This window comes from Falco cherrug, chromosome 13 (assembly GCF_023634085.1).
Source record: "Falco cherrug isolate bFalChe1 chromosome 13, bFalChe1.pri, whole genome shotgun sequence".
In the NCBI taxonomy this organism is placed as follows: Eukaryota; Metazoa; Chordata; class Aves; order Falconiformes; family Falconidae; genus Falco; species Falco cherrug.
The window spans coordinates 22561259-22633347 of NC_073709.1; the positions used below are offsets into that span (position 1 = coordinate 22561259).

A 72089-nucleotide genomic window follows, 5' to 3' on the forward strand; every position below is an offset into this window, starting at 1 on the left:
TCCATTTGTAGATTTAATTAAGATATCATGTCAATAGAAAAGCACTCAGTCACAGAATAACGATTTCCTGCTGCTGTATATGCACTGAGCCAAAGCTGAGGAGTTTATTTTCAAAGTAGCAGATACTAGTCCTGCCACAGCTGCCAAGACAAGTGATATGACATGCTGGTAGATAATGACTGGAGTCAGTTTAATAATTTAACCTCATGGAAGTCCTGAACTGCTGCTTGACAGAGAGGAGGAGAGTGTCAGAAGAAAAGTCAGGTCTTTTTCCCTTGAGGTCAGTAGCTGGCCACCGTCGGCCATCACAGCCGGGGTCACTGGCTTTTTGTTCAGACCCATCAGGGTCTTTCTGGAGCAGGTGAAGGTTGCCTGGGTGACAGTCTCTCAGTGTCACCACAGCTTTGGATACCTAACTTCACGTGATCCTTTGAAAGCCAACAGGCCCTTTTGAAATCTAATTGCTGCTCAGTGTAGTGGAAGGTATTGGAGTTTGTGTCGTCTGCCCAGTTTGCTTACCTGGCACCATTCAGGGGAAGTCCAGCTTACCTCTAAACATAACTCATGTGGCAAAGCTGGGGTGTTCTCACAGTGTAAAACTGTGCCCGAGAAGTTGCACCGCTCGCTATGGGTCACAGCTGGGAAAGAGAAGGAAGTCAGAGAGGATGGAGCTGGTGGAGTACTCTGACAGCTCCCCAGGAGGACTGTGGTCTTCTGAGACCTGTAGAGAGCCTCGATATGTAAGGAAAACCTTTTGCAGCATGTATCTAGGGCCAGAGTGAGAGAGAGATTTGGGATGCTGAATCCAATCCCTATCACTCTTTTGCTCACTGGTGCACTCGGCTCAGGCTGTGCACAGTAGAGGCTTTAGACCAGCTATCGTATTGTACCAGCAAGTAAAAGGCCAGTGAGGTTATTTTTAGCAAAGAAAAATGAATCGTTATTTTGATTTGCAATTTCCAGGGACTATTCCCTTCTGACAAATAAATAAATAAGCATGTATGCATCTTAAACAGTAAATTAAAGTCCTCAGTTTGCCCAAATTATTGCATGTCAAGTTGCAGCTGAAGAGACAGTATTCTCATCTCTCCATCAGGCTACTTCATTTGTTATAAATAAAACCTTGATGCAGACAAAGCCAGAAAACAGCTATTTCCCAATAACTTTCCCCAGGCAGGCACAGATAGGTGCTGTTATGTTACAAATCACACTTCTGAGCCTAACATGAAGAGAAAAGGACTTAAAATGTGACCGAGCTCGATATTGAGACACTAACAGAAATTGGAGTGTAAACTCAGGCTCCTATTATTGTAACCTCAAAGTTTCTCTCAAATTCCTTCTTGGAAGTCATGCTTGCCCTGCTTAGAAAGATACTAAAATACTTCTTACATAACTGCTCAGGAAAAGCTGTACATGGGGAATAAACTACTGAGCTGGCATTAATTTCATTTTACTCTAGTGTTCTGCAATATGACATATTTTACATCAGCTCCACTGTGTAAGCTTCTCCTATCTATCAACTTAAAGAGAAAAGTTTGACATTAAATTTATTTCTTGGATAATACACTGGATGCTTCTGAAATCTGCGCTGAGGCATGAAGTGATAGTGTCTGTTGAAGCCATCCATTCTTATTGACAAGTCTGGTTAAATTATCAGGTTGTATGTAATTTTATTTGAGTGTAGGAAAATGAAGGTTATAGCCAAGAGCTTGGTGGGGTTTTCTTTCCTGAGATGATGATTTATTCATTTTGGCTTCAATAGCTACGGTGTCAGGCGTATTTTATATTTTTCCAACTTTGACACTTCAAACATTTGATTTCCCTTTGCAACTTCCAACCTAAAACATGTTTCCCATTATAGATATTCAAGTGACTGCCTTGCACACACTGACTCATGAGGCTGGTTTTTATTTTCACAAAATATATAACCCTATTTGAATAAAATACAGATGGTGTCCAATACATTAAACACAGCAAATTTGCCATTCCCTCCTTCATCCCCTCTGTGTTCCGTTCCCCAAATCTTCTGTGGCTGTATGAAATCTTATCAGCCTCAACAGCTCCAGGAGGACATGGCAACAGAAATTTGATGCCATTCGTACATGGTTTGCTACAATAAATAATGTGCAGGTTCTTTAATTATTAGATTTTTTTTTCCTGTAGGATTCTGCCTTTGGAGCTCTGCTTTAAAGTGAGCTGCATGCCCCTCGGAGGGTACCAAACAGCCAGCTTCACGTGGTCCTGTGGTAGAGTTTGAATTAAGGGTAATCAGCATGGAATATGGCACCAAATAACTTCCCTTTCCAGGTGACAGCTGGAGCAGATTCAGCAGCCTCTTACATGGCCAAACAATTCAGAAGGGGAAAAAGAGCAATATACTAATAGTACAGTAAATTAACTGAGTACATTAGTAAAAACTGCTGAAATTCATTGAAGAAACATTGTTATGGGTTTGCTATGAAAGCGTAAGTATACATCATAGTATACGCACACATAAAATTTACTTGGAATGCACAAGATGTAGGTTTGTGAATTGGACTCTATCAGCATCACTAGATGGCATTGGAGGGTGCTTTATCTCATCATAGGAAAAAGGTAGCTTTTGTCAGCAGTCCATAGGTACACTAGTAGTTAAGGACTTTATTCCAAGAAAGCTGAAAGCAGGTTCTATGCAACTTTGAAGAGGGAACTGCAACACGAAGCAAGAACCGAGACTGGCTGAACAGTCGCTGCATTGCCGCAATTTCCTTCTGTTGCACACAAGGCATCCACCACCTCTGAGCTAGAACTGGGAGACTGAAATTTGAACAGAAATAAATTGCAAAGGGTACTAAAGAAACCGAGAACTGATATTGCATGGGCTGGTGACTTCAGAGAGGTAAGAGTTAATCCGTTCCTCAGATATACGATGGAATTTTTTGTACTGCATATTTGTTTTTCTCCCACAGCAAATTATACAAATATTATTATATAAATGATATCTCTGTTTTGCTTACACCTTTTTTGCTGTATAGTTCTCAAGTCTTTTTCCTATTAATTTTAGAATGAGATGTTTGCAATCATGTGATATTCTTGTTTAGCATCAACATCCACTTTGGAATTACTGCTAATTTTAATCACCTACTCTTGTCCATTGATTGTTACCGCAAAGAAGCCGTGCAGAATCAGTTGCACCACAGCAACAGTGGTTTCTGAATTGCAAGATTATTATTACACTTATAGAGTTCTCTTTTATTCATACTTTTTAGTAGTTGGTAAAAAGAAGCTTAGAGGAGTTTGTCCCCACATGAACATATGATTCTAGGAGCTTGATCTTTAAGAAATGGACTATATAGCAGAATAATTATGGGTCATGGAACATATGTTGCAATGTAAGGCAGCAATATGGTGAGTCTTCACATCTGCCACCTTGACCCACAATCTAAGTCATTAAACTTTTCAATTCTCCAGGTGAATTGTGCAGTCTGTTTGCAAATTCATTGCCTATATGACAAAATGAGCATTATTCGTTGCCTCTGTAATATTCTGTCTGCTTAGAAGTCTTTCATCAAAATTCTATAATGAATCGGAAATCAGAGCCGTATACAGATGAAAACCTGACATTTAATTAAAGCGTTTCCATTCTTCAAACAGGCTTTGGGTCTGTTACTCTTGGGGACTAAAGAACAGGATGGTAAAACATGTAGAAATAGTAGCATTCATGCTGATCACCAGCTTGTGTCCAAGAATGAGGTAATACCTGCTAGTAAGTCATACAAGGTTTTTAATAGGACATGAACTTGCACAAATCCAAGTCTTGTATAAACCATTAAGTACACCCACTCCTAAAAGTGCCACTGTGCCCCTGGTCATCTATTTGTCTGACTGGCTGCTCTGCATTCCTTCTAGTGTATATATAGAAAGCTGCAATTTGTAAATACCAATTTGTACCATTATCTTCATACATGTCAGGTACCTGTAATACTGAAAGCTGGAAATTGTTCTTAGGGTATACCTGAAGTAGGCAGAAAGATGATAAATAAGAATGGCATTATACCTTTTAAACACTGAGTGTAAACATGTAGAACTCTTATTCCTTTCCTGAGATTACTTATTAAATAATGTCTGTAATTTGCTGTGTCTTGCTAAAAGCTTCCATCTTAAAATAAGGTAATGTTGTCATTGTTTAACTCTTACAGGACCCTACAAACGTGCTCACACAAGTGTGTGTACGTAAGGGAAAATTGGTGTATTTTTCCTCACTTATATGGTCCAAATATTTAGGTCCAAGAGGCAGGTTTTATTAAGTTCCTACTCTGTAGATACTTCAGAATCAAACAGTCGGATTCTGTTTTGTGTGAACATAAATCAAGGATTAACTGAATTACAGTGGTAAAACCAAGCTCAGTAAGATCATATTCTGGCTCTATCATTTCAAATAGCCACCAGATAGTTTACTCTTCTTTCTCAGCCTCACAGTCATTTGCTGAAAAACTGTGGTTAAGCATGGATTTTTTCTTTAAAAGCCACAATTTCTAATAAATGTGTTGTTTGCCCCCGGGCTTGACATCAAAGCCAGTTTTATAATGAGAGTGGCTCCTACTGAATCATGTTTCCCCTCAGTTTGCATGGGGAAGTGGGGCACCTATTAGGCAAAGGCAATTGTTCACTGTTTGCAGCTACAAAGGGAAGAGATACAACATTTTGTTTGCTTCACACTTAAAATGCAGTTCTTAAAACCATCCATGTCAACTCAAAAAAAAAAAAAAAATCCCTTATACTTACTTGCAAGCAACTCGCTCATTAAAGAGTTAAAATGGCAAGATCCATGTCTGTGTTGAAGGAAGGATATGGACCCTACGTGTCCTGGGAGCTCTCAGGGGCAGTCAGCCCTGGTCAGCCCAGTATGTTTTGCTCCTGCTTAAAACTCAAGAGATGAAATAAATACTTTCTAAAAAAAAAAAAAAAAATTGATCAAATGATCACATATCAAAAAACATTAAGCAGAGTATGATTGTAAAGTCTTTATATGCTGCCTGCTTTCCACAAATCTTTCTCTTCTGTGAGCCCGTTTCTGCTTTGAGCCTCATCTTCCTCTTTCTGCAGTTGATTGATGAAAACTTCATTTGAGTCTTTTCAACCCAAATCTTTTCGGCTTCTTTCAACACTGTTTCACACTTTGACCGAAAGGTTAGGGATATGTTTTCCTGGAAAAACTTGTGAACAGACTTGCCACTCCATTTTTGTTGTTGTGGGTTTTTTTTTTTCCCCCTGGTAGTAGGTTTTAGTTAGTCTTCACAAAATTTAGTGCTAAAGAATACAAGATAAGGGTCTTCCTACTAAAGATTGAACATCCGTGTATTCATATATTTCTTCCTGACAGGCCCCATAATGTGATCTCTGGATGTTCACTATCACCTTTCGTATGCTTTGAATTACAATTCCTCTAAAGCATTTGCTTAATCTAAATTATTATCAACAAGAGTGTCTTTTTTGCCTAAATAGCAACAGCGCATGAAGGTGCAGGGCCTTGTAAACATCAATAGGGTCAGCACCAGTAGAAGTGGAATTATAGGATATATTCTGCCTCTCTCCAACTCTCCTTGTCATGCACGCCTCTGCACGTCCCCAGGTGTCTGTTACAGTGGGCTGTGGGAAAGCAGCCGTGCAGAGCAGTCCTGGGGAGCTGCTGGGGCTCTGCCCTCCGTAGCTGTAGCAGACAGCCCATGTGGGTAGCTGTTTCTCAGGATGCTTGTCTGTGATTGATTAGTCACTACGTCTATTCCTTCACTCACCTGGTACGAACGCAAAGCTGCATTGACCTGTCATGAGCTGTGGTACAAGCTGGTAAGGTGAATTTCAGAGGCAGGGACAAGGTCTTCACTGTGCACCTACCACAGCTGGGTCCTGCTCCAGGACGGTGGTCCCCAGAGGTTACCGCACCACACACAGTAACTGGCAATAGGAAGACCTGCCCTCACTCTGAGCTGCTGTCCTCTCTGCACCCCACTACCATCCTTCTCACAGATCTTATGGGAAATTTGGTGGTCATAGCTGGCAGAAGTACTAAGCAAAATGCCTCCGTGAAGCAGGGAGAGGCAGTGCAAAGCACATTAGGAATAGTTGTACTTACACTGAACTCCTTTATCCTCTGTTGGAAGAACATCTCTGAGATTCTTCACCACTGCCTCCCTGCCCATCCAACCCCCTTCACTCTCTATATAAACTTACCTGAGCTCCTCAGCTGGCAGCAGGGCCCACTTGTTTTCAGGCTTTCTCTCAGGGTGATGAATGCTCATGGCGATATCACTAATTTCACCACAGATTTATCTTTGATATGATGCGAGTTGTAACATCCTGTTTCTGGAGCTGAATAGATGAGACCTCACTTTCCCACTTAAAAGACACATTGAAGTTGAGGAGAAAGCTTTGAAAAATGACCAGATAGAAAACAGTAGGCTCAGGCAAGATACAGAAAGAAGAACACATTTTATTTTGGTCTAAGCAACGACCAAAGCTCTCAGCATGTCTCTGCTACAACCCTCAGGATGCCAGGCCTGAGGTGATGCTGAGCACTGCCCACTTTGGGGCCTGGAGTCTGTTCCCAGTGGTGGGGCTAGTGCCACCCCTTCCCCAAACCATCATGGAGCCGGTGGGCAGCTCTCAGAGGTACTCTGAGACACAGGCTGGCCGGGGCAATGCGGTTCTGGACTGGCCCGAACACCAGCACAGCCCAGTGCAGAGCTGCAGCACCCACTCCTTCACACAGCTCTCACCTCTCCAGATGAACTCAACATCCTGTTTAGCACTTCATTTTTTGCACAGCCAATTGGTTTTTCACTGAGGAAATAAGCTCTCCCTGTTCAGCATGACACGCACATAAATATGTATACACATACACACACGTGCATGAGCGCACGCAGACATCAGTCGTTTAAAGCCCTGTGGGTGTCTTCTTTCACGTTTCTACCTTGTGGCTTGAGGAAGCCAGGAAATGTAAAAAGCAGTCAAAATGTTAGGGGGAAAACCAGATAGAAATACCTTTTCCACAGAAAAGGTGGAGCAGCTCCCTGGCTGACTGGTCCAGACCTGCCAGCTCGCTTTATGCCTTGCTTCCTCCTCCTCCTCCTCCTCTGTAGCTTCTCAGGGGTTTTGATACCACAAGCACCAGCCAGGCACTTAGCTGAATCAGACCCACAGTGCCAAAGACACTTTCTCCCCATAAATTCAGACTTTTACCAGTGCTTATTACAGCTATTAAATTCACTTATTGTAGTATCACGCCTCTCTCATTAAGATTTTAATCAGCATTTCCACTGGAAAGCCTTAGTCTTGAAGAGTTATAAAACTGCCTGTATAAAGTTGATTACTGCTGAAATTTAGAATCCAGCTTCTTGGCTCATGGCTGCGTTTCTTTCTTGCTTACTTGATCTCTGTTTGCAAAAGCTGATGTAAATTGGTTTGGCAAGTTTGTTTAGTTTCACGGATAAACAATTCCTGACTTAGGCATTTTTTTCTAGTAATTGGGAAGTGATGGAATGAAATTAACCCAAGTTACCTGATTACAACATTAAAGAATTACCCCAGATACCTGTTTTTTTCTTTTAGATGTTGATATTTTTTACCTAGGAATGCAACTAAAGAATTTAACTGTTCACAGTGGTTTTAAATGCTGAATATTTTTGGAACGGTGTATGGCACTTAATGGGAAGGCAATCACAGGAGGTTGAAGACTTTCAAAATACATACCAGCACCTCAGTGCCAGCAACCCATATCACTTCAATGAACTGTGCAGTATGTGTTGGCATGATTTATGTAGCAATTTTAAAAGAATCTGTAGTGTTTGTTTATTACCACAGCATGATTGATGGGTTCCTAAGTGCACAGCGACACAATCAGCTGAGCTATTACGGCTGGGAGTTTGATAATTTGTGAGTTACAGCAGCTACAGCATGTCATTTCAGCCAATTGCCAGAAGTCATTAGGGTATCAGTGACCTCCGAGAAACCGCAGTGAGACAAGACCTGCTGCTGATGTTGTCACAGTTGGACCATCTCTCCTGCATGGTGACACTGCTCCTGGCTTCCCTGGTGCCTCTACGCTCCTTCCCTGACCCTCCTGGGTAAAGAAAGTACACCATTTAGCCCAACGAACAATTCCTTCAGGTTATACTCTCATCCTTGCCCCTTCCAAATGTTAGAAGGCTGGTACCAGTGACTCAAATCACAGAGTACAAATGGCTACTCAAGCGTTGTCTTCTAATGGTTGCTTCATGACGGGCAACCACACAGACAAAGCCACCATGGACCACGGGAACATGCCCGTCACTGGGAGACACTGCAACAACCTCAGTTCCTTCCTGCAAAAAATATCCCAGGCTTAAGTTTACATACAATACATTATGTCTAAATCTTTGCTGTATCTAGGCATTTATTCGCAACACAAAAAAATCCAGTATGAAAGATACGGAATTTATCTTTTATTTTTTTTTTTTACAAAAATAAACAATTTGAGAAACAAAAGCACATTTTTTTCCTGACTGTACAAACTACAAATAGTATGACATTGCTCACTTTAGCATTTACTTTATGGCTTTCACTGAAAGCAAATTCTCTAGACACACCATGCCTGTAAAATGCATTTTATATAGAATTAAGGCTAGCATTCACTTGACATTATTAAGGTCATTTACTTCATTCACTCTAAGAATTAGCAAGCGGTGCCTCAGAAAACCAAGGATTTGATGACAAAAAATACGGATAACTGCAAGATAGTCATTAAACTAGTACTGTTGCACCAGCTGGATTGCTTTGCCAGTGTCAAAGATGTGGCTTCCTGAACAATTCAAACTCATTCAACGAAAAGTCTTAAGCACAGGCTTAATTGTAAGCATATGCTTAGGCCTATGCCTATTCAGCAAAGCACTTGGCACTTGGGTAAGTCCCTGCCCTTTCAGGGGGACTATTCATATGCTTATGTGATTTGCTATGAAATGGCTCTTCTAAATTAAAAATGAAACTTTATGATAACATTGGAAGCAAAAATGAAAATCAGCTAGAGTCTTGCACTTCTAAACATAACCAATTGCTTCCTTTTGACAAACACTCCGGCATCGCATACTCGATAGCTTTAACACAAATGCTGATTGTCTCAGTAACGTTTGCTTTTCAGCTTACAAACCGATATGCTTCAGTTAGTTCCTCTGTTGTGATTGTACGTGCCCAAATAAATATCAGCATGGAGGATACAGACTTCTCATAGAAATTATCAATTTGCATCACTGTATACAGATGTACAGGTCAGAAAAGTTATGCTAACCTTGGTTAGAAAAGCCAGAGCTGCCAGCTGATTTATAACCAAAATTATACCCTAACAGTGTATCATATCTGGTATTTTGCTTTGTTTAAAAAAAAAAAAAAAAATCACATTTTCAAAATGTTGTGTTATTGCACATTCATCCTGGTCATGCAGGTTATTTCTTTAAAGTTTTGTTTAGCACTCTATAGATTAGAATGAGTAATAGTGCAATTATTTCGCTGGTCACAGCCACCTTCTACCTAACAGCTGCCTATATTTATACACAAACAGCTCTTATCACTCACGCGTCAGACTGGGCCACTTTAGGTGTCAGTCTGTCACCTTCACATATGTTATCTTGTCAGGATCAGGCATGATATGATTTGAGGCCATCTTGAAGAAGACAAGCTGCCGACCTGCACCAAACAGGAAAGAGGGAGGTGGGATGGAAGGAAAAAAAAAACCACAACACCTTAGAAGTGATGAGCAAAAGGTTGCCTACCTCAAATTATTGACATTTCATATCCTTCTTCAATCTATGCATTCTTCAGGCAACCCAAGACTGAACTCTCTGAACTTCAACTGGTATAAACCTGAAATGTTTTCATCTAAAATGACACCGAATCTCTCCTGGGTACGGTATGTTTACTCTCATCTAAATATGGTCAAGATCTGGCTGTGCACAGCTAACATTGTAAACGAAGGAAAGGTCTGAAAATTTTAATACAAATTTCACATGATCTTCAGAAAAGTCTCCCACTGATACAAACAGGCTTGAGTTCAGGGCTTAAATGAAGGACATTCATTTGATTACAGGAGCAGAATCACCTTTGCATGCTTGAATCTTAGCAAAACTGATCAGTGCAACAGGACTTTCTCTGAAATAGCCCTTGCTGATCACTTTGTAGCTCTGGGTTTTAAACAAGCTGGAACAAGGTTTCTATTCCTCATACAAAAAGCACCAGCAAGCGATCACAGCCTGGGTAGTGTAAGGCACCTGCCATATATACATCCGAGGCCCGTGGGGGCTGAGAGTTTGATGACGGTTCACTCACCAGTGGCTGTGGGAGTTGCAGTGCAGTTCATGGATCTCCCCGTGCTTACTGACCTGGCATCGTACCCACAGCCCTGCCGCCCCACGGACCCGCACTGCCATGGCCTGCCCTGGCAGCAGAGGCCACAGAGATACTTTCCACATCTGTTCAACCTCTGCTTTCCCTCTCTCTAAACTTCAGAAAGTCAAATGCTATTTACTCCCAGCCTGCCTCTCTAGGGGGCTCCCATAACACTATTTTCTTAAAAAGTATCACATGGCAAATGGGATGCTTCAGCTACTGAACACATTTCCATGCTGCTAGTTTCAGGGATTCAAGTGCTCTTGCATCAGGAATGACAAGGTAAAGGAAATGGTAAATAAGACTAGAAATATTGCTACGATGTCTCATTTGCTTTTAATATTGCAACTTGAGACATGAGCTGCTCTAAACTTCCTATGAATTTCCCTGTGAAAAGTAATAATTACTTTTTCAGTACATTAATTAACTTCAATAGTCTGACATGATGACCTAGTAGTCACCAGTTAGCCACAGGCAAGGTTAATATAAATTACTTTTTTCTAGGTTCCATGGAAGTCTTTCTTAACACCACCCAGAAGCATAAAAAATGCAGAAAGCTGTAGCACTACACTACCTAAAATACTGTGAAACATACAAAACATACATACAAAAAGATTCTACTCATTTGTGATGCTTTCAGAGCTGAGGACCTGCTAGGCGTGTATATAAGCCTGGCTGCGGTGTGTGTTTACATCGGTCAAGTAAGCACAACTAAAGCAAGGGTAGATTTTTACTTTAAGGTTAAGATATGTTGTGATTGCAGATGTACAGACAGAAAATGAGCCTCTGAGCCTAAATAACTTGCCACACTGAAGTCTGTGGCAGAGCAAGGACTTCAATCAGCTTTCCCAAAGTGTGGCTAGCATCAGCTACCCTGCCTCTTAAAGACAGGAGCAGGGCTGCTGACCTGGCCTTAGCAGAAAATGGCCATCACAGGCAGGGAACCAGCCCAGCGCATGGGGAGATGACACACAGCAGTCGCAAGGTGGGAAAGGCCACATGTCCACAACCAGCCATCTCAGAACAAAAACTCACCCTGACTCCTGACTTCAGTGGCAGCTTTACCTCAGGACGTTATGAAAGACGTGGATTTGGTCCACTGCACCTTACAGGCACCAACATGTCTTTTTCTTTACCCTTCAAGGGATGCAGCGTGCTCAGGGGAACACTGCCAGCTGAGCTGGGAGCCAGTTGCAGCATTCAGCTCTTTGAACCCCACAGCCACTCTGGAGCTGCAGCTACCGGAGATTTTTAGCAGAGACTGGTAACGTTTTTGTTTCTCATATTGCTCTGGAATCGCTTGCAATAGGCACAAGCCTGGTGCAGCAGCAGCGAGCCAGTGCCAATTCTTTGCTTGATGTCAATCGGCACCGACTGCCTGCCTTCAGGGGAACCGCACCGGGACTGCCAGGCCCACAGGCCTTTTGCAAAATGTATTTCTCTTTTCAACAAGTGTATTCTGTTAGACAAGAAAATGAGTTGTGGTAGCAAATGGGATTTTCCCCTGGAGGTTCTACTTCTATACTTCTACCTGATTTTAAACCCTCCCTTCTCAATGTCCTTTAGCCAAAGCCCTGCTGCTAGAAGCACAGTGTTCCTGCCAGCAGCAGGGCATCTCTGACACCAGCCGGGAAGTCCCAGCTAGATGCATGGGAGAACCTGTTTGGTTTTGTGTCAAACTGCAACAACCATATGGATTGAAAAGATTTATTTAAATCCAGATGTAATAAACTTTCAGACCCACGGTCTGGAGACCTATGGTCCATGTGCTGTAGCCCTCTGAGTCTGTCCACAGGCTCCTGCTCCCCTGACAGCTGGCAAAGAGAAGCCCCACCGTAAACAAAAACTGCCTCAGCTGGAGCTTCAGAAACTATCCCACTTCTAGCTGCTGCTGTTGGCGACCGCAGCCCAGCACAGCATGCACCTCAAACTGTATTATAACTTAAAACAACCAGAATATGTGACTCAGCTGCTGCTTCTGCTCTGCAGCATCCACAACCTACCTGTCCAAGTTGTCTGGTTAGTTAGGACGAACGCTTTGCACTGAGAGTAGCTGTCACAGATCTCAATGGCTTCATTGACGTCAAACACAGAGAGGAGGCAGCCCTTATGATGGTAAGATGGCCAGCATCTGTAGTTCTCATCAGGAATAAAAGCTTCAGGCACCCGTCTGTACTCTGCAAATAACCAGAGCAAAGCAGTCATTTTGAAAGCTCCAGCAAACGGCTTGTTTTTAACAGGTAAGGTTTATTATAACAGCTTAGGAGCAGGATATATGACGGAAAAGGTAACAGGCTAGACTGTACCAGCCCCAGTTTACTCCCAAATGTGTTTATAGCTCTGCACCTTACTTTCCTTTTCCTTTCCTCCTTTCTTCTTCTCACCTTTTTCTCCAGAAAACGTCTGTAAATAAACAGTCTGTGCACAAAACCCCTTCCCCTTCCCTACTGCGTAGGCGAGGCTTTGGTTTTATTAGAGTTTTACAGGAAGAATGTCCCATTGAATAAACAGCATCCACTTGAATGAACTGACTCACTGTCCTATTTCTTAACAGTGAGTGGGATTGTCGGGGTGAGACCCGACCAGGCGTTCCCAGCCCTCCCTCTCCCTCAGAAGCGCACACTATTTTCCCCCAGCTCCTTTAGAGAAGGAAGAAAAGACAGGCTTTTAATTAAGCAAACTTTTTTTGCTTGCTCAGATTAGCACAAAAGGGGAGTCGCCTGATGGGCCTCTGAAGAGAAGCAAAAAAAAAAAAAAAAAAAAAGTAGCGGGAGCATGTCAGCGTGGTCCTCGCCCAGCGCCTCCGCGCTGCCCCGCCGATTACTCCTCTCCCTTGGCTGCCGTTCAGTCTCACTTGCCTTTATGAGCTGCCTCTTGTTCCCTGTTCACAGCTCCTCTCACTTTCCCAGCCGCTGACGGGAGTTTCTCTAATGAATGCATCAGCAAATTCAACTAATCATTTATAAACATTTCTATTTAGCGTCCAGACACACAAATTGACGGTTCCCTCCTGTCTCTCCCCCCTACATCCTATTCAAAAAAATGAATACATTCTACATTTCTTCTAATTGTATCTATTATGGAAACCAGAGCTGCCTGCCCTGACTCACAGCCTATTCTTAAATCACTTTGGTTCACGCATTTTCTGCCTGACACTGCAGATTCAACCTGTTAATATTTCATACAGCACATTGTATGAACACAACCGAGTCAAAGGCGAGTGTGTGTGTCTAGTACTCTAAACTGCCAGTATTTCAGCTGGGAAAAGAAGTACACATCCACCAGTGCTTGTTCACACCACATGGTATGAAACAGTGGGAATCAAATGCAGTAAATGCATTCTATTTTAAGCCTGGCTCATTAAAGGTATCATAAGAAATGCTCCCAAATAACAAGCAAAATCAGAGCTGACCATGTCCCACTTGAATCAAAGGCAAAAAAGTTCTCATTAATTCAGAAAATGCAGATTCATGCAGGTGAAGTAAAAAAAAAGAAAAAAACAACTCAAAATGTAGTCCCACATTACAAATGGTCATTTCTCCATCAAAAACGTATATTCATTTCTTCTGAAGAAAGGTCAGAGCATAAATCAAACTGCTACTGGCTGGATAGGTAAAGTTCCTTTTTTCCAATTTCTGTATCAACTTTACAATGTGACAATAATTGAATGCAACTAAATAATATTTTCTTATCACTGAATGGTAACCGCTGACTATTGATATGTACCTCACAGCCAAGGCCAGTACAATGATATGCACAAATTAAATGCAAATAAACCAACTCACTGTTGCTGGCACCATACGCAACTACTTGTATCAGTGAATATGCCATGATGACCAGATAAAAAATGTGACTATCGACAACTTTTCTTTGCACGTCTACAGAAGTGCCACCTAACACTTCACTGTGCCAAACCCCAGGCCACAGAGGATGTTCACAGAAAGATGGCCCTTGCTGCAGCAGCAGCAGATGAAGCATCTGCCCAGTTCTCCATGTCAGCAAGGAAAGTGTCCTGGCCCTGCCCAAAGGTGCTCTTGGGGCCTGCCAGGCGCCGGGAGGGAGCTGCCATCAGGGCACTGAAGCAGAACAACCCCATGTCACGTCATATATTTTTCTTCATGCAAGGCAGGAGCCTGTCTGCAAGGCCGTTATTTTGAATTATCATTCAATTTTTAAACTCTTCTGCACACAGATATGCCTCTTAATACGCCTATGGCACTTTCTTTCTTCTCAACACCATGCCCAGTACAGATGTCAGGGGTTAGGCTCTCAGCTGATGTAAACAGATTTCAAAAGAGCAGCAGTGATTTATGTGACCTGAGGCTCTGTCAGAGGTAGGAGACAAAGTTCTCCCTTTCCACCGACTTTTCAAGGTGACCAAGCCTGGTAAATTATTTGGGTAGCTTGGACACATTAACCAATAGAGTTGGGCCAACAATAACTGCAATGGTGATGGTGAGGTCCTGGCTTGCAGGTGCAAGGGAGGATGGAAACCTCCAGACTGGTACTTAGTGTGGTCTCACCATGCAGCAGAGCCCTGTGGCTGTCCCTGCTCTCTCCTTGCTGCTCCCTGCCAGTTTCTACACGAGGGAAGCCACCACCATCTGCAACAACTCACGGGAACAGCGTAGTGTAACAGGTACACAGCAGCACCACCCACATGCAAAGAGCATTTTCCTTTGCTAGGAGACCATCAAGCACCAGACAGGTGAAAATACAGACACTGGGGTCCAAGTCAAAGCACAGTCACACGGGCTCCACAAAGGCAGCTTCTGGCAGCTCCCCCAAACTGGCACAGACCACTGAATGCCTGCAGTTCAGGGATCTGAGCCTCCTGCCTACACTGCCTGTGGGGAGTGGAGTGGGATGCAGTGAGGGGGAAAGGCAAAAAGGCAGCCCCTCTCCCTGCTTGCATGGCAGGCATGGGAGCGCCATCCCCCAGGAGCATCCCCATGGGAAGGCAGCCATGAGGAGCAGAGAGCAGAATGCGCAATGGCCCTGCCCCCTGGCTCATCATCCCAAACCAGCCAGGCATTCCCACCACCCTGGGAAGCCAACACAGGACCTCACCTTAAACTATTACAGTCAGAACTGAGCAGAAACTCATTGCAACACCAACCAAGCCCTGGTCTAAGGAAACCACATTCCTCCAAAACTCACTTTATCTTGAGCAGAACAAGGTAGCTGCCTTCCCTATTTGCATGGCGAAAGCAAATATGCCTGGAATCTCTTGTTTACACAGCGACAAATTAGGGAGCTGACCCCTTAGCCCTTATTTGTAGCAGCTGTCAAAAAATGTGCTCCTCTTACATGAACTAGGACGCTCCTGAAGGATGCCCCTCCATCAAGATGTGCCCTGGCAATGACATTAGCCCCAGCCTGCAGGAGAGCAGGGCTTCCCCTGCACCTTTAACTGATCATCTTGGTCACTACAGTGCAGTTACTTGCTCAATTAAGCAATACTCCACTGGTTTAAAGATAGCTCCAACTCAGGTTTTTGTCCTGCCAAGACCTGAAACTTGCTTAAATGGAGTCCATGGAATTTGAAGGCTCATGGCAGTAAATCACATCATAAAAAGGTCAAAGTTCTGGTCGATTTCCAGACTAATGGTGTTTAAAACCAATAAATACTTGCTTAATACTATAAATGCAGCCGTAAATTTACACTTTTGCATACATACACATAGCCTGACACAAAGTACATAAATTCTATCAAGGAAATGGCAGGAATAGATCAGAGAAATGCAAGATGCTCCTACCGGTATCACAATGGAAAAAACCTCCTTTTCTCCATCTACTGGTTTTATGAGAATTGAAGCAAATAAATGCAATGTAGTAAGCCTGATCTTGATGTCACTTATGACAGACTTACTCCAGCTTAACATAGAGAACCTGATTCCCAGCTCACAGTTACACAAATAAATCCTACTACAAAACATTTTTCCTGCCCTGTAAACATATTGCAACTTCAAAATATCTTGCTATGCTGAATCTGGGCAATCCCCAAAAGTTTCTTTTGTGATACTTTTAATAGTTTTAAAATATTTTTTCAATATTACAAATATACAAAAATACTGGTCAATCAAAACACGCTGTTTCAATCAGGCCAAAACCTTCTCAGAAGTTTCTGACAGCACTAGCCAGCCCCCACGACGGCCACAGTGATATTCAAACCAAGCACATTCTCGTGACAGGTAAGAGAGGCAATCTTTAAAAGCAACCTGCAGCATCACTGACCAGTGCAACAGCTGTAAAAGACAGCCAATGCTCTAAAATCCTATTCTAATTTTTTTCCATCAAAAATCACCTGCGTTGTCCCAAAGCCCGACTACAATCTATAAACATAACTCATTTTCACTGTACTACACTGAATCATATAAATAACTCCACAAGTATATAATAAACTATGTGAAACCGCCTGTGGTTTCCCCCTTTTAGCTTGTTTGAATCACCCTAAATCTGACTTTAATCAGTCCTAATGACCGTTTATTTCAGCCACAGCAGCCAGATTGCATTTTTACTACCAACTACAGCTACTCATTGGAAATTTGCCCAGTTCTCTTTCCTAGTTATCACCTGCCAATACACCATGGGTCAGTGACACAGACACCATAACGTTCATCCTTGAGAGAGAAATCACGTTGTTCCTTTTCCTCCCTCCTCTTTTCCTCCACTCTCAAGAGGAACACTGGCAGTCGACTCTGGAATTGTTTCTAATTGCTCTGCTTACAAGTAAGCAGAAAGAGCCTGATCTTGCCAATCTTAGCAAAAAATGGTATGGAGCAGTGTTTTGCTCTACAAACAGTCCCCACCGATTCCCAGGGAGCTTATGGAGAACAGAATTGGATCCTAAACAGACAATAATACATTTATGCTTTTACCACGCTTCATTTTATGCTGAGATTTTCCTAACGCTTCAATCCCTCGCATTCAAACACGCTTCTGACAACGAGCCTCGCAAAGCTGTGAGCACAGTTGCGCTACGGAAAGCTGTTTTTTGGTATGTCTGAGAAAACGGCATGCTAGGCGTACCCCGCGTGTCTCTGCTTTCAATCATTTCTGACGAATCCCAACTGTCTGGAAGGACAGACAGGCCTGGCAGGACACGGGTTTGCCGTCAGACCGGGAGATAGCCCTGCTTCTCTGGTGAGTATTTCCGTCCTTTGGCTGTTTCCCGCGTGCAGGCTGGAAGCAGAGGAAGGCTCGCCTCGCTTTATATGCTTCTATTGTGCTCACAGTAGAGCCATATTTAAATCGGTATGCAGCCTGTCACCGAAACACAAATAAATAAGGAGAAGAACGACATGTTCCCTTACATTTTATTCCTGTTAACACATCACAGCTGGAGTGTTTCTCCTGCCTCGTGCCCCACGTCCCAGGGTTGCTCACTGGGCTGTGGAGCTGCTCTGCACGCCTGGCCACCTCTGCAGTGCACACCGATTTACTGAAGGTAACTGGCCCAAACTAGTGCCACAGATGCTCATCAGTTGCATCTGGCCCACTTGCTCATCAAAACAATGATGCTGATGATGGACAAGCCAAGAGGTGTCTAGGGTCATGTGTTTGGGGCATTTAAGCTTAACGACAGATGCCTACAGGATTTGTAAAAGATACTTGGCAACTTCTTTAATGTTCTTGAAAGAAGCAGAGGACCTAACCCATTAGCAGCAAGCATTTTGCTGTATGCTGCCAAACTGGACCTGGAGTTCAGCGACAGCAGAACATGTTGCTCAGTGAATTGGGCACACGGCTTGCATGACAGCAGATACGTGTGAGCAACAACCAACCGGTCGCTACACAGTTACACAGCCCCACTGTATTTCCAGTGCCGTGTGGGTGCAAAGGAACCTGCTCCTGCATTCCTCTGTGGGCTGGGACTTCCCGGCTGCTCCTGTGAAAGCCCTCTGTGCAAGGCCAGGCACAGAGGGGAACTTTCTGCCCGTGCTTGCAGCCCTGTGCACCTTTCCCCCTCAGCCGGACACAAAGCAGCCTTGACATCCCCGGGAAAGAAACACCAAACGCACAAGTCCCAGATAAAGCAGGAATCTGGGGTGCAAGGACTGGGCGGCAGGATGCTCCTGGCTGAGCCTTCCCGCACCTTCAGCAGCAGACTTTCAGCCTTCGCATTGCGGCCTGCCATAGGATACACAAACTGCCTCAAACAATATTCCAACAACCTTGCAAAATTTCTCTCTCGCACATACACATATGCACAAACACCCCCCGCCCCCCCCCCCCCCGATCTCAATAATTCTTGGGTGGATTTACAGTTTCCTAAGCAGGTTGCTATAGTGACCCTGCAGAATATTTTTTCAAAACACTGCTGTACTGTAAATATTTACATACAGCATAATCCTGCCAAATTGTCTTAAGACAAAGGAAAACACAAAGCGCCTTTGCTTTATGTCCAGCCTTCCAGCTTTTTTAGCTCTGAGAATGCACTCTCAACTAACAACAGCAGCTAATTACGCTTTCCTGTGGGCTTGCACACCCTCAGGCCTAATAATGGGTCATCTATTAGCTTTAATGAATAACAAAGTTATCCGATTTACTAGCATTAGCTATTTTCATGCATTTCTGAGTCAATTTTGAGTTAACTGAAGGGCTGGGGCTTAGCCCAAGGGCCAGACACCCAGTTGGTACAAATCAGTGTCACTGGATTGAAGTAATAAAAATGTTGATACTGGGGCAGGACTTTATGATGAACATTAGTAGATATTTGTATAGTCTTCTTGTTCTGGGTAATTAATGGAACGATTTCATTATTTTTAGATAATGAGTGTCAGAAGAAATACACGGTTCCTGGCTTAATTCACATTCTTCTGGATTCCAGCAAGAGGGACAAACAGTCAATGAAATATAAAAGTATTTGTTCATGGTGTTGTTTTAAACACTGTAATGTTCCTACATCAACATTAACAGTAGTGTGATTTATGATACATACACAGCTATCAAATGTCTCCCATGCCTCTACTCTGTTTCTAAGATACTAAAGCAAAGTCCAGTGCATAATATAATTTACAGCACTATAAAATCTTTTACAACTGAAGCACAGTGAAAGCTTAATATCCAAGACCTTCCGTAATATGACTATTTTATCTTGTTAAACTTTATTTATGCGAATACTAGGGTTGACAAGAACTTTTTTCAAGTCACTTCCCTACTGATTATCAATATCACCTTTCTCACTTCACAGTGTTCATAGGAGGAGGTCTTCCTTCCGAAAACATAGGTTCAGATAGATAACAGACTGTTTCCTCAAAGTTTATGTTTTAGTTAGGGCCTTAGATCAATTGCTCAAAATCTCTTCTTTGCTAGTATGAATTTACAATGTTCTATCCAAGACAATGGATAATTCAAAGCATTTAGAACTAAACCAAATTCCTAATCACCATTTACCTGAACCTTCTGTGGTTTCTTTTCCTAAAAAAGTAAAATCTTGCAATTCTTGGATCTGAATTCTTCTCCAGTTCTGCTTTTAGGATTTCAAAACTGATCATACACCAGAACGGCCTTATTTTCTCACAACCCTTCAGACGCCAGAGGAGACTGGCATTGTTAATTCTGGTCATTTTTACCATTTGAGGAAGCAAAAATCCTGGGAGCCAGTCATCTTGTGAAATTTCCACCACTTGGAGCAAAATCAGTGTGAATTTGTGCCTGCCCAGTCTTGGCATACCAAATGCAAAGCTCTGATTAACTCCACTCTGGCCTGAGAACCAAACCATCACCTCTAGTTTTATCTTAACCTACCACTGGGTGGGAACACACTCCCCTTGAACTTTCATTATGCTGTAGAACAAGACAGAAAAGGTTTAAAAAAAAAATCCCACCATTTAAAAAATATTTTTTCTTTGCTTTCACAGTGTAACAGTGTCCTCCCAGACCGCAAATGGGGGCCAAAGCTGGACCTTAGCTGACAGCTTGGGAAAGTATCACAGTTGTCCCTTTTCACCTGTCTCCCCCTCTACTATCCACCAAGAGTTACACAAAACAATCTGCTCAGCTGTCCAGCCCAGGTTTCGGTGGCCAGGGTGCCAGCTCAGCTGGGAACATCCTGCCAGGGGAAGAGGTTCATCACAGGGACATCAGTCCCTTCCAGCACCACTGTCACCCTCCTCCTGCAACTTCACTGTACCACAGGTGAATCCCTCATTCCATAATCTTTGGGTAATTTCTAATTAATAATTTCTAATTCCATAATATCTGGACTGAGAACATTAAACATTAATTCTAACACAGTATTACCAGTCAACCACCAGCTGAGGAAGGAATACGTTTGGAATAAAAGTGATACGAATGCGTAGGTAGGCATATTTTCACCCTCACAATATGACTTTTTCATACTTTTTTGGCAAGGAAAGGGAGCCTTAAAATAGAAATAAATTACAACTCCTCTTCTGTTTTGTTAAAGTAGCCTTAGAACAAACAAGAAACAGGCCCACACATCTTAAAGGTATGGCAGCTAAGTCTGAAAACACATCTTATCTAAGTGTAAATTTCCACTAAGACATCTGATTCCTCAGGCTTCCCACTGAACATTTTCCTATGTTGAATGCAATATTACGCTCGTGGTCTTTAATGTAGACTGGCCAAACATGTTACATAAAGCATCAACGGATTATCAACATCTTTGCTTACGCTGTAGAGTGCCTAAGACCATGAGCAGTGTCCTACAAATAAAAAGGGCTCCTTGCACAGAAGGGCATTACTAACCATGAACACAGGTAGCGGATTCTGCATTATATTATCCAGGACTCTACGGAATTAAACTAACACGAAATGTGTAATTATTACATTAGCCAAATAGACATGGAGCTCTGCTCCGTATTAGTAGAAACGTGCACTGCCACATTTACTACTGCTGTCCTAAGCTTCTCTCTCTGAGATTCTGTATAAACATGACAGCCCTGTAAAATTCAAGACTTCATCATGTCCTGATATGGCAGTTAAATCTGGAATCAACCAGGATCACAGAAAAACTTCAGCCCTCCTGGCACTTCTTCAACAAAGGACGTGTTTGTACTATTGATTGTACTGCTGAAAATAATTTTGCTGTGTTGACAGGCATCACTCAGCACAGACTGTGATGAAAAGCTGAAAATTAGAAAGTTAAATGAACACCTGCAACAATTTTCCTGCCAATTTTACAACAAAATAAATATTGAATTATTCTGATAAGTGGATCAAATTCATCCCTGGTGTCATGGCCCTTTGAGGTTAACAGCGCTACGACAGGAATGAATTTGGCTCCTGTGTCTCTTTCACAGAGCAAATGCTTCACTGAAATTTTCAAACCCCCTGTGCCAATATTCATCTTCATTTAGAACCCATCTTTCCCTCTTTACTGAGCTTTTGCAGCAAAGACATAATTTTCCTATCAACTTGCAGTCAATTATGCTGACAGTTTGACATGAATATTGTACGTACATAAAAATAATTTGCAAAACAGCTTTTTCAATTGTTAGACTTAGCAGTCATTTCCATCACACATAATCTTCTTTGACGTGTGTAATTCCACAAGCTATCCTTCCGGGAAGAATATGCATCCCTTCGTATCACAGCAGCTTGAATAAATAGCATTTTACATACCTGTGGTGCTGCAAAGATTTTGTGAGAAAGATATTATTGCACAGCTTCATTTTCATCCTGTTTTCTTTTCTATTGTATTGCTAGCAGAAGCTGAGGGACTCATTATCTTTCCCTTGCAAAGCAAGCAAAAATTTTATTCTTCCAAGCTACAAGTGCTTACATTGCAAGAAATTCCTGTAAGGTGCAGGAAACGCACAGAGAGTTACGGCTTCTTGATCAGACTCCCTCCAACTCGTGTTTGGGCAGATTCTGACACTCCAACAGCAGAGAAGCGTGTGGCTGTGATGAAACACATTTTCCACAAATCTGCTATGCAGACCAATGCTCCATTTGATTTCCTTATCCCCGTTACAGCCTGCTCACACCTATGGATGTCCAGCTATGCCATTTAGTGAGAAGGGCTTCAGAAGGCACCCAGGAAGCAAAAAGCAGACAACAGATTATTTATGTGCATGATTTCAAGGGTCATGGAGCCCCATTCTGTGCACATATACCCTTTCAAACCTCAAAATAAATCTATTTTAATTAAGTTTCAAGAAAAAACACTTTACCAGCTTTCGGCATCCGAGTCACATTCTGTAGGTACTCTCCACTCTTATACAGATTCAAGACTCTCTCTAGCTGAGCAGCCGTCTCATCTATTCCCCAATGAAGTTCTCCTTTAGAAGTGCAGAAAAAGAATGAGTTAGATGAGGAGTAACCTGCACAGGACAAAATGAGGTTGCATTCGAATAAAGCCCTAAGCATCAGAGCCCAGCGGTGCCCCACTCTACAGAGGCGCTGTGATGTAGACGTGAAATCCCTGCCTTACTGCAAACTGGGTTTCATACTGACATGAGCCAGGCACGTCAAGGCTGGCTCATCCGCCTGGGAACCCCAGGTCTGCGGGCAGCAAACACTGCGGTGAGCTCCCCACGAGGGACAAACACTAGCCAATATAGGGAACACCAAAGGCTTTGCCTGTTAATTAGCTATAGCCCAGCATCATTAACCTCCATGCTGAACGCACACAGTGCAAGGTATAAAACCCCTAGAATAACGCACCAAAACCTCTCAAATCAGGGTTACAGGCACGTGCAAATACTCTTGTCCCAAAGGCACTACCTACCTTGGTAATTGGTAAAGATCTATGGTAATGCCACTTGCCTGGCTTCTGAGGTATAAAAGCACTACTGGTACCATTGGCAATGGGGAAATATCCTGGTTTTATCATTAAAATTGCCCTTGCTAGAGACAGGGGTTCCTCCAGATCCCATAAGGGATTGCATTCTGATGCAGTTCACCCCAGTGCTGAGGGGACAGGAGGAAGCAAATACCCCTGTGAAGCCTAGATAAAAATCTCAAAATGGGATTTCTCTGGTATACAGGGACATTCTTGCCTTCTCTTTATGGGGGAAATTTTCTCCCAGATAGAAAAACAATCTGGTTCTATTGCAGTGAACACAAAAGCAGCATCCTCCCCACCCCAAACATTATAATTACACTAAAAAAGGAAATACTGGGCATTACCACATTTATTGCGATTACCTGTTGCATTGACTATCTTATCCAGTAATGGTCTCAGTGAGGATGGAGCACTGTGTGGAAGAAGATACGTAAAGAAAAACCTGCAACAGAAAAGTAACCCATATTGAAAAAAACTTAAAAAGAGTTTACAAATGTCTGTTAACTACTGAACAACATAAGGAATAAAATTCCTATTGCTTATAAGCCCCTGACCTATTCAGGAAATATAATCATATTCTGTAGTCAAATAAATATATAGCTAAGGCTATTCACACAGCTGTCTAGCATACCTAGACCACGCTGTTACATACAAGGCTGCCTTGTAACTACGTGTAAATGTTCCATTAATACAGAAATTTGCTGTGAAGCCCCATGGATTGTGACTATGTGCAAAACTGTCTGTACTTTAACAAACTAAAAGGATGCCATCAACCCCAGAAGTCTTGGGGTTTTTTTTCAGACCTTGAAAGTGCATAAATCAAATTTCTGCTCATTTCAAATAATTGACTATTGCTTTCTTTTCTGCTTTCTTAGACTGTCGAATGAATTGCCAGAAGCAATTCAGCTTCTGGCTGAATTTATATTTCAAAATTCAAAATACAGCAACCTTCCTCTATTGTTGTAATGCCACTGCAATTCAGAATGTCTCCTCTGTTCTCCTAGTTTATGTTAAACTCCAAATGCATTCACGTAGATACTCACTGATGGATTCTCCATTTTAACACTTTTAATTACAAAACAAAAAACCATATGACTTTACCATCACATGAACTAAACTTCATTTTCACAACGTTCCTTTAAATTTTTATTACTCTGCCAGTATTACTACCTATTGCAAATTCAGTGTCATAGCAACCTAAGATGGAGATGGACAGTGCAGGATCTGACAGTATAAACAGAACTATCAGACATAAATATTAGGTAATGGACAGAACAGGAACACCATTGGGGAATTGCCCTGCTTTACATCTAACCTGCAAAGCAAAGTAAATGCTTTTTCATATACAGAGACCACATTGTCCAACAGAAATGTCCAGGGACTCATGCTCAGGAGGGAAAGCAGCAGACATCTTACACAAGCACAAATTAAAAATGTAACTTACTGATAGCAAAAAAATTATCACAGACACACATATTGTTGAGCTGACATATCTTACTTACACAACGAATACTTCCTTGAGATTGTAACTCCCTTTTTCACACCTTACAAAAGTAGTACTCCTGATTTTCCCAAGTGGGATTATCCCCAGGTCGGTTTTCTTAACGATGAGTGTGAAACAGCCAATACAAATACATCCAGAAATCTAAAGAGCAGCATACTATTTGTAAAGAATAATCTGTCTGGTAAATATTAGCTCAGGTTTATGCTTAGAGATCATCCATAAATCAGAGTCCAACTGATTGTGAATAGTTATTCTCAAAAATTCAGTAGCTTTGCTAAACGCTGGATGGATGCAAGTCCGGTGGTTATTGCTTTTCCCTGACTATAGAAATATATGACTCGTTCTAATGCAAACACCCACATGTGAAATTCTGACACGTATAGACACTGGCGCCTACACAGCTTAATTGCAGTAACATTTGTTATTCATCGATTCCAGGGCCAGTGGCATCCCTTGTGATCTGCATAACACAGATTGTCAGATCCTTTTACATTTGTTCCTACAGCCTCTTTTTCCTCTCTTTTTTCTTTTTGAGAACGATCTGATCTTAATTTAAGATTTGTCAGTGACAGAGAATTCGTCTCAGCCATTGGTTAATAGTTCAAAATATTAATTACCCTTACTTCTAAAACTGTCCAGTGCTTTGAAAACTGTTCCTCCAAACATTTGGAGGAAAACCCTTAGACACGCATTTGTGACAGAAGGTAACCATCTGAAAGTCAAGATGGGCCAGTCCTTGCATAGTAGAGTTTTTTTCCAAAATGTCTTCTCTCCTTTAATTATTTACCTCATAAAGAAACCAGTTAGATAGCCTGATTACGCTTTCAAGGCTAGGGCATGCTATATTTTAAAATTACAAGGGTTTTATGCATTGTTTCATATATTGCTGCTTTTGACTTCTACCTAACAGCACCTGCAGCCCTTTGCTGAGGGCAACCTCTAGCCCTACAGCAACAGGCGCATCCAAGAAAACGTGAAATTTAGTAGCCTACCCTAACGAAGAGAGGATTTATAGCCCTCCAAGACAAGTGCACAGGGCTTGGTGTTAATGCCCTAGCATGGGTGGCCACAGCCTACTATAACATGAATCCATGTTGAACAAAAACCCACTGTCTCTATCAAATTTAGGAAAAGCAGGGGCTGAAAACACTGCGGCACTGTGCGTGCATTACACACTGGCGTGCGGTTCAAAGGCAATATTAAGAACCGTAATAGAAAAAGATTGCTTCCTTCAGCGAGACCAGCAACCTGCCGCAAGCCCACCACACCGCAGACATATCCCCACTTATGAGCGAGATGGATGGGTGCCTATTAAAGGTTTCTTAGCCAGACCAGTAAAACGCTCTTAACCAAAAGCCAGCAAGCTAAGCAAGATCTTTAAGCCAAGCAAATGGAAACAGAAAATTTTGCAGGACACACTAAAAACTGCGCTGCACAACTGCAGATGGCTGTCATGTGGCGCAGCCCATTTCAGTGTGGTCAGCTAATGCAACACACATGCTGGTAAGCGCCCTGGGACCAAAGCAGAAGACTCTCTTTGGAGCAGCCTCTCCTCACTGTGGTCTGGCAGGCAGTGAATGGCACGATACTTGAAAAGGAAGTCTAAGAAATGAGCACACCATTACGGCATTGCTTTGAGAGCCTCCATCCTCCTATCTGGATCAGACAAGTCGGCCGCCTGCCCCAGCAGTGCCTGTCAGACGGAGTGGTGGCGGCAGGACAGGCACGGAACTGAGCATCCAGCATCCCCAGAAAGCAGCAACGTGGCTCCCCCAGCATCCCACACAGACCTCCGAGGCGAGCGATGGCCAATGGTGGAGAGCCGAGACCACAAACACAAAGCCATTGCCCAGAAGGACTCCGCTGTAAATCTTTAAAAACAAATTTGGAAGATGGACATGTCAGCTGAACACTTTCCTCAGCATGGCCGACTGGTCCAGTGCGAGCTGTCATCTACACATCCCCTGACACAGGCAGGGCATTGGGAACAAGTCCCTCAGCGCCTGCCCACACAGCGATCAGGGGCTGGGAGGGGAGGGGGTGAAAGGGAGCACCCCCTTCTTTAAAAGGTTTGGGATTACACCCCGGGTTGTCAGCCATGGAGGGTGGTCTCGGCAGCCTCCTGGCTGCACTGGGAACTGTTATCCCCCTACCGTGGCAGGCTCCAGCATGGCAGGAAGCACGGAGCCAGAGTGCAGGATGAGAGCTGAGCTCTAACTCTGCCCCTGAAGCCAGCCCTTTGCTCAGCTGGTGGCAGAAAGCACACGATGACCCTTCTGAACTCACAGCAAAGAAAAGCTGTCTGAATCATCTCGCTACAGAGCTTGCAGGCCCCCATCACCACAAGCACCTCTGTTTCACTCCTATTAAAATCTCTATTTGTGTGAAGAATTCAGTAGGTTTCAACAAATGCAACATTAGACTGAGTGGTGAATCACACTCAAAGTATGCAAAACATTTCCAAAGTTATAAATGCTACGTAGTTCCGCAAATAAGACATTTACTCGTGGCTTCATACTCTTGGATAACGGTTCTGAGACAGTATGTACTCATTGATGGGAATAACTATAAAGGATACTGGAGACATTTGGCTCACTCTTAATTCTCTTTTACATTATCCAATCACGTACCTGTAGGCATTGTAGAGATTCCTTTTTTCGTTCATACTTTGACACCGTCCCTCAACTGAACAGGGCAGGGTGAAGTTCCTCGCGGGGAATTCCATGAAGCAATCACTGTTAGTGGTGCAAGAGCTCTCCTCGATGCTGGCATCATCCAGGTCTGTTACCTTCAGCTCCCCATCAACAATCACAAACTGACGAGGGCGAAAATCCAGTAATGTCACAGAGCCAAGAGGAGAGTGAGCCAAATAATGCAAGAGCCGAACTAAGCTGAGACATATCTGAAATGCAAGAACATGGGTACCTCGTGTTATTTTCTCAGTGCAAAGTATATAAATGAAGCCACTTTAGCTGAAGATGTATTCATAAATATATGACTTTATATAAGCATCATAACTTATCCTCAAAACTGAACATTGCGACAAAGGTATTTTTCACAGGATTAACATAGCGGATTGTAAAACCCTTAGAGACTTGAAACAAAAATAAGCTTCTTTACCAGTGCTTTCCCACACTATTCTTGAAGCAGGGCTTATTGTTGCTATTCTTACTTTTAATAGAAATAAAAGCATTAACTTTTAATAACACATTACGCACAGGCCTTGACCACGCAGCCTGATTCTGCTCTTTTACAAACGCCAGGTCTGGAAATTTTGGCTGGATTGCCCTGCACCCATGCCTGGGGCTCCAACTACAGACAGCGTCTGTATTGCCTCCATACTGATCCTGCCATTTGACTGCTTTTATATTTTTTTTCCACTGGTTCCTCTTATGTTTGCCTTTTTCCAGGAGAGAAGGAAGCACTTCCACAGCTCCACCGTAACTCTTCACTATGCCTCAGGGTAAGCGCATATGTCCCACTGCCTTGGTGGGCTCTCATGTGCCACTGTGAGGCTGCGCTGATGCTGCACTTTTCAACTGCACATTAGGAACCTGAGTAACTACTACTAGACAGCAAACTTGGTGAACATCGATCGCAGCCCCCTCGGCAAAGCACTGTTTTCAATTCATGCATTCCTTCAGAGTCCACTATGTAACACGTTAACGCAAAAACATAGAATTAATATGAACAGTTAAATACTGGAATTTTTATTCTATGTATTAAATTAATAACAGGTCTTATTAGTCTAGCAAGCTTTTTATTGTTTATATATAATCTTTGTTTTCTGTTAAAATAAACTGTTAGGGCCAGGTGCATTGAAGCAGTCAAATCCAAATTCAGTCTCAGGGCATAAACGATATACTCAGGAGAGCACCTTAAAGCGTCCTTCATAAGAAAGCCAAGCACATCTGAAGTCAGCCCTCACAGACCCTTCACCTGTGGGACATTGGGCCTATCTCACACTTCTATAATTGTTCTCCTGCCTGGCCAGACTAGAACATTCTTATCCTGCTTACAGGCTACCACAGCTGACATGGAGAAGGCTGTAGGTGTAGATGAACACAGGTCTGGTTACAGGACCAGGCTTGATCCCCATTTCCTCCCTCTGGAAAGACGCAGGATTCATGCACGTGCCAGCCTGCAGTACGCTGTATATAAAAGGCACATCCAGCCCAAACTAACACGTAATCAATACACCTATCAAATGCCAACAAATCCAGAATTTAGCTTGAATAAAACCACAGTTCGTCATCTGAAATTATTGTCTTTTCTCAAACACCAAAAAGCCCCTGCTCCCGCACAGGCAGCCTCCGTGACCGGGCTGCTGCCCTGTGTACCTGCAGGTGCCCCCGTGTGACAACACAGGTGAAGGCTTTGCTCTGCGGCCACACGCTGCTGCTGGGCACAGCACTGCTGATCTGGGCAGCAAGCTTACCGCCCAGTCCTTCAGCAAGAGGAAATCATTATTTGTAGGAATAACACCATATATTTATGCAGCCATTTTCAGGACTGGACCACAAATAAGTCTCATGCATCAAGAAGACGTGGCTCTTCTCTCATCCTTCTTCCCTGTGTTAGTTGCATCCTAGACAAGCTAACGAGCACGATGTTATCCAGGACTTCATTACAGAGGTCACAAGAATGTTTCATCTGTACTTCCACCTCCGTGGTTCAGCTCAGCACCTTCATCTAATTCTCCAATTGCTCCCTCAGAAATATCCATGCTGGAAGAAAACTTCCCTGTTCATTGCCCATAATCTAACACATCTCTTGGTCATTTACTTTGCACATAAATGCCGTCATAGTCTGTTATCTGCATTCCCCAAATGAGACGAGCCGAAGACAGGGCCTGTATTTCAGGAGCCATGACGAATGCCTCTACCGCTTATTAAGACCATACTTCTTTCAGGAAAAGGGAGCTGAAGCTTAGTGCAGGAACACACTTGCTCCATCTGTATAAGTAAAATAAACTCTGCCAGGGAACATTCCTGGGCACAGAAACTTAATCCCACATGCACGCTTGCTAGCACAGCCTCTGGCCCCGGTCTGACCAGGACCAAGGCTGGTCCCTGGCACGGTCCCCAGGCACGATCCGGAAGGCAGCGCGGCCCAGGGACCGTTTCCGACGGGCACCCTGCGTGCAGCCGGCCCTCGGAGCGTGCAGGAGCTCAGCGGCACAGACGTGGGCTGCACCTCCCCGGTTCCTCCCCAAGACCAGTCAGGCACACTTTTAGTTTTCCGGTACAGATGTAGCCATACAATCCAAAGTGTTTTAGATGAAGACTGCTTCTGCCTTGGAACATCTCAGGGAGTTAACCTCAGCTGACGACACATCCCAATAGACACTGAGCGAGGCAGCGCTGTCTTGATCAAAGCATTGCTGCAGTCTGGCTTCATTTTGGACAAATTAAGTGTGACCTTCGTGCTCCTGGTAAATTGCCAACGCAGTGGACAACCCGGGTCTGAGATTTGTGTACATTTATTGCACTCTTCCCCCAATAAAAGACAAGCAGAGCAGGAAGCAGTAGAAAACAATTATAAAACCAAGCTACGATAAGGATCAGGACAGAAATGTAACATCCTTCTATTGTTTAAACCCCAGTTGCAGAACACAATGCTCAACATCAAAAATCCTAGGCCTCAAGCTTTAAGAAGTAAGAAATGTTTGAAGATATCATGTAAAAAGCATATAACCAGCTACAAGCAGATAACATCAACAGACAAAATAGCAACATATCTTAAACACTGCAGAAAGGGAGCGCTAAATGTTGTTTCTAAACTAAAATGTAATCACATGCAAAGCAAACGTTTAACAAACGTGAATTGCTCTCCATAGTACATAACCCCTGCTTCATGTTTGATGTTATTTCACATTCATCGCTCTCTTAAAAGCCCTTTTAAAACAGTTGTTACTCACTCGAAACCTTTCTTCCCAGGAAGTCTGCAAAAGCTGAATCATCTCTAAAGGTGAGCCTAGTTCAGTGATGGTCGTCAGTGTGTCTGGGATGTCATTGCTATCTTGGTAGCAATAGCCGTAGAGCTGAAAAAAATCACAACCAGGCAATATCAGTGCAACGTATCTTTGCACACTTTTACATTTCTCTGTGGATGAGGTGCAAAGAAAGCATCTCTTACAAGGCGCTGAACACTATATATTATATCGCCTTGAAGCCACTGCCCGAAAGCTTTTGTGTCCTCTCATTTGAGGATCTTTCCCTTGAGACACCCAAATTAGCTAGAAAAGTCTCTTGTGGGCACCATGCAGCACAACACCAGTGAAGAGTCCCCTCCATACCCCTCCATACAGGATCTCATCTCTATTAATGCTGCATTGGGTTTGCATGGCAAGGTTTGGTAGTAGGGGAACTACAGAGCTGGCTTCTGTGAGAAGCTGCTAGAAGCCTCCCCTACGTCTGATGGAGCCAATGCCAGCCAGCTCCAAGACAGACCCACTGCTGGCCAAGGCTGAGCCCGTCAGTGACAGTGGTAGCACCTCTGGGATAATGTATTTAAGAAGGTGGAAAACTCCTTGAGCAACAGCAGCTTCAGCCAGAGAGAGGAGTGAGAATATGTGAGAGCAACAACTCTGCAGACACCAAGGTGGGTGCAGAAGGAGCTAATAAATGAAATTAATTTTTCCTCAACTCATCTCTTTTGCCTGTGATGCTAATTGCTGAGTGATCTTCCTGTCCTTATCTCCACCCACGAACCTCTCAATGTATCTTCTCTCCCCCGTCCAGCCAAGGAGAGAAGCGACAGAGCGGCTTTGGTGGGCACTTGGTGTCCAGCCAGAGTCAACCCACCACAAATGTTTAAGAAAAATAAAATTAAAATATCCATGTAGAAACTTAATTGTATCTGAGGAAAATGAGTTTAGCCTATGCAACACATGGCTACATAAGACTGATTTTCTGCTTAAAAGACATCACAAAATAGCTTTAATGACGTTTCCCATAGGACTACTGTTTGTGCATTGAATGGCAATGTGACACGGCAGCTTGAAAAGCAATGGAAATGCCAAAACTTATCTTTGCCCAGCCAGAAATTGCCTTTTGCTATACTTGATGGACTTCTGCGTGCAGTTATCAGTAAGAAGGACAAATACTCCAAAATATTAGCTGCCAGTAGCCTCTTCAACTTAAAAGCATTTAAATGGCAATTTCAGCTATGCTTTTGCACCTTCTTGTATTTGCTTTCCATTTGAGTGATTAATTTTCACTTGCACAAATAATTGCACAAGAAGAACATCTAAAGACTGCGGAGGAGAGATGTCTTGCTTTATATGGAGCAGGACAATGTCTGACAGGGTGGAGGGGACAGACTTTTACAAACTCCCTGCCAAGCCCTGGCAGAGAGGCAGTTAAATGAGCCTGATAAGGATCTGATTGCAACTTTCCAGCCAGAACAGCATGCACATGAAATAAAATGAAATGTAATCTCTGCCCTCAGTCAAATAAACCATACAGTAAAAGGGGTCTGTGTGAAAATGCAGCATTAAAAAAATGCCCTGCTGCTATTCCTCCGCTGCCTCCTCTACTGCCGCGAGCAGATTCGAGTATCAGGCACATTCTTACGGCTTGTGACCCTCCCAGACAGAAAAGCAAAGACCACACTAAAGTCAGCAAATACAGGATTTTGTTATGAACCACTCTGCTAGCTCTGACTCTAGCTGTCTACTTTTAAAGGAAAAAAGGGTGCCAAAAAATGTAAAACTAGTAAACAATTTTTCTTTTCAGTGTACAAATGGCGCTGTATTTCAAAACAGCTGCTTAAACACAGACATTGACCTAAGCAAAGAGCGAGAAGATTTTATTTTAAAACATGTCGAAAAGATTTTGGCATCGATGCACAACAGAGAATTTGTGATAGATGCCGACACAACATTTGAAATAGGAAAAGAGACCTTTCCCTTTACTGCCACAACCATAACAAAGACTGCAACAGCAATCGCTTCTTAATCTAGAGCCATTCAGACCAGACTTGGGTTTGTTCCTTATCTTTTGTGACACCATTTTTGTGCAGCTTATTGACAGGAGTTAAATCTTTGTATGCTACAAACTATCTTAAGAGGACTGCAGCAGCACAATTCTGTTTAAGCCTTCTGAACTAACAAAACCCAAAATTAAATAAAAATATTTAATACAGTGTATACCTTTTCTCAGAGACAAACTGGATTCTGCAGTTCTTATTACCAGGTATTTCACATATCTCGTGTGTGGGGGCAGACTAAGAAGGCAGGACAGAGCTTGGCACGTTTGAAAACCCTCAGTTCTGAGTGTTAAAATCTAACATCTGTTTGTGCATCATCTGCAGAGTTCAGCTCTTGTCATTAGCACAGTAACACTATCAATTGGGGAAAAAGCCGCAAGGGAAATTAGCCAGCAATCTAGACTGGGAAATGACAGTATCAAGGTAACTGTTGGTTCACAGTAACACTGAACAGACAAAAAGGTATCAGTCTTCATTAGACAGTCTCAACATTTGTGAAAACCATTCCAGGAATAGAAATATGGATGACAAAAAACGAGTACACAGTCATTTGATTATAAAAACATACTACATACATATCTGTACACACAAAATACTGGGAAATTAGGCTTATTATGTATTTATGTGCACATGAACACATAAGTAGAAATTAATTACAATATTGATTTGTGTCTATTTTATCTCAATCCATGAATGCCAATAGCAATAATAATGATTTAATTTCTTCTCAGAGAGCTGGAACTTTGCTCGTAAGTAATTCTTTCATCTTAGTATCCAATTTGTACCTTGGCAAAAGTCTTCACTGCCCTGAATATCTGAGTATTCGGTGTATATTTTACTATATTAATACCCACTTAATCACTTCAGTCATTGTGGAAGCTTAAATGACCTGATCCAGTTTTGGTTTCATACTTAAATTGCTCTTTATTCTCACAAGAAAATTTTCTTGCAAGAGTACTGCTGAACTTAATCAATCTTACAGGGCTGAAAAACACAGTACTGAGTAAGTTAGTGCAGCTCTAACACAAAAAATATATAATCTAACCTGAACTCTTTATTGCTTTTACTTAAGTGAAAGCTCTCCAGATGCAGTGTTATTACATAATTATATAGAGTTATAAAAGCACAGAAGTCTGAGATATAAAGGATTTATTGGGCCGCATTTATACTTTTCTAAATGAACTCCTGAAACTAAATGCAAAAATGCACATGTAATTACACAGCCATATTTGTACATGCAATTACCATGATTACAAACTGGGCAAGTCCCAACAGCCAGTTAAGCATCTAAAATGGTTATATTCATCCCCTCCTGATGAACCGCCACCCAGCATACAGATGTTACAAAATACAGAATATATATAGATGCAAAATATTACAAGACAGTAATTCTTAGGCCTTTCATTTAAGAGGCTTATTAAGACACAGAAACAAGTACAGAGGTACTGCCCAAAATACTTTCTTTTTTCCTTCCTTTTGTTTTTGTCCAATCCATTTTAAGGTCTGAAATGAGACAAAATGGTTTGTATTCCCAGACAGTGAAGTAAGAAACAGATAGCTGGATGCATACAATAACAAGAAAAATAACCACACGGGGAAACTGAATATAGCTGGAAGCAAAAGATGAGCCAAAATATCTCCTCTATCTGAAATTCTATTAGGTCGGACATCATTCTCAGTGTTGCAAAGCTACACTTTAGACATATTCAAGCGTGATGGTTTTCATACGCCTTTTCAGCATGGTTCCAATTAAATGAATGGAAAGAAATACAATCCCACATCTTTTTGCTATCTCGAGTCACTGCATTTAAATGCCACCCCAATATATTTTTGTGTAGAACCTAATAGCAAACAGTCACAATATCGGGCTGTCTTTCTGTCTGTTTAGAAGAACGTATGCCAGATATGAAATGTTGGTCTGTTCTCACATTGTGTGCCGTAATTCATTTCTAGTAGCCCTGTTTACCGAATCCTTGCCTCAGTGTTTGGATTTTCTCGGTCATAAAGGCTCAGTCCTGCAATAGTCTTTAAGCACCCAAAACTCCCACTGACTTCAGGAGTGTTTAGGCACGCTGGGCACACAGGGTCAGCCCCCACAAGCATTTATATCGCATTGTAGGCGCCCACGTCCCTACAGCCGGCCAGTTCACCTCCCTTTACAATTCCCTTTTACTACAAATTATGGGGACAGAGGTGCCCCTTTCAGAGAAGCTGGTGCAGCGGGGGGAGGGCGAAAGCAGAGGTCAGCCCCTACACAAAAGCAGACAAGCTTGCTGAATAAAAACACAAAATAAAGGAGCTTATTAAGCTGTCATCAGCAGGGTAAGTCTGTGCAAACAACGAGCTCTCCTGCATTAGCGCAGGCACCCTAGCTGGATTTTCAGAAAAATAAATGTCAAGCCAGAACCTCCACTGAAGTGTTACATTTCACCTATAGAGACTGCTCAGTCGGGACCAGCAGGACTGGCCACCATGGCCAGCCAGGGCCAGTAGGACTGGCCATGTCCCGCCAGGGCTCCAGCCCCCGGCTCGGCTCTGCCAGGCTGCGCCAGGATCGCTGCCCTGGCGACCGGGGGGCAAAACTCCCCTCTACAGATCGTCTGAGCTCCCTAAGAACTGCAACACATCGTGAATTTCTGCCTTGCTAGTTCTTAGCCCTTCATGTTCACGGTCTTTAGGTTTTCTCTACATCCACTAAAGCTAGAAATTTCCCCGTTTTCTTTAATGAACATGAGATTTCCATGAGTCCCAGAGTGGGAACTTGAAGAACACTATTACCAGCTGTAATATAAGTGACAGGCTCAACTGCATTACACCAAACATAATTTCTAGAAATCTAATTCTCTTTTATCTTAAGTTGGCCTTGCCCAAACTTACTACAGTAAGGCCTAAACAGTGCCCACAATAGAAAAGTGAAGCTAAAAAAAATATGACTAATCTCACTGTTATGATGAGCAACAGTAGTCACTACTTGCCATGGCCTTTCTTTTCAAAAATACATGGACCCGGGGTTACCTAATCAAAACTGGTTTGTGTCAAGATTTATTTTGTAGTGACTGGGTGCCGAGGGGAAATAAAAAGCTCCCACTGACACTGATAGCCATTTGATGAGCCATTTATTTGAGCTGCTATGTGTCAAAACGAGAACAGCACATTCTAGAAGCTCTTGCTCCTTTACTGCTATCAAAGTGAACGTAGTATTTTTTATTCAACCAGTTCTTGGATTCACCTTTCATTCCTGGAGCACTGGGATAATTCCCTGCAAGAGCAGAAACTCCCAGCAGTGCCTGATACAGCCAAGATTTACCAATATATGATTGGAGATGTTCACGTCGCTGTAAGATCTATTTATGCCTTGGGTTTTAAGTACTTCCCTTCCTTGCTGATGGTATATGCATATATAAAGACACACAAGCACATATATGTGTATAGATGACATATATATGTATATGTGTTTCTATATATAATGTATACACCATATTTTTACCTATATTTTTATGTTTTATACATATTTTAAAATATTTTTTTATATATTGCCACACCTACTCAGCCCAAGAGCATCTGCAAACCTGTAGCACGCATCTCCCTGGAGAAAGGATGAGTTCCCTGAAAGGCCTAAACTTAATGAATACTGATCCAATATCAGCCTTCCTGCTACAGGATACATAGAGATGTTGCATTAGAAGTGAATTGATTTTCCTCACTGAAATCCAGCAATCAAGCCCTGCCAAGGGCACAGCTTCACTGGAAACAGACTTTCATAGAGGGCATCCCCAGCACCACACAGAACCTTTTTAAGAGTGGGACCAAAACTGTACGCTGACAGCTGTGAGGCAGGATTTCCTCTCCTGCTGGATATGGGAATCAAGAGCAAGCAGTGGGCAATTCAAACGTTAACCTCTAAATTCACAGCTCTGCCTAGGGTTTTATTTATAAACATAGTCTAATGATAAGCAGTAAACTCCAGAAGAGCTAAAAGGTACAAGAATCTCACACCTGGCACTGTTACTAAACATGGAAGTTCATTAACAGAAAAATTGGAATTTATTATTTAGAAACACACACACACATATATATAACCTTACCTGTTGGCATATCCACAGATATGTCCATACATTTTATATGAAGTGTGTGTATAACTATGCATATACATACCATACCTGCTGTTCTGACACATATTATGTCAGCTATAATCTTATGATTTAGTAACATTATCTCCCTCTTACTCTCCCTGCTTTCCTTATGCTCTGGAGTGGAAAATTCTTCTACTAAAAACATTTACAACACTGAGTTTGCATTGCACTGCACAAGCTCAAGGCCCAACCCTGCAAATATTTAGTCACACAAGTAGCCTACTCTTGTAAAGCCTTCCAGTGGAGACAAATAGATCATACAACCATGATTTCAATGGAAAAGGGCTGATACCACTGAAGGCACAGTTCATTATCTTGTAAATAGCCAGATCAGAATCTCCCCTGACCTCCATCCACAGCCACTGCATTCAGTTCCACCGCACTGCAAGTTTAACCCTTCGTTATGACATGATTTTGCATTACAAAACTATCAAATAACGTCTGTGCATTGCATGTTTGGAAAATCTCAACTTGGATTCATTCGACCTGTCTGTATAATTCTTCTTTCTTAGGTATGCAAGTCATATCACTTTGTACTTTATTGTGGCGAGCTCTAAAATAAGCTTGGAGTCTATCTGCAGCTACATTGTCCGAGAAAAAGGCAACTCCTTCCAAACTATGTTTTTCCGAATTTGGCCTAAAATATAAAATACCCATGTCTGGTGTCTACTACCTAAACTGAGACATTCAGCTGAGTGACAAAAGCAAATTCCTTTAAAATTAGTTTAGAGTCAATACTAGTATTAGCATAGTGCCTGTGAGAACTTCTTGTCAGGTTTTTCGTGGCCATCACAGAAATGAAAAATTGCAATGGGAGTTAGATGCCACGAGGCACCTACCTGAACCATCAGATGACTGTGTTGGCACAAAAATCCCTGAAAAAGACCTTTAAAAAACCCAGCTTGCATATCTGACACAGACACTTCATAAAGCTGGGGCACAACACCTCCAAGCATGGCCCCAGCTCACACCTCAGTGCACCAACTTTCTCTGCGTCCATGCAGCAAGCAGAGGGCTGGAGGAGCAGAGCTCTGACAGCCTTGGCATGCCCTTCCAGGGGGTCATCTCAGGGCCCCTTGGCCCACCACCACAGCCCCACCTGCCCTTGCCAGAATATGGCTGCAACCAGAAAACTGAGCACGTACAAAAGGGCACAGACAGAGCAGAACGGAGTATTTCAGTTGGAAGGGACCTACAACGCTCATCTAGTCCAGCTTCCTGATCACTTCAGGGCTCACGCCAAAAGTTAAAGCCTGTTATTAAGGGCACTCTCCAAACGCCATTTGAACACTGATGGGCTTGAGGCATTGACCACTTCTCTAGGAAGCCTGTCCCAGTGTTTGACCACCCTCTCAGTAAAGAAATGCTTCCTAATGTCTGAACCTCCCCTGGGACAGCTTTGAACCATTCCCATGCATCCTATCACTGGATACCAGCACGAGGAGGTATACCCCACACTCGGGGTTGAGGGAGTGGGGAGTGAAAGGACAGCCTCTAAAAACCACATGTTTTCCCTTGCAATTCTGCCCTGGCCACAACTAATTTCCAGGAGAGGATACTGATGTGGTAGAGTGGCCTTGTTCGTTCACTGTCACTCCTGTGGAAAAAGGCAAGCAGCAAAGGAGAACTTGACCCTGCCCACAGCATCCTGTGGTGACCAGTGATCTCCCCAAGCCACTGCCCAGAACGAGCAGTGCTGGGCTCCCCTGAAGGAAACCGGATGAGGTTGGAAGTCATCAGCTCTCATAAAGGAGGCAGAAATTCAAACCAGAGTTTTCTGGAATTATTTACATGGCACATAAAACTGAGAAGCAATCATAGAAATCATTCAACAAATGATTGGGATTAGTTTTATGAATGCCGCTTTCAAAAGAACGGACAATGTAGCCCTTTTAACTTACGTGATGGCACGTGCCTTATGGAAAGCTGTTCCTGCCAACAGCTTTGCAAGTTGAACACCCTCTACCATCCCATGCAATTCAATGGGAAAAAATGTTACTTGGCGAGTTCAGTGTCAAGATGTACAGCTTGCCTTCCAGTGACACGAACGGTTAGACTGGGTTTGCAATTGTATCAGCTCTGTGCTTGCAGCAGCTCTGAAGTTCTTGTTAACAGATCCTTTCTTCACTCTTAAAAGCGCAGGATAACATCTGGGCCTTTTGGGAAGCAGTCTTGCAATAAAGCAGCACTTTGCATAATTCTTCTTTCCTCGCCAAACCGCATCTGTCTGCTCTCTCTGCCCTTCTCCACTCCACCCGGAGCTCCTTGGGGCTGTGGGGACATCTGTTAGCAGCAGCGAACTGTCTCCACCGAGCCATCAGTAGGTGGCACTGCCTGCTTTATTCTCTCCACCCACACAAATGTCCAGTGTGACACCTTACATCGACCACCACTAACAATTCCGAAGGATACCCAAGCGACTTAGATGCCTTATCTCCTGCAAGGTGCACCTACGGCAATGTCAAGCAGCAGAGTGACCAGGACAAAGAAGCAGCTCCATCACCACTTGCCAAGCAGCAGTGGTGGCAGCTTTTCCACAGGAAGGAGGTGGCCAGCAAGCAGTGTGAACCTGTTCTGCCACTTCAACGGGATTTGGCAGGCTCATCTGCCTGGGACCTGAAGGTCCTCTGATCCTAACGCCAGTTAAACAGGTGGTGTCAGCCTGGTCTTGGCACCAGGTGTGGTGGCCTCCTTCATCTTTAGCCAACCTGTCCCAAGTGCAGCTCAACTGAGCTACTTTAGAAAAGCCTTAGAAGAAATTCCCAGTCTAAGATGACCCCTGTACTTGCCACGGTCCCCTACCACGCATGTGGAACGCATGGCCAGACCCCAGCCAGCCCCAGTCACAGCCCGGAAGGTTAATTCTCATTAGGCACTTGGTTTTGAAAGGTTTGCTCCCAAGAGCTGTGAATCTCTGTTGCCGCATCCAAAATTCAGAATGACAGATTCTCCATGTAGTTACCCACCAGCTGGTGTCAGCAATCCCAGCACTCCTCTCAGGCGAGCAGTTCCCAAAGCTGTCATGGTCAAACTCCAGCCAATTGCAGATCAAGGCTTGCTGTTGGGAATCCTGCACCATTGCCAGCACAAAGAGGATTCAACGCCCACCCGCTGGCAAGAGGGAAGAGGTCCCCGAGTAGCTGGTTTTACTGTAGCTTGGTCTCCCCTTCCCCCCTGCTTTCTGTGAAAACAACAGTGGATCATGCAAGAAGGATGGGGTAAAGGATCAGAACTTCACAAGTCATATGCTCCCTATGCAAATGTGTTTGCACTGGAAATTAACTGTATACTGGCTTTTTTCAGACTTGGAAAGATGGCCTACTTCCACCTGGAAGAAGCAAACTGTATACAAAGCTTTATAATTTTAATTCCCACATTAAAATTAAAACTGCCATATCCTGCTGGCTATGCATATGTACAGGGAAACAATCAGGGTAAAAGGTCTGTTAATTATCACAAGTAAAGAAAAATCTTCTTTTAAAACAGTTATTTAAAAATACCATGATCAGCTAGCACATCTTAAGTCTGCTGAACCTGTCAAACAGCAAGTGATGTATAATTTCCAACATTATTTTAATCAATTAATTTTCCAAGCAATAAATATTCTCACTGTAATCACAAACATTTAAAACAAATCAGTAACAAACACATTGGAGCTAACTGAATCAATTCATACAGAAACTGCTTTGAGATTGTAACTTGGGTAATGACTCCTTTAGTGTGGATGCTATCTCAGCATCTCATCTGCACATTTTAACTTTACACTAAAGCTACATAAGCCAAATGAAACTGCCTTGCCGGGGCAGTCAGCAAACCTCCAGTTCCGTTAGCAGCTAGTGTCTTCCACTGGCTTCAGACAAAGCCAGCCCTTTTCCTTGAACGAGCTTTTGTGTTTGTTTTTAAGAAGCAGCTTCTTCTCCAATGAATCACTGTGAACTCACACTAGAAGTGCTAATAAACAGCTGTCACAGAAATAAGCTTGCACTTTTCCAAACGCCTGCAATTTCAAATCTTCCCTCCCTTCTCTTCAGCTTCAGCAACCCAAAGGAAGAAAGAACGGCAACACCCTTAATTCTGATACTCCAAGGGCTATAATTACATTATTACAGTAAATCAAACATTGCCTTTGTGTCTTTACAATCGTGCTCATTGTTTGAAATTAACTGCAAATGGTTTGATTTTCTTTTCTTCCTCAAATACGGGCAGGGAGGAATTAAAGCACACTAAATCATTTTCCCCACTAAAACGCACGGAAAGCCAGGATTCAGACAGCAGCATTTGAACTCTGCAAGAAAAGAAACCGCAGCACGGAGGGAAAGGAAGAGATCAGGCACCGCATTTGACACAGAGCGACTGCAAAGCAATTAGCGGGCTGCTAAATCCTCTGTTACCATAAATCAGTGACCCAGTTCCCCCTCTTCCCCAGTGCCCTTCATTATAAAATCAACTTTAATGAACTACCCCTCTCTTCCCCGCTCCAAAGCAAATACATTCCCACTGCAGCCTGCACCTGCCCTTCCCAGCGGCTGCCATGCCAGGGAGCCCCGGGCAACCCTGGTGCGCTGCCCCAGGCTGCGGGGGCAAGGGGGCGATGGCTCGGCACTGGCACGGGCACACGAGTGATGGGCAGAGCATGGAAATAAAAACAGGAGGGCGAGCTGCCTTCGCCTCAGCGCTGGCCAACACGAAACTGCTCTCCCTTTTGCCAGTTTTTCAGCGTTTCTTTTGATAGACTTGGTTGGCCACATCTGCCCGAGCTGACACATCTGGCTCCTTCCCCGGGCGGAGGGCACGGTGGATATGTCAACATGCTGTCTGAAGGCAGTGGTACTTTCTGGAAAGAGCTCTTTTCCCTTCTATCATATATTGTATAATAATCAAGTCTTTTAAAAGGATGGCAAAAAAAAAAAAAAAAAAAAAAAAAAAAAAGCTGATTTTGACAAGAGACAGGCCAGAATGGGAACTGCTGAGACAGTAAAGAACAAGCCTGTTATCTTACAAACTACACTTCAGGCTGTCAGCTGCCAGAGATTTACAGGAAAACCCCCTTTCCTAGGACTGAACCTACACGAAAACTTTATTTCCAGCAAGAGAAACTCACGAACGCGCTCACCCCGAATAGCCCCTGACCGGGGCCGGGGATGCTCCGGCGCGGCGGGGCGCGGGGGGCCGGCACAGCCCGGGGGGGGGAAGCGGCCGCCCCTCGGCCCACGGCGCCCCGCGTCCTGCGTGGCTGTGCCCCGGATGCGGGGCCGCCCCCCCCCGCGGCGTGGGTAGGCGGGGGAAGCCCCCCCGGCCTCACGGGGCACCGGCCCGGCTCAGCGGGGGGCTGCGGGGGTCCCGCCGGCCTCTGCCGCGGTGCGGGCGGCGGGCGCTCGCCGGTGGCAGCGCCGAGGGAGAAAGCACCGGCCGCCTCCGTGCCAAAGCCCCCCCCGGTCCCTCTTCGTGCCCCGGGCTGCCGGCTGTCCGCCGGCCCGCAGCGCGGCAGGGTGGCAGGAGGGTGGCATGTCCTTCCAGCTATTTATAGCGGCCGGCTCGTGTTCGGGTATGGCGGCAGGCGCCGGCGGGGGTAAGGAGCAAAGAAGAGGTAAGGGGCGCAGCAGAAAAGCCCCCGGCCTCTGCCGGCCCCGCAGATGCTGCGCCGTGCCTTTGGCATCTGTAGGCAGTGCGGGTCCTGCTGCTCCAGTGAAAGCCGAAGCGGCTGTCAAAAGCCAGCGGAGGGGAGGAGATACTGGCGTTTGAACCGATCTCCTCTGCCTCGGCAGCAAACCCTGGACAGTGATTTCTAAGCCCCGGCCCGGCTTCCGCTGAAAACAAGCTAAAAATCAGTCTTGAGTCGGTAGAGCCTGTCCCCTTTGAGATGTCTCTTTTAGGAGAGACACAATCAATACATCTCGCTCTGCTCGCTGGTGCCCCTTTTCCGCACCGGTTTTAGGACTCCACAGCCCCATCCCCGGCCCATACAGCCGCCCCGAGGTACAGCCACCAGCTCGGTTTTTACAGCCCCCTTTCGAGGTAATGTCGTACCTCGTTTAGCCCTCTCTCGCCCCGCAGCGACCTGGCCCCGTGCGCCTCCAGAATGAAATATGTTAAACAAAAAGGTGGGTGATGTACGGGGGCTTGGGGCTTCTCTGATCTCAGCCAGGCAGCTCTGCCGGGGGCTGGCAGAGCCGGAGGGCAGACAAAAGAAAACGCGGTGACAAAAGTGGAACGAAACTGAAAACATGTTTCTGATTTAAGTGTAATCTATTTTGAAATTGGGTGGCATGTAAATATGAAACCCTAATTAACACGCGGGAATTTTGCCCATGAGAGCATTTTCCCAGCACGGAGGCCGGGTGTTTCTCCTCCCGGCGCTTGTGGAAGCGCCTGCTCATCCTCCAGCTGCTTCAGCCCCGGCCCTCCTCGCCGAGGGACACCCCCCACCCCCCCTTCGCCTCTCCCTCCAGAGTCCACCTGAGATGACGGAACGGGGCAGCGAACCACCGCGGCTCCCCAGGCTTTGAGGCTGCGGTAGCGGTGCTGCAGGCGGCTTGGGCGGCGCGGCCAGCCTGCTGCCGGGGGTCCCGCTGCCGGGGGTCCCCCTGCCCGCACACGCAGGCTGGCTCGGGACCCCTCGCAGACAACGCACCCTCCTTCCATTTCGTGAGGAGTATTGATCCAAATGCATATTTCCAGAGCAGAACACCACGATGGGGAAGAAACGCTAGTGCCTACCAAAACGACCCGCAACTTTAAAAACACGCACATTTCAAGCTCAGCCTGGCCAATTCGCTTCCACTGAGCAAGAAAAACAATCTTGGGGGGTGCGGGGGGGGATCCCCTCAGCTTTTACAACTGTAGGGTGTATTTCCTGCTGTCAGCTCAATCAGTAACGATGGCTGCACCCAAGCCTGGCTTTCCCAATGAGAATTCATCACAGTAACCAAGTTGCAGCTAACATCCTTGCTACCAGCACAGCTTTTTATAGTTTCCTAGGTATTGTTCTTCCTACTTATTATAGCTAGACCTGGCACCACAGAGGAAAGATTATGGAAATAGGAAGGAAGGAAGGAAGGAAGGAAGGAAGGAAGGATGGTTAATATCTATTTTCTTGTCATGGATAAATCATGACTACCCTTTCTTTGAACAGTATATGAAACTCGAGAGCTTTGATCGTTGGGATCTGAAGTTCTCGTGGGGGAGCTGGTACTCCTGCTGCAGCTGCTGAAGAAGAAACACAAAACTCCTTTACTCCATTCAGTTCAAAAAGCACCTACTGCGAAACCGTCTGGTCTAACGTTCATTTTTTATTCTACTGCAACTGCTCATGCTATGCGAAACGCAATAGGAATTTCCACACCAGCATTTACATCCAAATGGACCCGTTGAGATTCATGCTGATGTGTAACAGTCCTACAATGCAGCCCTTCTGGCAAGTGCCGCGGTGCCGGCGCGCTGACTAACGCGGCTCACACTCGCCCTGCCCCCGTAGGTCACCCAGCGGGCCGCTCCCGCTGCCGGGGTGCCCCTGCCCCCCGGGGCTGCGGGGAGCAGGCGGCGCTGCCATGCGGGACGGCCTGTAATTCCCACGTTTGCGAGTGCTTTTGAATCTCCGAGTCCTTCCTCACCTCAGTATTAATTTTGTTGACGAGGAGGAGCGATGGGACAGTTAACCGCCAGGCCGGCCGCAGCGGGGTGCCGGAGCGGCGGGGGAACGCGACGCACCCCGCACTCCCCCGGCCGTGCCCCGGGCCCGGCGCGCCGCCAGGGCCAGCACTCGGCGGCGGGGGCTGAGCACCGCTGACAGTGCGCGGCTGCGGCGGAAAGCGCCCATCGACGCGCCCCCTGCCTTCCCCGCGGACCCGCGGTAGGGAGGGCTGGCGAGGAGCCGCCGTGCCCGTAGGGACATCGGTGTCACCAGCCGCCGGGCCCCACCGCGCCTCCGCGGGGGGTGGGGGGTGGGGGTGGGGGGGGTGGGGGGCGGGTGGTCAACTCGCCGGGGGTCCGCGGCACGGCCCCGGCCCGCTGCCCTCCCGCGGGGAACCCCACCAACCCGCTTCCCGGTCCGCACCGACAGGTTGCCCGCGGCGGGGCCGAGCCAACGGCGGAAAAGCCGCGCTACTCCCCCGGCTCGGCGGGGCCCCGGCCGCCCGCACAGGGCCCGCGTACCTGCAGGACGTTGGCGTGGCGCAGCCGCTGCAGCAGGATCATCTCCTTGACGATCTTGTAGGCGGCCAGGCGGTAGCAGTCCCCCAGGGCGGAGAACTGCCGCACGCAGTGGGCGATGTCGTGCCCGCCGAAATCCACCGCCTTCAGCGCCACGGCCAGCGTGCGGTTGAGGACCGCCTTGTAGACCGCCTTGGTGTACCCCGAGCCCAAGTACTGCACGCCGCTGACATTGCGGATGTCGCGGCAGCCCAGAAGCGGCGGCTCCAGCGAGAGCTCGGCCGAGGCGCCTGCCCGCAGCCCCGCCGCCGCCCGGCCCCGCGGCCCCGGCAGCCGCGGCTGCTCCGCCGAGGTGCGCGGTGGGGCCAGGTCCATCAGGCGCCGCTCCCGCGGCCGCAGCGGCCGCCGCCCCGCCGCCGCCGCCGCCCGGTGCTGCCGGTAGCGCAGCACCTCCTCGTAGCGCTCGCGGATCTGCCGCGCCAGGGCGGCCCGGCCGCCGCCGCCGCCCTCCTCCTCCGGCGGGTAGAGGGGGGCGCCGGGCGGGGAGGGGGGCGCCCCGTCGCGGGGCGGCGGGTGCTCGGAGCCGGGGATGAAGAGGACGTTGAGCAGGGTGCCCAGCAGGAACGCGAGGCAGCAGCCGGCCGCCACCGCCGTCTTCCTGCGCCTCATCGCCACTCCGCTGCCGGCTTGTCCAGCCCTTCGGGCTCCTCTCGCCCCTTCCCCGGGAACCAGCTCCGAGGCTTTTCTTTTTTTTTTTTTTTCTACCCCCACCCACCCCCCGTTTTTTTTTGTTTTTTTTTTTCCTCCGGGCTGCGCCGGCGGCAGAGCGGACCCGGGCGCTCAGCCGGAGCTCGGCTCCTTACGGCGCGCCCGCATGACACTTGCCTCCCTGCTTTTAAGCCCCTGAAGCACTTATTATTAGCGGGACCCGGAGGGGGCGGGGGGGCGGGGGGGATCCCCGGCTCTCTATCCCCGCCGACGCGCACTGATTGACAGCCCGGCCCTCCCTGCGGCCCGGCCGAGCAGCAGGGGGGCCTGGGAAACGTAGTCCCCCGCGGAAGCCCCGCCGGCCGCTGGCGAGCCCGGGAACCGGGACTACATCTCCCAGGCTCGGCCGAGCCCCCGCCGGGGAAGGCGCGGGGCGGGGCGGCGCGGAGCGGGCGGGCCCCTCCGACGGGAGCCGCGGCCCCGGCGCTGGGGCGGCCGCCGCCGGGGGCTGCCGGGCCGGGGGCAGCGGTGCTTCCCACGCGTGTTCGCGCGGCAGTGGCTTGTGCGGGATGCCCTTGTCCCCGGCAGCCCCGGGAGCGGGGCCGGCACCAGCGCACGCGTACCCTCAGGGCCACACAAAGGAGGGGCTCCCTGCCTTGCTCGCCTCCGAAGCAAAGCGAAGCGGGGCGGCTGCAGCCGGGAGCCGCGGGGTCGCGGTGCGGGGTGAAACCGCAGCGGTGGGGTCTCGGTCGCGCCCCCTCTGGCTACAGCACCACGCGGAGGTGGGGGCTCGGGGTGCGTGTCACCCACACGAGGCTACAGCCACAAATCACAGTCCCGGCATGGGGTAGCCCCTGCCCTATTGGAAATGTGAATTGCAGGGGTGAGTGCTAATGACACGGTTATCCATCAAGCCCGTTACGATGCTGTTAGCAACTAATTAACAAATACAATCAGCTCGCGAAACTGCCACAAAGGAAAGGCCATCAACAAGAGAAAAGCCGTAAAGAGTCTGGCGAGGCAAAGTTCAGCACAATGGAAGCGGGAAATCATTTGCAATCAGGGAAAGGGACGAGCCATTTAGGCAATACACATCGGTCATTCCGGGGGGGTGGGGTGGGAGGGGGGGCGGGTAGAAGAAAAAGAAAAAAAAAAGAAAAAAAAAAAAAGGAAGCGGCGAAGGCTCCCAGGAGCCAGCGTGCCGCGGTCGCTAGCCTTTCCTCCAGCGCCGCCAGAAAGCGGAGCTGGGGAAGCTCAGCCCCCGGACCGGACCGGCGGGGAAGGGCTCGGGGGCCGGACGGCCCGTCTCTCCCGGGAGCCCTCGGCAGGCACTGGCGGCACGGCGGACCGGGCGCCCCTTCCCAGCAGGACCCCCGGAACCCGGCACTAACCACCACATTAAGATACCGGGGGAGCGCGTAATCACCAATTAAAATAAAAATAACACGGAGACGGAGAATGTGTATGTGCCTGTGCCGGCGGGGCCGCAGCCCCAGGGCGCGCCGTGCCGCCCCCCCCCCGGGCGCTGCCCACCGCCCCCCCCGGGCGCTGCCCCGCGGAGCTCGCTCCGCCCGCCGGGGCGGTGCCACCTGCGCTCCCGCGGCTGCGGGCGGGGAAGAGCCGGGCTTTATGTTTGCTGCAGTGCGGAGGGGTTTCTTTTTTTGGGCACCCTCCCAATCGTTTCTGGTTTTATCTGTCGGGTGCAGCGCTTACCTTTCAGCCGTGCCAGGGTAGCTTCGTTGCAGACTTCCTGAGCTAGCCCCTGTGCCCGCTGTGGGATTTCACGGGTGTAGAGGAGGACGGGTTGCAGGCCGGGATAATTTTTTGCAAAGTAAGCGAGTTTCCAAATACGTTGGGACACCTGTAGCTCTCCCTGTTTTGAGTGGGATCCCCCGCACCCTCGCGGGCGGCGGAGGGGCTAGGATTGCCTTCCCGCGGTAGGCTTGGGAGAGCTGAATGCAGCGGCCCTCCCCGGCAAGGCAGAGGGCTCCCGAGGCGACACTGTGCGGTGTTATGCTGCCGGTCATCTTAAATGGCACGTCGCAGCTCAGCTCACCGCGGAGGGCTTCCCCAGTGCGCGCTCCCCGAGCCGCGCGCAGCGAGCACGCAGCAAGCGCGCAACCCGCCGTCCTGCGCACCCTCCGGGGAAATCACGGCGATTTGCCCGTGAGCACTTGAAACACGTACGCTCGGCTGGATTTATGGCCTGGCTGACGTTTGCCAACACTTTCTATTGTTGCACAGATAGAGTCGGAATAAAGTCGGAGCGGTTGTGCAAGCGGAGGAAGGAGGAGGCCCGGGAAGCGTTACCAGCAAGCGCCGTGATTTCCGCGGGGTGTTTCTTATAGGCCAAACCGGCGGCAGCCCCTTGAAAGGGGGAGCCGGCTCCTCCGCGGGGCTGTGCTCGCCACGGAAGCGGAGGGTCCCCCGGGGGGTGCAGGCAGCCCCGGGGGAGCGGCTGAGGCTCGCGGAGAGGGGGAAAGGCTGCTTTGCCAGGTACCTGGCATGGCACCTGCACCCTTGGATGCTTGGGGGGGGCGTTGTACATCTCTCCGAAGTGGAGGCAGCGCCCGCTCTTCTTGCAGGACGGGAAGGAGAGGATCTGCAGCGGAATGGGGGGGTCGGGCTTCGCTTGCCACCGTGAGGAGGCAGCGGTTTGAGGGGCGCAGCCCGAGGGCCGGGGCAGACCCCTGCGCTGCTCCCCAGAAACGCGCCGCTTCGGGCCGCGCAGGCTGCGCGCCCGCCGCCGTCCCGCCGTGTTTGCGCAGTTTACGGGAACACGCCCGGACTGCTAAACAGATGCTCCGCAACCCGTTACAGCGGGCCACCTGTTTTTCACATCATGCCCCATCTCAAAGCCGGTTTTCTTCATTATATCCCTCCCGACAGATACCATGAAATACATCACTCATTTAGATATGGGAGCCGACCTCTGGAGGACGACTTGCGCGGAGCACTTTGATGTTGAGAGACAGATTTCAAAAGACAGAGAGCCCCTTCCATGTTTCTAATTACCCCGCGCCCGGGGCCTGCCGCTGATGAGGCGGGCGGGGCGGCGCGGCTGGGCGCGGAGGGGCTGCCCGCCGCCGCAAGCCGCGCTGCCGTGCGGACCGAGGCGGGTGAACCGCGCTACCGGTAAAGTCAACGGCAAACAGCCCCTGGCCGGAGTGAAAACGGGGCGACAGCCCCTCCCGCATGCCCGGCCGCCCCCCCCACCCCCGCTGACGGAGACCCTGGGGCAGCCGGTAGCGGATCCCGCAGCCACGGCCCCGTTGCGGGGCGGTGCGCTGAACGCGTCACAGCGCTGGCTAACGCGGCTGCTGCTCTGCCAGCCTTTTATCTCGGCAGCGCCCTTGGAAAAGCTGAATCACCCCGGAGAGAGTGAGGACTGAAGGGTATTTTTTCATCTGCAACAGGCTGCTCTTTATTTGATCTTCACAGTCTCTATTTCTATCAGTATTCCTGAAGCTGAGGGATCAAACAGGGAAAAATTAAAACCATGCTACCGCGCTAAATAAGATTAAGATCGTGGCAATACATTGACTGCTCCTTGGGGAAATCATTTGGTTGCTGCAGGAGCCGTGGCCTTCCTGGAGGCAAAGCTTGTGTTTCAGGAATGGGCGACAGGAAAGAGGGGTTTGTGGGTCTGCATCCAAACCCAGCCAGGGGTAATCCCAAGTGCCCGTGCTCCTGTACGCACTCTGTGCCCTCAGCCCGGCTGCATGGGCATCGCTGGTCCATGAGTTGGTGAAATTCGCCAAGCTGAGCTCAACCATCCCTGTTTTTACACCCACAAGCAGGCATCTTCAAGCAAGTCCCACTGTTGTCTCAAGGGATCTTGACTCCAGGCCCCAAAAAAGTGTTCCCACGTTTTCAAGCACGGGTAGCTTCAAAATCTCACTTAAAAACCACAAGTGGAAACATGTGTGTGGGAGCCAGAACCCTTTAGAGCTTCTGCTGGGGAAGTTTTATCTTCCAGAAGGGTTCTGCACCCACAGCACTCCCCTTTGACATTTAGGAGTTAATTATTGTTTAAAGGACTTTGTAACCTTTTGAATTCCTGGCCACCTGTTCTGGCTGCTTTGCTCTGGAAGGAGAGCATTTCTGGAAAGCCCAGCCTCAGCTGTGTGGCCAGAAGTCTCTTGAAAACGCAACTCCACATCCCGCATGCCTTTTCACCGAGGGCTCCTCCATGTCCAACCTCTCAGTCATTCCCTGCTTTGCCAAGGTCTTGTCAGCTTTCAGGGCACGGTGGAAAGCCCCTCCTTCTTCAGGGATGTGGGGGCCAGTGGTGGGCCCTTGCATATGTATATTTTGTGGACTTTTGTAAGTTTTCTTACATGGCAAAATCTTTGTAGTGCTTTTTACTTTAAACAGGATCTCTTTTCTTTTTTTTTAAAATGTTGTTTCTTCCTTTTCTCTCAGGAAACCTACTCCCTTGTACATTTGAAGCAAGCTGAGATGCAGCCAATTGTATTAGTTCTGGCTGGAGCAAAAATGCATAATGAAACACTGGATATGTGGTGTGAGTCCAAAATAAATGGCCACTAGCCGAGCCAGCAAAAACCTGCAAGCACAGACAGTCTGCAAAAAAGGAAAAGCCTGGACTCTACCTGCAGTGCTCTGCGTTTTTCCAAAGGGAAAAATGAATTTTGGGGTTTAGTGAGCTTGGGAAGAGACACTGGGGCACCCTGCCTTTTTTATTACATTTCTCAGTTGTGATGATTCTTGCATTTTTTGCAAATACAGCATCTGTAAGTGGGAGAAGGTGTTTTATCTCCTAACCTGTATTCTCAAAGCCCAGCAGTTTGTTTTTTATGTGTCAGATGTCAGTGTGCCCTGATTCTTCAGGCAGCTGGGATTAAAGCTTCCCTGTATCAGAGAAGTGTTATAAGGATAACTGCACTAATGCATGTGGGAATCTGGTACTGCAGCGATAAAGACCCTGTAAATATTTACACAGACTGGCAAGCTCATGGAAATTTTGCATTATTACCTTAACTTCATTACAAGGAAGTAGTTGAGAAAGTCAGTAGTATATTACATTTGCTTTTATTTTTAATTAAACATTGACAACACATCTGGTGCTGCTTCAAGCCACAAGATTTAGAGGGTCACCGCTCTAAATATTTTACAGTCTGCAGGGAAATATCAAGTCTCAAGCAGAGGAAAAAAGTAACATAGCCACCATAAGAATAAATCTTGCCAGTCAGACCTTTTACAATTTTAAGAGTTAATAAAATAGTGGGTAAAGAACAACCAGAGGATATAATTTATTTGGACATTCAAAAGCCTTTTGATAAACACCCATACAAGAAACTGTTAAGGAAACTTGGTAACCACAAAGTGAGAGGTAAAGTCCTGTCATGGATTAAAATCTGGTTATAAATGGGTATGGAATAAATGGCCAATTCTAGTAGGGAAAGAGATTAATAATGAGGTGCCCTAGAGAGCAGGACTCAGACCAATATTGTTTAATGCTTTATTAATAACCTGGGGGTGAATAGTGAAGTGGCAAAAGTTGATGTCAATAGAAAAGTACTTAGCTTAGGTCAGGAGCAACTTCAGAAGAATTTAATAAAATGGCAGGACCACGTACTGAAGTATGCGGGCAGCTTGGAAAGGGCCTTCAAAACCCACAGCAGCGCTCCTGCTCCTCCTGGCACATGGGCCTGTCCCGCAGCTCTACAAAGGTGAGGGTAGGTAAACTGAGAACAGGCAGATGTTTTCAAGCATCTCAAGTACTTTTTCACTCCTCCCAGTTTCTGCCCAGCTCCCCTAGTTCGTTATGCCAGGAGGAAAGACAGAGCTCCCCACAGGGCAGGCCCCTCTACCAGTCTGCGAATAACACCCTGTAAGCAACTCCAGTAATTGTTTAAAAAAGCTGATGTGAATTCCCATGGCTGATCCTTCCCGGAGGACACGCCAGAGGCTCTAGGTCACCTCTCACAGGCATTTCAAGGATTATGTGTTTGGTCTGATGAGCGTGACACGGCAGCAAGCCTCCAGTCCGCTTAGTCTGAGAACATAAGCTCCTGGGTGCTGCCTGGCACCTGGAAAAACAAACCTGCCAGCACAGCTGGGGTGCAAGTATCTATATGAAAATAGTAGTCACATTATCTAGTGCACAATGGAGTAAAGGCACAGGCAGCTGCCTGATCTTACCATCAGTGAGCTTCTGGGTGAGTTATTTAGGTGAGTTCTTTACTCTGTGGCTTTTTCTTCCCACAGGTTCCACACTTGCCGGCGTGGCTGGGTCTGGCTGGTCCATGTTGGTGTGAAGTGTAGCATCAAGACCTGCCACAAGCCTGAATTCACATTGCAAGCTCTTTATTTGAGCCTGGGACATGGACAAACGTACTTACCAGCAGTCTGGATGACATTTGATGGTATCTTTGTGTAATCTCATTGCTGCCAGTCCTCTGTTCCAACTGTTCTGCCCTCTCCACGGTGCCAGCCAAATGCTGTGCAGGCTGTGATGGCTTTTGAAGGTAATGGCATTCATGGAAATTCAAACGGCTGTTTTTCACAGGGATTTATTATTGTTTTGTTTTTACCCAGTGGGTCATTTCCAAGGATACTGTTCTGGAAAAGAAAGCAACTCATAAAGAAAGATTTTAAAAAATCCTCTTGATATGACTTGTAAAGTATTTTGAAGTACCAGCCACAAAATAAATTGTTTTTAAATCCCCTCTTTCATCTGTTTATATTGCATTAGAAATGCCCTGCATCCCCAGCATCGGGACCCCAGAGTAGTAGGTGGGGTGTCAGCGCTGCTCAGAGGGGGCTCTGTTCCCAAAGGGAACTGGAAGGAGTCACACCCTGGGTGGGAAGTGGGAAGGCCACATGCATGTGGGAAGTGACTTATCTCCGATCTTGCAGCACCCAGGAGACAACCAGGGGCTCCCTGCTCTCCGTGAATCACGCCGCCTTGCTTTGTCCCTGCATTTGTGGTTCAATCCAAGCTCTTCATGGCTATGGATTCTTTTACTACTTTTTTTTTTTTCATAATCTGAGATGAAAAACTATACATACATGCACATAATATCCATTCAGCCTAATAAACAATAACCTAGTACTTTAATGCAGGGGGATGGGCTCTAGGTGTGAATAGGTTTTGTTTGTGGAGCTTTATCAATTGACATCAAACGAGGACCTGCTTAGAAGGCAAGGAACAGCTTCAGCAGTGCTGGTCTAACCACCCAGCATGTGTAACAAGGGCTTCTGCCAAGGATCAGATCAGAAAGGAGCAATTTTGCAGGCCAGGAGCTTGTGCTGTATTTGCTGCTGAGCCTGAGGCATGATTCTCTCTGGCCATGGTTCACCGAGTTGTTATGGGAAGCAAAATGTTCAAGCAACATCATAGTAGCATTTGCAATGAGTGTGATACTACATGAGCATAGTGCACATTCATGCAAACATGAAGGTCACTGAATGGCTTGGGATTGATGGTTTAAAATTGGTGCATTTTACTACTAGCACCATTGCTTTTCTCCATCAGTACCACCCACAGAAAAGCTCTGGGAGCTTGTTCAGAGGAATCAGGATAGGCCAGAGTCTGGGGAAACCCATAGCATTAAAGTAAGAAAGACTAAAACTCAAGTATTTGGCTTCAAAGTGCCGAGGCAGCGCCCTGGTGTTTCCCTGGAAGTGGCTGCCTTCTGCCGGCGCCGCTGCGGTGGGAGGCGCAGCTGCCTCTGCGGTGTCTGCAGTGCTCACCTCTCCGGGCTCCACTTGTGGTCTTCTTGTCATTCCCATCTTTGCCATTAAGCCTGCTTCTCCCAGCACGTCCCCATTTCCCTCCGTGCAGCAAGCCCCTCCTGGCATCCCTTCTGTTGGTTCCTCCTGCCAGTGGAGGAAACAACAGGTTCTGAACCCTGGTCTCGGTCTCCGTCTCCGTCTCCTCCTCCTCCTCCGGGCTTTTGAGGGCTGCAGCAACCAAGCCACTTCCAGCAAACTCTGATTCTTTTTCTCCTGACTCCCAAAGCAATTAGGAAAGGCTGGTATTTTGTTAACCCAGGCATAATTAATCACCATCAATGTTTTAATTAATTAATTGATTGATTGAATTCTTCTCCTGCTATAGTCCTGAAGAGCTTTAGGAGCTGTGAGCTTTTATACATGATCATAGAAGATACTGGTGTGAATATTTTGTCAGGCCATGAAAACCTTGGCAGCAGCAGCAGCAATAGTAGTTTTTTTAGAGGGCTTAAACAATTTTCAATTAAAGTCAGGACAGAATTACAAGGGCCGGACTGGAGAGGTGCAGAAGAAGGTTGTCTGAATCTTGGCTGTTCCAGCAGCACTGAGCAACGGAAAGGATCAGGAGCAGAGTATTTTGTACTCAGAAGACTATTTCTTGCCACGTACCTGTTCGCAAAGACATGGCAAAGAGCAGCACCTGGATCTGTAATTTATTCCTGTGCCATCGGTACCTACTTCCAAGGATGGTGGCAGGACAATTGAAGTAGTGGTTCTTAGAGATGAGAATGCAGTACTTTGTATGCATTGTATTTGTATGCATTTGTATTTTTTTATTATTTATTTATATGTATTTGTATGAGAGAATCCAAGACTGTGTCCAGGAAAGATGTCAGGTCACTTTATGGCCTCTTGTTTGAATAAGAAAGATGTTTGAATTGTTTCTCAGAGTCACTTAAAAAAATAAGGCACGTGAAAATGTCAGAGAATTTCCTCTTTCCCTTTCCCACCCAAATACATCAAATAAAAGCAAACACATGGGAAAAAAATAAGAGCAGCCCCCTCTGCGTGTATTCTCTGTGATACACAGGCTGTTTCCAGATGTATGGACTAGACCTCGTCGAGCTAGTGCTTAAAGCTCAGCCTTTAGCATGGTGACTGACTACTAACTGCGTTGGAAACTTCTGGGAAAACTAATGCACTCAGTGGTCAGGCTCCTACCTTTGGCTGTGATACTGGTTGCTGTGTCTATTCTGTGACCCTGTTGCCATCTCTTCACCCCAGTTAGACCATTTTCAAGGCTGTAAGTATAGATCTAAGGTCCTTGGCATGTAATTGAAAATTAAAAATAAATTATGTGATTGATTTTTATTTTTTTTTGTCTCTTGCCGGAATATTTTTAAATCAAATATTGCTATAGTGTAGGAAATCTATAGCCCTGACAGCATGAGCAGTGAGGTACACACATGGTGAAAAAGCACAGCATCAACATGTATCATGTATAAAAAAACCAACTGCACCATCTAGGAAAAAAAACCCCAAAACCCCCACAAGTGTTTAAAAGTACTTCAGGATCTGCACTTAGAAACAGTTCAGGATTTTCACACATCATGTGGATGAACATTTCACATAACTCCTTCTGCTAATTGAGTATTTGTGTGTGTGTTTGGACGATGGGTGAGAATTTTTCAGACATAAATACACCTGTAGTAATAGTTAAGTGCATGGGCAATAGGGCATTGCTGTGCTTGTGCAGGGTTCACGCCCTAGGCTGGAGTTACTCCTGCCTAACGTGGTGCTTAGTGGTTTTGGTCCTGATTCAGATCCTAACCTGCTTCAGCACTGATCTCTAATCTTTGAGTGATACTGGTATGAGTAAGACAAGACCGAGGTTCTTGAAGCTATAGATGTCTAAAAGGCATGTTGGCTTTACAACAGCCAACATTACGGTGCTGTGTAACTCGTGTAGGATTTTTGTCTTCACATAATGCACCAGAAGAGCCTGGGCATCCCGAGAAGGAGAACTAACTGCAAATGGGAGTCAGGACAGCCGTCAGGCTGAGAAAAGAGCCTCTTAAGATCATGAACAAGTACGGAGGGCAGTATAGTGTTATATAGTGCTGGGCTTAGGGCTGAAAGGTGATGCCTCTGCCCTTGGGATTCAGATCCTGAAACACCCCGGGGCAGGTGGCTCCCGTGATAAAGCAGAGGCTGAGGCTCTGTAGTGCTACCTCATTGTGAAACCGGGTGGTTAGGATTGTCCTGCAACCCAGGAGACCTACATACCTGAATCCCTGTACTGCCTGACCAAAGCTCATCCCTTGTTCCTCACCTCTTACTGGAGTAGTCTGGCAGGAGAGTATGTGATGGGATTTCCTCCATCATGACTACTCATGATGGGCGCTGTATTAAAAACTACTACAGAAATTATTCTGTACTCTGGTGGTTTTTATCAGCTGCTGCCTAAAAGAATTGAGAGTCCCTGGTTAAATGATGAACAGAAGAAACAGAGGCACAGAGCGCACATTTCCAGCAGCAGGGGCAAGTTTAACTCTACCAACACAAAAGGTGGATTTAAAGGCCAGTCGGCTGACCTCGGCTTTAGGAAAATAAATGCACCGACTCAGAGACCTGAGGGAGATGCCTGGCGGTGCTCCGTGGGGCTGGCGAAGCCCTGAGGGTGGCTGCAGAGCAAGGCCCTCCCCAGGTGTGCACACTTGCATGCTCAGCACGTGCCCCACAGGAACAGGAGTAACTGGCAGCCTTGGCTGGCAGAGACCTGCCAGTGGGGTTTGGGCACCCCTGGGTTAAGTGTCAAAAGGATTGCTGAGGAATTTTCAGGTTCTGAAGCTCTGAAGGCTTAGAGAGGTAGTTAATGACTACATCTCTCTGTGGAGGTGTCCTTCTCACAGAATTTTGCAGATGGATATATCCTCAGTCCAATGTGGTTACACTTTGCAGGGGGCTTTTTATTCTCACCTTTCTCTAAAGTATGACAGATATCAGCCAATAAAGTCAGCAGTGTTGTTTTCCAAGTAGAAAAACTGTACACTTGTGTAAAACAGTCCTTTATTATTCATAAAATATTCCTTGGTAATTTGGCTCTATTTAACCTGCAAATTAAAAAAAAAAAAAAAAAAAAAACCAAACAAAAAAACCAAAACCACAACAAAACACTATGCTGGAAAAAAACCAAAAGCCTTAAAAATTGTTTTAGTCCCCAGATTTAGGTCAGAGACTGGAACCACCTTTGATTCTGGCAAAAGCACGTTGATCTCAACTGCTTTTCCAGCAATGCTGAGAATTTTATATTCTTTGAGCACCCCAATGGGCTAAAAATATTCCTGAGAGATTAGTAGGCTCTCAGCTACTGCTCCAATTCATAGAAATTAAACCTTCCATCATCTGGTTTTTATATTTGGAAAATGTCAGCTATACTTCCTATCACATATATTGTTGCTTCAATGCACTGAGCCTTCTGTGAATTTCAAAACACATAACTCAGCTCTCAAGCATTTCTTTTGTAAATATTGATAATGGTTTCAAGTTCTTTATTAAATAACTTTTTAATGAGTTTGAGGACAAAGAACTATTTTTTCACAGTCTCACGAAGATAAGAATCATAACATATCTTTCTGTACCACAGAGCACATGGCTCTCAATACCTCATTGTGCAGCATAGGTTTTCCTCACTTTTAAAAAGTTTACTTAAACCAAAAAAGCCCCACAACTATAAGAAATAAAATCTAAGCAAGTCATACTGAAATGTCCAAAATGGCATGCAAATGCTATGTGACAGCTTTGCAGGTCAGTGTGTGCTGGCATTAGAAAGCTCCCTTTACCCCTTTAATCCAACAGCAAGAAGAACTACAAAATGCCATCACTCCTTATAAGTTTCAATGTACAGACCTCTCCTTTCTCAGTGTTATTTATTGCCTGTGTTTTCACCAGAAAGGATCCCTGTGCATACACTTCGTACTGAAGACAATAAAATATTATGGCGAGGTCCACCAGGGGAAGTTTCCAGGGAGAGGTTTTTTATCAGTTTACAGGCATGGTCAAAGTCCTGCAGGGGAGCTCCTCTTTGGAGCAGGCTGTAAACAATTTACATGGGGAGGGAAGAGGAAGTCTTTAGGGTGCCTTGAAAAATATTAAGTTATAGAAGTTCTGACCTCTGTCTTCTAGACCTGGCCCGGAGGGCTGATGTTTACTAGCAAGCATGCAGCTCTCTAGGAAACTGCGTACTGTCAGTGGAAGTAGGGTTATTTTTTAATACATTTCAATTAAAAGTTGGCCTGTGTAGCAGTATACTAAATCAAATATGCTGTACAACTAATTTTGTCTATAAAAAGCCAAATGTTTACCTTTGAACTTAAAAATGTTGCCTTCAGGCATACAGTGTTCCAGCCAGCTGTAGTTTAAACACATGGTGCAGGTTCCGTAGCTTGCTTCTTCATTCAACACTCAAAATCATTCATGTTTGCTAAGCAGAATTAAAAGCCAGCTAGGAACAGATTATGGGTCCCCTGATATTAGTCTTTCTTCTCACACATTCCCTTGAAGACTTTCAGGTCTATTAATAACATTTTCCTGTGCTGGTCATATGGACAGCTCAAAACCTTAATGATGATCCACTTGAAACGTAAATGCTTGGTCTTATTTACATGTTTATTCAAGGGAATTTGTATTGAATCATTTAGCTGTGACTACAAACAGAGGTCAAGAGAGAAACAAGGAAGTTCAGGTGATTTTAGATGTTCTTTTAGGCCTCCCCATGGCTGGACATGTTGCCAAAATCGTGCTTTCCCAGAAGGCTGAGAAAGACATCTCAGCCTCTCCAGTGTCCACCTGCACAATTTTTCTTGTTAAAATTAAATACAAAGGCATGCATTGGCACTGCTGGTTGGATTTGTTGGTTGGGTTTTTTTTTTTTCTTTTTTCCCTGCAGTCAGCATGGCAACAAAGCCACAGAACATCTCTATTAAACATGTAACCAAAAGATAAGGGTTGGGGAAGGAGCTGTTTTTGATTACTGGCTAACAGGTTCTGATTTGCATCTATTATTTTAATGATGCTGAGACTTGGCTGCAGTGTTTAGGATGTGTTAGGGCACCGAGAGCATTCCAAAGGTGTCTTTTCCTCCATTTCCATCATTTCCAGTTAAGGAGTATATATTACTGAGTTGTGAATTAGAAGAACCATTCCATCTTCCATCTTTGTCACTGTGCCAACACACGGGAAATGACCTCGTCCTAAAAGCTAAGCACCTGCAACTGTCATTAAGATCAATCTTGTATCACCCATTGCTTTTCAAACTCCTAAAAGGGCCTCTAACAATCTACCTGCTTCAAATTCCCCAAGGATTTATTGGCTCAGAATACAGATGACTTGTCTTGGTATCAGGGATTTCCTTTCTTTTGAACAGGAACATAAAAACACAAAGAAAGTCTAAACTCAAGTAACATGAAAATACTGTGTTTGATTCCAACCTCTACATTCAAAGTTACAGCTGAATGTCTGACTTTAACTTGAAATGTGATGCCTTGACTCTGCATATGATCTTACAGCATATAAATTGTTTGGAAACCTTTGAAAAAATGGAAATATTCTTGGCTTTGGTTGCGCTCTTATTATTATGCTTTCTTTAACGTATTTATAGTTGGCTCAATAGATCTTTACATTCATCAAGCTCAGGTGGCAAGTTTCAGGACATGTGAAATCTCTGTCATTACTGATTGTAATGATAGTGCACTGTCAAGTCTGCTGTGCCCTTTACAGATGATGTATCTTTAGGTGAGAGGATCCTCACACATAAATGGTACAGTACAAAAACTTGATCCAAATCTCCCTGAAACCTTTCCATTTTATTGCAGTGATATGCAGGACTAAAAGTTTGAAACGCTGAGCTCTCCTTTCTCAAGAGGTGAGCAGTAAAGTACAGGCACCTGCAACTTTACACTGGTCTGAAATTGCCCTACTTTCACCCTTTTAAATTCAGACAAAGCAATAAAATTTAATGTATACATGCACATACTACATTAAAATTAATGGTTTCATTTCCAGACCTATTACTGACCATGAACTTAAATGAAATAGTTCTCGTAGAAGATGGCTAAGTACCCTTAGAAATGAACGCTATTTTCTAGACATAGTTAAAATGCAGCATAAAGAGCAATGAAAATTTCATGCTCAACATGCTCAAGTGCCTTAGTGATCTCAGGCTTGTTTGATAGGTCCTGACAAGAAATAATCTCCGAGTTCCATTCAACAGTTCAATCAAGTTTGAGTTAGAAGGGAAAAAATATCAGATGTCTTTAAAGGTTTAAATGTAATCCCTTCTAATGAATATTTTTTTTCCATTACTCTGTGTTCACTTTTAATCCTATCAGAGGTCTTCTGTAAGAACACCTAAACAACTTTATATGTGGCTTATTTTAAAGAAGAGCTTGTACATTCATCAAGCATGTTCAGCAATATTCTCCAGGGGGTGACTTTGGCATTATTGGAGTAAAACTTTAAGCACATAATTCATCAGCAGTCAGAGCTAGCTGAATGTGAATGGCAGTGAAGAGCTTGCAATCAGACCAAACTGATAGAGTCATGTAGTTTGCAGAGACTGCAAGCTTATGGGTTCCATTCAGCCAGGTGCTGTGTGACTCCTTGAAGAAGATAGTCCCCATCACACAACTCTCTTATTGAAAAGAAACCCTTTGCCATTCTGTGAAGCATTTTCCAAGGATTTTAAATGATCCAAAAGCTGATATTGTTACCTATACAAGTACTGATCAGCGGTTCACTCTTCAATCGGTCAACTTGAAATGCACGGAATTTCTTCAAGGCTGGATGGAGCATGAATCAAAGGGAATGAATGTGTTCTCAGTAAGACTTTAATGGATGAGAAAAGGTATCTGAACTAGGAGATGACTGGAAAACATAGTGTCAAATAACCTTGCACTGTAATTTCACTGGGACCCCATAAGCTCTGAAATCAAAAGTAGTTCCACTGAATGCTGTCTGTGCTCACAGTCCTATTCAAAAGTTGTCAAAGTATTATCTACACAGCTAGTCACAGGGAACAGCTGAAGTGTGGTGCCATCGTGTTTGTGTGTGGACTGTTTATTACACTTGCAGCACTTCCTAATATAGTAACCTTTCCTCTGTTTTGCATTAATTACATGTGCTCATAATAGATGAGCAAAATTGCAAATTGTGAGTTGTGTATCAGACTTTGCAGAAACATCAAGAATATGGAGTCTCTCCCTGTGCATCTTCTGTCTAACATGCTGATAGACATTCATGCAGGCTACATACTTAGCAATCAACGTCCCAAAGCCTTCACAAGTTCAGCAATCAACATCTGGAAAGTTGGCAGGACCAAGCTCAGGATTTGGATTGCAGCTTTTTTCACAAGGTGTGCAATCATCCCAAGCAAATCAAGCCCTTAAGCCCCATAAGGAGCTTTAGAGTATGCAATTACTTTAAAGGACAACCATTCAAAGGACACTGAAAGCATCGCAAAGTTTAACAGCCTCTGTGGCAAGATCTTCTGGCTCTTAACTGCCAGACTCAAACTAATGGTAACAGTTTGTCTCAGGAGGGAAAAAATACCCCGATGGATGTTCCTAAGCCTACACGGTCGTTCAGCAGTTGGGGATCTCTAGATGGAAGAGTACAGGTATTTTTCTTTAGGTCCTTCTATTGGTTACCTGTCAGGGAAAAAAGGAGTTGTATAGGTAACCCAGCGTTCCCCTTCCTTCATCCCTGAATATGAGCTCTGCAGTGGTGCCAGAGAGCAGAAGTGTCTTTATATTTCATTGGAACAACAGACCGAAGGACATATACCTGAACCTCGTCACCATATGTAAGAGAGGCAGCATGGTAGCTAGGACCCAGCGAGAAGCAGCCCTTTTCTGGTCTGTTTTCTTGCGGAAAAGATTCAAAAACAATGCTGCTGAGCAGCTAATGCCAGATTTCTTTCCTGTTTTTGTTTTAAGCCAAACTGTCTTACATAAAAGGAGACTCAAACACACTCACCCAGCACTTCTCGCCCGAGGCAGTGAACCTAGCAATTTCATCTATCAGTTACACCAAACCACAGCACACTTCTCTAAGCTTAGCTTGTTATTGTCTTTCAGGCTGCAGAATAACTCAAGGCAACGGAACAGTTACTGGCACTATAAATGTTTTCAGACACTGAAGCTAGTAATATGCAACCTTATTTGAATTAAATTACCTCTTTAAGAGAGTCTGAAACCGGATGACTTCATATAATTCATTATGTTTAAGAAGGCGGTTTAGTGTGGCAAGTTAAAACCCATTAAATTGCTCTGTAGTTTTCTTGGCTGTGGTTGTTTTTCTTAAGTGAAAGTAATTAAACATAAATATTTACTAATATCCCAGGCTGTGAAACTCTATAGCCAGTAAGAGAAACAAGGGGAACCAACCCAGCATCGGCTTCCTATGTTAATACCCCACGCTGGCTGAAACGTGCTTGCTGACTTTTCCACAAACAGGGCCGGCCGACGCGGAGCTCTGCTGCGGAAATCAGAAGCCGAACAGTTGAATTTATTTAAACAAGGGGAGGAAACCACTACTCAGATGTGATTTTTTTTTATATACATAGGATTAATGTGACGGGCAGTAAGACATCACAAGTAAATTGGCTTTTTTCCCTACTGATCCCATCCAAAGACCTGCTCTGCAAATCAGTTGACGCCAATGGGGAAAGCCCCACGGAGTTGCACGGGTCCTGAATCAGGGCCGTACTCTCACACAGAGGCAGCACTGCCTTCTCCTGCCCTAGCCACCACACCTCCCTGCTGCTAGACCATCTCCCCCCGGCCAGCACAAGCGTTGCCGCAGCCACGTGGAGAACCAAGACCAGCAAATACTGACCAGCGCTGGTGCTGCCAGCTCAGCTGAAGTTTTCTGTTGCTGTAAAGCAAAAGCTTCCCCTTGCCAGGCTACTGTAAAGCTGGTGAGATGGCAGGCACTGGTAAAGGCAGAAAACTGCATTAGTCTAAATAAACTCCCAATATATATGTTCTTGAGGAGCCTGTCAGGATGCAACAAGTAGGTGCAGACTGGCCCAAGGTGCCCAGTGAACATCTCAGGGTTAATATTCCAGTGGAGACCTCTTCAGATCTGATTTTCAGGAGTGGTATACGGGACTCAGCCTGGAAAGAGTACTCTCTGTTTTCTCTGTATACCCCATTTGAAACTAAGGGACCTCTTGTAACTCTTTAGGACTCCAAGGTAACAGAATTAAGGAGAGTTAAATCATTTGGATGCTGTGGTACTTCAGTAAGTTGATCTATGGACAGATTTTGCCCTTTCTACATAGACCAGACCCAATTCATGCTTATAGCAGGACTTCTATTCCCCAGAATCTGATAGAAGGACTCCCCTAAAGGACCCAAGTTCTACTTTGTCAGAAAAATAGGAATCTGCTTAGCTTGAAGAAGATATCAATTGCTGGCCCAGGGGCACTACTCCTAAAGCGAGGTACCATGCACCATGAAAAAGAGCAACAAAACCTTAAAGCAGATGGTGATTAGGGACGGACACATGCCTGATCCTCTGCCTTCTCCATCCCTGCTGCCTTCTGTCGTGCATGCACGGCAGGACTGAGGGCAGTCAGTGCCTGGCAGAGTCAGGGCAGTGCAGTCTTTGTGGAGCGAGAGTTGCGGGACATTTTCCGAGCCCCGGGGGCAAGTGCTGGACCCTGCGTCCCAACACAGCACTGCCATCACCCCTGCTGCGGCGGGGTGCCCCACAGCACCCCTCGACCAAGGGCCTAAGCAAGCAACATCATTAAAAATATCATGAAGCTCTAAACCTGAGCAGCTCAGCTGGAACATCAGGCAGGAGGAAAGTCCAAATTACATGGACAGGGGAGATTCATTAGCAAAATCTTCGGCTGAGCTTTTGTCCAGAGATCCTGTTGCTGCATGCTCAATACTGCTGATGCAGCTGTGCTTTTTTAAGGCAAACGAGGAGCACCGAGCTGTTGCATTCATATTTGCCATCTACATCCACCCAGAACAGACCATGGGAGGTTTGCCTGACCGGGTGCTCAGTGTGCAGGTGGACGTGGACAAGAGGATTAGAACAAGGGTAATTAATTTGTGGAGTGACTTCTTTTGTCCTCTGAAGTAACAGCCCTGTAAATGGTCTCCCCTGTCCAGCAAGGAGATGTCACGCGAAGAATGATTCCCCCTCCCCGCTGACCCCTCAGAAAACACACTATGAGGGTTCAAGACACCCCAGGACCTATATTTCTTCACATCTCCTGCCAAGCAGGATGGCAGCTCACATAAAGCATGCTGTTAAGACACATGATGTATTTCAGTCATGGTTAAGTCCACAACCTTCTGCCAAGAACAAGCCTGTTAAAAACTGCTTTAGGCAGAAAGATGAAACACTAAGCTGCCAGCCTTTACAAGACACTAGCTCATAGGAGCTAAAATTCAGACACTTTCCTTCAGAATAAGCCGGCTCAACTATTTCAGTCTTTTGGGGGTATAAAGCACAAAGAAATTGGCAAAATGATTAAAAAAAATTAGTTACATACGTGGCTGGGAAGCAATCTGTGTGTTCTGCTGGAAGAGGTTACCCCACACGTGCTCCATGCTCTGCCGTCCTGGGAGCTGCAGCCCTGGGCCACCCTCCTCCTCGTCCTTGGGCTCCTCGCCGGCTGCTCCCCTTCCTGGATAAGAAGGGAACCAGTTAAAACTGTGTTTATTGAATGAACAAGCCCTTCCCAAATTTATAGATTAGTCAGCCAGAGCAGCCTTCAGCCGTATCACACCAGGCTGAATTACCGTCACCAGTTCCATAGGATTTGATCCAATCGATACCTGGAAGGTAATTTGCCAACAAAAATTCGTGGCCAAAAGTAATAATTCAGTAGGTGGCATGCTTCTATCCAAGGTATTGCTAAGCAAATACCGAGAGCCAGGCTTAGTACTTCTATTTGAAATCTGGGAGGCAGCTTTCCACAGCCTGAGAGCACAGTCGTCTTCTTCCAGCCTTCAGCACACTGGGGACTCCTGGAGCCCAAGGTGCTTCATTTAGGAGTGTGCTCTGATTTTAGTCCTTCCTGTTCATACAGAAGATGGGTACAAGTGGAGCAACCAGCTGGGCCAGTTCTGGGACCCGGGGGGGTGGGGTGGGGTGGGGGTGGGGGGGTGGGGGTGGGGGGGGTTGGCAAGCCTGCAGCTGCCCTGAGGCTGTCAGCAAGCAGGGGACAGGGCAAGCACCGAGCTCTGCACCCCTTCTGTGCCCACAGCACAGCCGAGCGAGCCCCAGGGCAAGGGCCAGCCATGGCCCCTGTGAAATGCCACAGCATTGCCAGACAGAACAGAGATGAAACCTATGCTAAGTCTGAGAAAACATCCATACATTTATGTCCCGGGCCAATTCAGTTCCTAGCGGTGCTTAACAGAAAGTGAAACCGCTTTTTTCGTTCGTTGGCTTGTCCAAAGGCCCTAACAAACCCTTGCTAAATGTTGTAGCAAATCTGATGCCAGAAAATTTGATAATTTCTGTACCTTCAGGGATTCTTCTATGAATTTGTCCTTTTATTCTAATTGCCGTGGGTATTTCAGTCCACAATGTAACTCAAGCGAGCAAACCAAGGAGAAAGATGAAAAGGATAAAAGTTTCTTTCCATGGCACTTAACGGAGGAGTTTCCCCACAACCTGTGTGGCAGTAATAGGCTTAGAGCCTTATTTGTACAGTAAAGCTTGATTTACTTGTTTCTCCCCTTCTTCCTTTCTCTTCCCATGGTGGCACATTATTGTTTCAAACCACTGATCTTTGCTGTGGTCTCTTGTTTCCCACAACTCGCATTGCTGGGATGTTTACTTCCTGGATTTAATTCTAATTTAGCTACTACACTAATCCTTAAATAAATCTTTTTCAGTTCAACTCTTTCCCTTAACCCTATACACCAATGTTTACACTAATTTAAATAGGCAGGATATTAGATTAACCTTAATTGAGGGAGTCAATATACTAATCCAGTTTCTACAGGTTTACACCCCTGAAGAAAATATTAAGAGCAGCCTTTCTCACAGTCAGAGTGAGGGAGAATGCATTTGGAGAGTGGCCTACTATTTGGTTTTGGAAACCCAAGTCATTTGTATCACAAATTTCTCAGATCATCAAACGTAACATAAGACAACATATGCAGCTAAGGTGAATTCTCTCACTTTCCCATTTCAAGGCTCAGGAAAGCCATCTGAACATAGCTGGAGAAACTACAGGTTTTCACAAGAACAAATGACTACGTATTATTAATGCATAACAATCCATATAGTATTTCCAAACAGTACAACTGAAATGAAAAAAAAAAAAACCAAAGAAAACCAAACACACACCGCCCCCTAAATCCCAACAACTTGAAGGAAATGTTTTACATGTTATGGATTTTTAAAGCAACAAGACTGAATTTTTAAAATAGATAAACTAGTAGTCCAGCTTCCAGCTCACAAGTTATTTAGACCAATATCTGTTGGTGTAAATTTTCAGCTATAATCATGCACAAGTATAATCTAAGGCATATAACTATATTGGCTTTCATATGCTTATATCTAAATGATAAAAACATAATCAGATTTAATACAGACTGAAAAAAAACCAACAAAACCACCACCCAAACATTTAAAAAATTCTCTTCCACAGCCTTTTTCTGTTTGAAGATAAGCTTATCCATCTTCTGGGTATACTGCAAGTTCTAGCTATTTTCTTGCCTTGTGAGGGAATGGAAGGTTACGATGGGAACATTTCTGCTGGTTGGTATTTTTTTGTGATTTAACACTGGCACTGAGATAACAACTTCAAGTAATAATTTCATTATGTTCTATATTGCACATGTGTATAAGAAAGTGGTTTATGAGTATGACTGCAGCTGTGTATTTCATTTCTGTCTTTAAGAGTTACAAAAGTGCCTATCAATGGAGAGGATGCAGAGCTACATATAAAATAAATACAGTTAATAATAAATACATAAAAATAAATACAGTTAATAAAAATTATTCTACACCACAAATAAATACCTACAAAATGGCTCCTTTTGAAAAATCAAAATCTGCTTTTGACTGTGACAGCCTGGAGTTGCCAGAGCTGAAAGCCACACAGAGTCACATCTCTCCCCTTTTAAACTGCAGACACCTACCCTTCTTTTATGCCTCCTTGTAGCAAGCTGGATGCTGACTTACACCAATTAATAATGCGACCCAGGGTGAAAATCAATGGTGAATGGCAGCAAATCAAATTTTGAACTCCTCCTGTCAATCGCTCGTCCATAGCCTATGCACGTATTTATGCAATAAATGCACTGTACGACACCGAATCCTGTTAAACCCTGAATGCTCTGGGGCAGAAGTTGTAGCTTTTCCCTGCCAGGTAGGTGTTTACGAGCCTGGTAGCACCAGAAGCGTTTCTGGAGCCCACAAACATAATTTAGCTGCAGTAATGTGAAATTACTGAGCCTGTCTCGTGCCGACATGTGTTACATGCAATTGTAAAAAGGGGAAAAAAAGTTTAACAGCTTAGCCACAAAGGAATGTTTATATCTGATTACACTAACTGCTAATTTAATGGTAGTTAATCAGTGGCATGTAATACAAGCCAAGCAGCCCAATGGTTTTATTGATGAATGGTATTTAAAGTTGTTGTTAGAAAACTGGTGCAGTTGCTATATTAAACAAGCAGGCACAGAGCCCTAGCAAACAGGGCGTTTTCTGAGGGTAAATTTCTGCTTCAGCTTACGGTGCTTCAGATCCTGAGTTACTCCAAATGCACACTGAACCAACAGGCCAGTGTAAAGCTGCAGGGCCAATCCTGCACATCACAGAAGACGAGATTCCCTGAGGCTGACATCAGTAAGTGCCACATGGCTGGGACAGGCTCTGAATTTCAGAGGAAAGCAGGGGCCCTCCAGGAGCCCAGGTGCTGCTCCTACCTGCGTTCAGCCACTGGAACAAAAAATACCATGGACAAGAAGTCAGAAGGGCTGCAACTTGCGACATAAATACTGGAGTGGGATTGTTCTTCCTTGTTTAGGTGTGCCAGTGCCACTCCACATCAGCTGCAGGTATATAAGCTGCAAGAGACACATTTATTCCCCCCTGAAGTCAGCAGGGGCTGAGAAATGGGTGAGTGGATGCTGTGAATGCAGCACTAGCAGCAGCACATCACTTCTCAATGTGTGACTCTTCTTATGCCTGGGCTGATTTAGGGGAGAGGGAAAGAAAGGTACAGCCACCTTATCCCTTCTGGCAAATACTGGTTTGCCTGGATGCATTCTCTTCCCCTCTGCAAACCTGACCCATACAGCTGCCACGTACCATGCAGCTTGTTTTCCTTAGGATGAAATATGAGCAAAGGGAGCCTGCAAAGCAGCATTGGAAGCAGGTTCCCGCAGAGCACATCCATGCCCAAGGTTAAAAAGCAGAGAAAAGCTCTGTAAGGATCAGACTGAACCTTTGTACTGATGGAGGCTTCTCTGAGTGGCCGTTCCTCCCTGCTCAGCCCAGTGCTGCAGCATCCAGCTATCCAGCCCCAGCCTCCTGACCCTTCAGCCAGCTGAAATCATCAGGAGTTTTTACTCCAGACTTGGCTGGGATGAGGCCAGCTGCCAAGTGAGAGGCATCTGTAAAGGAGCAAAAAGTTGAAAATTATGTCAGTTATTTATTAATGGGAGGCAGTTTACTGAATGCTGCCAAAATTTAAGAGCTTCTGTTTCTTTGCAAGCTTCAGCTCCTTCTTGTGCAACTGTCAGGACCGTGTCCAACATTGCCTATTTCATGAACAGCTTTAACTGGAAGATTGCAGACACAAGATGGTGAGTTTTCAGGCTGTTAGCAACAGCCACAAGAAGAGCAGGTAAAGAAAAAAATACTGTACTTAGAGAGAGCTGCCAAGTGAGGTACTTTGTGACCCAGTGCTATAACAACGGGGTGTTGGAGAAAGGCTCACTTGAAACATAAAACCCGGCCAAAACCTTGATATTGTATCAAATTCACCCCAATGATATTATTGCAGGGAAAACAGAAAAACTAGCATGGCCATAATTTCTTCTTCAGAATTAAGTGTAAGGCAACCCTTAGAGGAGGCAGATCATTAAATCACCTCTTGGCTTAAGGGTGAGCATGGGGACCCCCAATAGGCTTTCAGTTCCTGATGGAAATAGTAAGCTCTGGTAAACAAGTTACACCCTCCTGGAGCAATTTATGTATTTATTAATAAAATCTACCATTAACATTATAACTCATGTTTGAACCTATGTGACATAGGTATAGAAACACACATCAGAAAGTAAAAAAAAACAGGAGAGGAGACACAGTGGAATTAGAACTGTCAGACATGGGAGCTTGGCTGGGGAGTTTCCAGGTGACCCTCCCATGGTGGCAGGATTGGGCATGTGAAGTAGTTGCTGGGGGTTGTTGGTAAGAAAGACTTGCACATTCTGCATGCATCCTCACAAAACTCACTTTCTACTCCCTTACCTGGTAGCCCCAGTGAGGCTGGTGCATGCAGGCACACAGGCACTCGCAAAGGATGGGGGGGAGGTGGGGTGGGATTCCTCTGCCTTAGTCACTTAGAAGTCAGATATCTAATGCAAGCTACTCATCTAGGCTTCCTCTGTAATCAATAGTCCATAGATGAGGTGGGATGAAGCACCACTCAGAAACTTTTTGCCCATTTATGTGTCAAGTTGGAAGAATCACCCTCGGGCAATGCCTCTTCATCAGCTGTTAAGGGCACAGAGCTCACTAGCTTCAACTCAGCTGACTAGCAGTAGGTGAGATAATGCCTTTTTGGATGGGTATTGCTCAGCCTTCTGCTCTTTCTCATTGCGCTCCTCCTTAGGGTCACAACTGGGAAAGCACACGGGCAGCTACAGGCCCAGAATCAAAAGAAAGTAAAAATGCATTTGGAGTTAAATGTTAAATGCAAACAGAACTGTCGAGTTGTGCAAAACCAAATAAAACCCCAAACAAACCACCAAACAAACAAACAACTCAGTAAAAACCTGAAGGTTTAGGCATCAAGCTTGCATTTTCCAGAAACAATGAGATATTTATCATCTCCAGGGGCCCACACTCACCCAGCACAGGGCAAAGGTCCCCAGCAGCATCAGGACAGTCAGCACCTCTCTTGATGGGTTTGCAGGAATCAGCAAGATAAGTTGAAGATTGGCTTTCTGCCTTGTCTTCTCTCCAGCTGGCAGCACCCTTCTTGGGAAAGTGCAGGAGCAGAGGAGGAATGCTGTGGTGGTCAGTGAGAAGCTGGAACCCAAGACATACTTCTTTTGGGGATGAATCCTGGCAGCTCAGATCAGCAGGGAGTTGCTGAAAGCAGCAGGTCAGAAACCCAACTTCTCCCTCAGCCTTAAGGAACCCACTGATCTGTGGCTAAGAAGCCTTTTAGTAGCATTGCTAATGTTTATCAATATTCTGAAGGATACAAATAGCATTGCTCATCTAGGGCAGGAGACATGAGCTCTACATGGCTCTGTCAGAGCAGCCCATGAAGTCTTTTAGAAATGGCACACTTAAACATAGGAGTCTTTGCATTTGTGGAGCTCAAGCCAGCTACACTGTGAGCTGAATGCACTGCAAACCCCTGTGTGCAGCTGGAACAAGTGCTTGCAAATGTGTCTTCTGTGTCCCCTGTAGATGGAGACAAACATCAGCTCGGACCGTTTGCTTTCTTCTCAGCTCTTCCCCATCCTTTGCCATTGATGTTTTGCTGGGCTAATTCCCTGTGCTGTATATTTTTGAACAGACCATTAAAAAGTTATGGTGCTGGTCACTTCTTAGGCAAGAAGGAATGCTCCATACATAGGAGGGTTTGTTGCTTGTCTATTTCCGGAGCCAAATTTTTATTTCTTTCCAGCTCTGCACATACAAAAAAAACCAAAAAACCAACCAAGAAAAACAAAAAAAAAAAACCAGAAAAGAGAGCAGCAGTAGACACAGACAGTGCTGTGGAATTTGTTGCTGGTCTGCTGTAAACAGCCTGTCCTGTGTATTGACCTAATGTAAACAGCCAGTAGCCTATATAAACAACCAGCAGTTGAGCTCAGGCTAAATGAAGCCCCGTAGTATGTTTCAGCAGCAAGAAATCAAATGTCAATATGTACACTTCCAACTTGTAAACTGTTGTTTCTCTGCTTGCCAGAAATAATTGTCTTTTTTGCACATTTCTTGGCAGTTTGGCATCGTGCAGTCTGCAGTTCCCCCAAAAAGCGGGGTTGCTGGGGGATGCTGCTGCTGCCTCACAGTCCTCCCTGCGCCCTTGGCCGAGCATCTCCCAAAATCGGGCTGCCAGGGTAAGGAGAAGCACAGTGGCAGGGGACAGCAAGCATCAGGGGGAGCATCCCAAAGAGGATTTTGCAGGTTTCAAAGCTTCCCATTAGAAAAAAATTAAGTCAAACTGATTTCTTGGACCACATTTGCATATATGAGTATCCATATAGTCATCTTTAAGACCTGGACTTTCCTGAAAAGTTGTCTCATTTCTAATAAAACTCCTCTTTATTTGGGGTAGAAGTCTATGAGAAACCAGCAGTAATTCCAAATGACACCTTTTTTTTTTTTTTTTTTAACTTCTCCTCTGAGAAGCAGCACTCTCTTCAAAAATCCCAGTCATTCTTAAAGAAACACATGAAATATTCCTTAAAATTCAGTTCACAGATCAAGATTAATCTTCACTGTAGCTTGGACTATGTGGCCGTTTTGCTGCTTTACTCAGAGGCAAATACTGAACCGAGCTGAAACTAAATGGAAACAGTGAAAGAGAGGGAGGGGATGCAAAGGGCAAACAGAAAAGAGGGCTAGAAGAGGGACCCTTATATAGCTATACTTAGTAACAGCAGGGAAAAAAATAAATAGATGCAGTTATTTCGGGTGGCTGAGAGAAACTAGAGAAAGAAAAAAAGCCTTTTATCTTGAAATAATCCATCTGACTTCAGCCCACCTTGGCAGATAGCTGTTTGCTCTCCAGGAGAAGGGAGCCAGATGGTTCTGTATTTTTAATGGCTGCGTACCTACATGACAAACACCATCTCCGAGGTGGAAGCTTCATTGGTGTGTGTGTGTCAAATGATTAAGAGAATGGGTACATTTTATTATCTTTTTCCTTATTTTTTTCCTCCTCCCCCCCTGCCCCAAACCAGTCTGAGATGGGAAGCTCTCCCAGCCAGGGCTGCGCACCAGCCATCCAGGCTGCATCTGCACCTCCGGGGTGAATGGAGGGCTCTGCTTTGGTGTCAGTTCAGCACTTTTTGCCAACTGGACTCATTGCAAGTGTACAGAGATGGTCCAAAGATGAGCCATCTACTGCAATCATGTCTCTTGCAAGGCTGTTGACTTTTTGCATCCATACCAAGAGTAAAAGTCAGACAGAATTCAGCCTGAGGCGAACCCTGCTGGGGCGTAATGCACCAGGTCTCTGTACTGCTGAACCATGTAATGAATCCCAGGGTCGGTGCTAATGCAAAACTAGTGGTGATGTGCTAAATGGTTTAACTGCTCATAAAGTGGTGGCTAACCACCTGTCCAGTTTTTAATCAGGCAGAGGAAGTTTAGCAGTAGTAATAAAAACATACTATATTAAGTTACAGTGGCTAGCTCTAAATAGATGGAGAAAATAAAATTAAAAATTAGTTAAAATAATTACATTACAAATAAGAAGTCTGAGGGGAAAGTGGGCTGAAGTCTTCCCCTTACCGTCCTGAAG

The 72089-nt window shown here is 45.4% G+C and overlaps 1 protein-coding gene across 1 annotated transcript; it reads right to left on the bottom strand.

Moving 5' to 3' along the window:
- Positions 1 to 8437: 8437 nt before the first annotated feature.
- Positions 8438 to 45681, bottom strand: PKDCC (protein kinase domain containing, cytoplasmic). The gene is made up of 7 exons (XM_055725975.1): positions 44930 to 45681; positions 30574 to 30696; positions 27284 to 27555; positions 23512 to 23591; positions 22536 to 22643; positions 12396 to 12569; positions 8438 to 9693 (listed from the first exon to the last, which is right to left on the bottom strand). The coding sequence occupies exons 1-7, from the start codon at positions 45593 to 45595 to the stop codon at positions 9608 to 9610; spliced, it is 1509 nt and encodes a 502-aa protein (XP_055581950.1). The 5' UTR covers positions 45596 to 45681; the 3' UTR covers positions 8438 to 9607.
- Positions 45682 to 72089: the final 26408 nt, after the last annotated feature.

Excerpts from the sequence above, each read along its gene's own strand:
- PKDCC (XM_055725975.1), bottom strand. The coding sequence starts at position 45,595 with ATGAGGCGCAGGAAGACGGCGGTGGCGGCCGGCTGCTGCCTCGCGTTC. Across the intron at positions 23,592-27,283 it reads AATCTCTACAATGCCTACAG|GTTTTTCTTTACGTATCTTC; the intron begins GTACGTGATTGG and ends TTTCTGTTGCAG. Across the intron at positions 22,644-23,511 it reads TAAGATAGTCAATGCAACAG|GAGAACTTCATTGGGGAATA; the intron begins GTAATCGCAATA and ends GCACTTCTAAAG.